This window comes from Taudactylus pleione, unplaced genomic scaffold (assembly GCF_031769625.1).
Source record: "Taudactylus pleione unplaced genomic scaffold, aTauple2 ptg000464l, whole genome shotgun sequence".
Classification (NCBI taxonomy): Eukaryota; Metazoa; Chordata; class Amphibia; order Anura; family Myobatrachidae; genus Taudactylus; species Taudactylus pleione.
The window spans coordinates 2,092,244-2,164,332 of record NW_028284866.1 but is presented as its reverse complement, the minus strand read 5'-3'; positions in this window follow the sequence as shown (position 1 = coordinate 2,164,332).

Below are 72,089 nucleotides of genomic sequence, written 5' to 3'. Positions count from 1 at the left end.
AAAGGGTGGTGACACCCTCAAAGTGTGCTCCACAAACAATAAAAATATTCTTCTTCTTTTTTCTGTCTTTGTGAATTGTGTGGGCTGTAGCCGCACCTGCATCCTTAAAGCAGCAGCGACAAGCGTGCGTCTGTCTGTTAAAGGGTGGTGTAACTCTCAAAGTGCTCCAAAAAATAAAAAACTATTTTTTTAATGTGTTTGTGACTTGTGTGCGATGTAGCCACACTTGCATCCTCAAAGCAGCAGCGACAAGCGTGCGTCTGTCTGTTAAAGGGTGGTGACACCCTCAAAGTGTGCTCCACAAACAATAAAAATATTCTTCTTCTTTTTTCTGTCTTTGTGAATTGTGTGGGCTGTAGCCGCACCTGCATCCTTAAAGCAGCAGCGACAAGCGTGCGTCTGTCTGTCTGTTAAAGGGTGGTGTAACTCACGAAGTGCTCCAAAAAATAAAAAACTATTTTTTTAATGTGTTTGTGACTTGTGTGCGATGTAGCCACACTTGCATCCTCAAAGCAGCAGCGACAAGCGTGCGTCTGTCTGTTAAAGGGTGGTGACACCCTCAAAGTGTGCTACACAAACAATTAAAATATTGTTCTTTTTTTTTCGGTCTTTGTGAAATGTGTGGGCTGTAGCCGCACCTGCATCCTTAAAGCAGCAGCGACAAGCGTGCGTCTGTCTGTTAAAGGGTGGTGACACCCTCAAAGTGTGCTACACAAACAATTAAAATATTGTTCTTTTTTTTCGGTCTTTGTGAAATGTGTGGGCTGTAGCCGCACCTGCATCCTTAAAGCAGCAGCGACAAGCGTGCGTCTGTCTGTTAAAGGGTGGTGACACCCTCAAAGTGTGCTACACAAAGAATAAAAATATTCTTCTTTTTTCTGTCTTTGTGAATTGTGTGGGCTGTAGCCGCACTTGCATCCTCAAAGCAGCAGCGACAAGCGTGCGTCTGTCTGTTAGAGGGTGGTGTAACCCTCAAAGTGTGCTCCACAAACAATAAAAATATTCTTTTTTTTTTTCTGTCTTTGTGAATTGTGTGGGCTGTAGCCGCACTTGAATCCTCAAAGCAGCAGCGACAAGCGTGCGTCTGTCTGTTAAAGGATTACATCGGTGACAGCATCCAAGTAGGCATGTCAGACAGTCCGTACCTGTACTGGCAGGAAAAAGAAGCAATTTGGAGGTCCCTGTACAAACTGGCTCTATTTTACCTGAGTTGCCCCCCCTCTAGTGTGTACTCCGAAAGAGTGTTTAGTGCAGCCGGGAACCTTGTTAGCGAAAGGCGTAGGAGGTTGCTTCCACAAAATGTGGAGAAGATGATGTTCATAAAATGAATGATCAACTCTTCCAGGGAGACCAGCCTCCAGAACGTACAGAGGGACCTGTGGTTCCAGCAGGGACGAATTAATACTCTGTGAGGATGAGGATGTACATAACACTGAAGAGGGTGAGGAATCTGTGGATGAGGAGGATGAGGACGACTTCTTGCCTCCGTAGAGCCAGTTTGTGCAGGGACAGATTAATTGCCAGCTTGTTTTGTGGGGGCCCAAACGAACCAATCATTTCAGCCACAGTTGTGTGGCAGACCCTGGCGCTGAAATGATTGGTTTGTTAAAGTGTGCATGTCCTGTTTATACAACATAAGGGTGGGTGGGAGGGCCCAAGGACAATTCCATCTTGCACCTCTTTTTTTTCTTTGCATTATGTACAGTTTGGGGCCTAGTTTTTCAATGCCATCCTGTCTGCCACTGCAGTTTCACGCCTAGATGGGTCACGTGTTTGTGCCGCCCACTCGTGTCGCTTAGCATAGTCATCCAGCTACCTCGGTGCAACCTTTTGGACATAAAAACACTATTGTGAGGTGTGAGGTATTCAGAATAGACTGGAAATGAGTGGAAATTAAGGTTATTGAGGTTAATAATAGCATAGGAGCAGAAAAACCTACAAATTCTGTGATTTTAGCTGTTTTTATGCTTTTTTTCAAAAAAATACAGATCCAAAACACAAAACCCAGAACCCAAAACACGGAAGGGTGGTTTTGGCAAAACCAATCCAGATCCAAAACACGAAGAAAGATCCAGATCCAAAACCAAAACACAAAACACGAAAAGTGGCCGGTGCACACCCCTAATTGAGACTAGATGTATGAGGATTCATCTGCGACTTTTTAAACAAATTATTTTCTGCGGAATCCTGCTTACCACGTCCTAAACAGACTACAGAGAACTCTGAATAGGGGAAGTTTAATTATGGCGACCCGGTACAACTGATAGATCGTCCCTATTGAAAATGTCTGTGCCAACCAGGAAATAAATTTATCATCTTGGAGGCTGCTTTTACACAGTGTTTAAATTGGGGAACACACTTGGGGAACACATTTTCTTCTTTTTCTTGCAAAAACTAAATCACATGCGGAACATAACTTACAAGAAAAAGACGCCCTCTTGCTAGCTTAACCTACAGCTGGACTGAAAAACGCAGTCTATTACTATCTGAAATATAAGAGATGATCCCCTACTTTTTAGGTGCTTGTATGGAGCAAGGAGTGTCCATAGACAGTTTGGGCTCAGGGGGGGGACTAGGGGCACAGACGTACCGGGCCACAAGATTCTAGGGGTCCACAGACTAACCTAATGGAACTGCTGCCTGCTATGCAGGGTGCACTGCAGGCATACTCGGGCCCCGTCACTGCATGGTCCATCACAGGCAGACTTGGTCCGAACCTGCCTGCATTGCACAATACATCAGTGGTGCTGGAATGTCCGGCGGCAGTACACTGCCGTGGGCCGTAACACAGGAGGCGGGCTGACTGCTCTCCTCTCCTCTTTTCCCCTCACGTCTGCTCCGTCCCCTCCTCTTACCTACTCTCTCACACTGCTGCTGCTGCCGGTGGCCTGACGTCACACTATAGTGACTGGCCCCAGCGTAAAACTCAGTGTGTTCCACTTCCTGCAGGAGAAGTTCCCTTAAGCATCTCTGCAGAAGACATCGATGAAAGGTAAGAGAGTCTCTCTCTCCCCATCCTCCTGCTTTTCATTTGCAATTATCATGTTTTTAGATATATTGTGAGAGGGGAGGAGGTGTGCTTTCAGCATCTATATGGAGAAGGAAGGGGCACTTGCAGCATCTATAAAGGGGAGGAAGGGGTGCTTGCAGCATCTTCAGAGGGCAGGAAGGGGCGCTTGAAGCTTCTATAGAGAGAAGGTAGAGGCAGTTGCAGCATCTATAGTGAGAAGGAAGGGGCACTTATACCCTTACCATATCACCAGGGCAGTTTCTAGCCAATCTGGCTCCCAGTGTGAGCATTCAAAATGTGCAGCCCCCCCCGTTATAATATTTACTTCTCTGAGCCATGTAATCAGTAACATCCTGGAAAGGGGGCGTGGCAAACTGGGAGGGGGCGTGTCTCCGTGACGTTCCCAATTTGTCGGAGGTGAATTACAAGGAGAGTGAAGACAGAGACACTGAGGTGAAGTTACAGGGACGGTGAGAGCAGAAACAATGAGTAGATGTTACAGGGAGGGAGATTGAAGGGAAACTGAGGGGTACTTACTGGGAGGTACCTGTCCCACATAATTTAACCAATTTATTAACATATTAGAGAAATTCACTTGAAAACTGTTATTTTCAGTATTGGCCATACTGTGCTCTTTAAATCCCTCCCAGTGCCTGATTATTCATTGTCAAAGGTGTAAGAGAGGTTCGGTACTTTGTCCAAGCATTGCTAACTTAAAAATATATATATATATTTTTCCCCCACCTCCCATAATCATAAGCATGCGAGGGAAAAAATGAATTTTGCTGTAAAGTGTGTGTGAGTTTGGAGTTGAATTACTACATTCCGTTCCCAATACACCTTACATGTATGGTGGTTTCTCTGCAACGTGGAACCTCTGAAGAAACTGATCCTCCCTGGGCAGATAGTGTCTCTTTGGGATGTAGCTTGGAAGCCGACGGTCTAAATGTCGACTGCCAGCTTACAGACTTTCTAATCCCGGTGTGGTACTAATGACAGGCGTCGAAAATTTGACGCCTGTCATTAACCAGAAGCCGGAAGACCGACGCCCGGCATACCGAAAGAAGGTAAGCCGGGCGCAGACAGCCACAGGGGGGAGGGGGGGTGGGTTAGGTTTAGGGCTCCCGGGGGGACTTAGGGTTAGGCATCCCCCCGGGAGGGCTAGGTTTAGGCTAGGGGAAGGGGGGGGGTTAAGGTTAGGCACCCCCGGGGGGAGGTTAGGGTTAGGCACCCCCCCCGGGGGACTTAGGTTTAGGCTGCGGGGAAGGGGGGGTTAGGTTTAGGCACTTAGAGGGGGGATTAGGGTTAGGCACAGGGGGGGATGTTAGGGTTAGCACCCTAAAGGAGGGTTAGGGGGTTAAATTAGGTTAGTTTATACTTACCTTTAGGACGATCGGGATCTTCACCCTTGTCGGGCTGCCGCATGCGGCCGGCGGTAATACCTACTACACCCGTCTCTTTAGTTGGTATTCACTATTCATGTAGATCACATGGTCCAGAAGATGCCTGTTTGTGTAGAAATATAACCAATGTCATCATAATATAACAGAGGTTCAACCAGACTCATGCCCCGTGTATCCCCAACAGCCCCTTGTCTCTCCAACCTCCTTTCTTTACAGCCTCATGCCCCATCTCTCCAGCTTCCTGCCTCCTGCCCCATCACTCCAGCCTCCTGCCTTTACAGCCTCATGCCCATGTCTTTCAGCCTCAGCCTCCCCGTGTGTCAATCAGCCAGACCCCCTCGTGTGTCAGACAGACCTCGTTCGACAATCAGCTAGACCTTTCCCTGTTTGTCAATCAGCCAGACCCCCACCATGTCATTCAGCCAGACCCTCCCCCCCGTTTGACAAATGGAGGGAGGGTCTGGCTGATTGACAATCAGCCAGACCCTTCCCCCTCAATTTGTCAATAAGCCAGACTCTCCCCCATTTGTCAATCAGACAGACCCTTCCCCTCAATTTGTCAATAAGCCAGACCCTTCCCCCATTTGTCAATCAGCCAGACCCCCTCCTGTTTCTCTTATCATGCACCCCCCAACATACATTACATGACATGCTGCACGCTGCAGCCTGCACAACTGACATTACACATGCTGCACGCAAATCCTCCCCTGGTGAAGCACATGCACATCTCTGCTACGCTTGTCCCATGACCAGTGCCCAGTCCGGAGTGTGGGCGCGGCAGATGGGAGCGGACAGCCGGGCCCCAACAACCGAGTCAGACCAGTGAGGGGACAGACAGTCTCAGGCGACTGTGTGTAGAGGGCAGCCAGCAGGAGTAGGACGGAGGTCTCAGCCGGCGTCTGGAGTGTCAGTGCGGCTGATGTGTGCACCCCTTCCTGTCATGTGACACCCAGGAGGCGAGGAGGGAAGGCGGCTATTGGGTGCACCGTGCCCGTATTTTACTATCACTGGTCAGGGCGGAGCATATCACCCTCTGTGTCTCCCAATTACCCTCTGTTTGTCACCCTTTCCCTGTCATCCAATGCTTCTCCCCATCACCCTATAGTTGCGTACACACGGAACGATGGAACTGGGGATGGGGGGGCCCATAAAAATAAGTGTGTACAGGGCCCCAAGATTTCTGTTGCCGGTCCTGGGCTCAGGTGGCCTAGATGTCATACAAGTTTGCAGTTCTGTAATCTGGAAAAATAGTAACTCTGTGGTGGTCCCTGAATAAGTACTCCTGCCTGTTCTGTACGCTAAGACTGACGCAGGGACAGGCATTACTGTCTTCTTGATGTGGGATATTCAAATCCTTCTAACTGCCAGAAGCTGCTCTAACATGTAGTATAAGATTGGTAGAGTCCATTCTAACCTTTGGTTACGCAGCATAAATGATGCTTCCCAGGACCTTAAGAGAGATATCCTTAGCTACAAACAGGAAAAGTCACTGGGGAAGGTGGGGAGCTCCTATATACACTGTCAGAGGGTATACAAAAAAACTATGTTTCTCTACCAATCTAGTATTAATATTATTATTGTTTATATGGGGCCACAAGTGTTCCGCAGAACCTTACAAACAAATAAGTGACCAGTGACTTACAATACAATACAGTGCAGGATAAGTACATGGATAATATACATTGCTACATTAGCGGCCATAACACCCAAATAGCAACAGCATAAGCAAACAAGTGTTAGGTACCCTAGTGGGGAGTAAGAAGAAGATGAAAGTAAAGTAAGGAGAAGCACAAACGGGTAGAGGGCCATTCTCGTAAGAGCTTACATTCTAAAGGAGAGGGGCAGACAAACAGGTGTGACACAGATGGATAGACAGTGAGAAAGGAGCATGTAGCAGCAAGTTAGGATGAGTGCTGGAAGGCATTGATGAAGTAGTGGGTCTTGAGAGCTCGTTTGTTGGATTGTAGAGGGGTGCAGAGTCTGATGGGGAGAGGGAGAGAGTTCTAAAGGTCGGGAGCAGCGCGGGCAAAATCTTGGGAGGCGGAAGTGAGAGGAAATAATCAGTTGGCAAGAGAGGCGACGTGCATTAGTTGAACGAAGAGGGCGGCCAGTAGAGTGAAGGGAGATGACTATAGAGCTTACCCCATTGTAATGGCTGCCATGGAAATAGAAGAAAAATACTTTCATGCTTTTTGAGAAATTACAATTATGTGTAATCATGGGTGCTGCTTACAAGTTTTATATCAGACAATAAAAATAAAATTAACTCTTTCCTTGTCTTGCACATCAGAGCCTCTGCAAGTATTTTATAAAGAGTCCCAAGATTGTGACAGTGCAAACCATAAGGCGTTAAGGGGCCCATACATCAGCGCTGCAATTCCTTGATCCCCCATCGCTGATCAAGATCGGCAATCCATCGCCAGATTATGGAAACTCTGCATGCTAAAATTGCCCAATTTACCTATCCCAATCATTTCGTAGTCGTGATTGGCAAATCAGGGAAATCCAATATGTTAGATTTCCCCGATGCTCAGACCCAGAGGTTAAGGGATCAGGAAATTACGGCAGTCACATTTGTATGGGCCACAATAAGGCCCCGATACATCTATGACAGACTGGGGCAATTCCCCATTCTGCTGATGACTGGCTCCCCGGCTTGCCGATCCCGGACAAAATTAACATGCATTTCTCTCCCTCATCCGACAAAGGATCGCTGATCATGAATGGCCGCCGATCAGACTTCGGATCAGCAGAACAGGGAATTGCGGAAGTGATGTTTTGGCCTCTTTATACACAGGGCTTTTTGTGACACAGAATGTGAAATCTCCATCTCTGCTCTACTGTCTTTCATAACCAAAGTATTCACTCTACACTAGTGATATACACATACTATGCTCTCCAGTGTCACTAATATCATATTATACCATGACAAGTCCACTGAGACAACCATCTATACATAGAATAAAATAATGTTCCTGGTAGCCTTCTGTCTGTCTGTTCAGGCCTATCTCGAGCACTACTGGATGGATTTTGATGCAGATTTCCCTGTTCTATAGAGAATTTGGCAAAACGGAGCCGGAGCAGTGACGATTTTAGTGAGCAAGCCAATGAAAAAAAAGACATCCCTTTTTTTAATATTCCTATTTCATTTATGTGAAAAACGATTCTTTAATCTTTATAATAAGTGAGATAGCATATCTGTCTGTCTGTCTTTTTGTCCATTATGCACGGACAGAGTTTTGGACCTAGCTCTACAACTTTGTGGGCCATATAGCAAATTCTTAAAAGGGCTCCCCCTGAGGTAAAAAAAAAACAAAAAACACATGCATTTTCCCACGCACAGAGCCTATTCATGATATGCCACACAGTAGTATCCCTTATGCACATTAAGCCGTGCAGTAGTAGTGCCCCTTATACATTATGCCACACAGTAATGCCCTTTACACATTATACCACACAGTAATTTCCTTTACAGATTATGCCATATAGTAGTAGTGCCCCATATAACACATTCCACAGAATTGTAGTGCCCCTTACACATTATGCACCTCCCCACATAGGCAGCTCGGGCACCATAGCAGCCACACACCTTGCACCCACGGTAGTTACACCACTGTTTATAAGCATGTTAGCAAACAATTGTGTCCTTTTCAGGATGAATGGAATGGGGTTATAGGCGAGGACAATGTAAACAAATAAAGGCTGCAGGTGTACATCAGGGTCCAGTCTTCAACCTGGTCAATGCCGGGTATCCCAGCTAGTTTCAAACGAGTCCAATCCCCAGTAAGAGTCTGCTTTGGCATGACAATAAATAAAGCAGAGGGACAGACACATAACGTGGCTGGAGCTGGCCTAAGTGGAGACTATTTTTCTTATAGACAACTTTACGTGGCCCTTTTGCGTGTTACGTCAAAACTAAATCCTTTCGTGTTGATGTCAGGAGGATAAACGACTAATATTGCCTACAAGACAACCTTATAAGACCATAGTTAAAAAATTACTATCGCCGCAAATTAAAAATTGCTCCCGTGCGGGTCGCTAGTATACAACTAATTTACTTAATAGAATTTTGTTTTGTTTGTTTTATTGCTTAAAAGACATGTAACACTTTTAAAGAATATATATATATATATTAGGGGTGTGCACCGGCCACTTTTCATGTTTTGTGTTTTGGATCTGGATCTTTCTTCGTGTTTTGGATCTGGATTGGTTTTGCCAAAACCACCCTTCCGTGTTTTGGGTTCTGGATCTGTATTTTTTTTTAAAAAAGCATAAAAACAGCTAAAATCACAGAATTTGTGTGTTTTTCTGCTCCTATGCTATTATTAACCTCAATAACCTTAATTTCCACTCATTTCCAGTCTATTCTGAACACCTCACACCTCACAATAGTGTTTTTATATCCAAAAGGTTGCACCGAGGTAGCTGGATGACTATGCTAAGAGATACGAGTGGGCGGCACAAACACGTGGTCCATCTAGGAGTGACACTGCAGTGGCAGACAGGATGGCAGTTTGAAAAACTAGGCCCCAAACAGTACAGAATGCAAAGAAAAAAAAGAGGTGCAAGATGGAATTGTCCTCCCACCCACCCTTATGTTGTATAAACAGGACATGCACACTTTAACAAACCAAACATTTCAGCGCCAGGGTCTGCCACACGACTGTGGCTGAAATGATTGGTTCATTTGGGCCCCCACAAAACAAGCTGGCAATTAATCTGTCCCTGCACAAACTGGCTCTAAGGAGGCAAGATGTCGTCCTCATCCTCCTCATTCACCGATTCCTCACCCTCTTCAGTGTTGTGTACATCCTCATCCTCACAGAGTATTAATTCGTCCCCGCTGGAATCCACAACCACAGGTCCCTCTGTACGTTCTGGAGGCTGGTCTCCCTGGAAGAGTTGATAATTAATTTTATGAACATCATCTTCTCCACATTTTGTGGAAGCAACCTCCTACGCCTTTTGCTGACAAGGTTCCCGGCTGCACTAAACACTCTTTCGGAGTACACACTGGAGGGGGGGCAACTCAGGTAAAATAGAGCCAGTTTGTACAGGGACCTCCAAATTGCTTCTTTTTCCTGCCAGTACAGGTACGGACTGTCTGACATGCCTACTTGGATGCTGTCACCGATGTAATCCTTTAACAGACAGACGCACGCTTGTCGCTGCTGCTTTGAGGACAGTATCATATGCAGTGACAGTAGACTTGTCAGAAATTGTTGGCACGTCCTTCAGTCCGGACCAGATGTCCAAACCGGCCCTTGACTTATGACACAGGCGCACGCTTGGCGCTGCTACTGTGTTGCTGCACGTGCGGCTACATCGCACACAAGTCACAAACACAAAAAAAATATTTTTTATTTTTTGGAGCACTTTGAGGGCTACACCACCCTTTAACAGACAGACGCACGCTTGTCGCTGCTGCTTTGAGGATGCAAGTGCGGCTACAGCCCACACAATTCACAAAGACAGAAAAAAAAAGAATATTTTTATTGTTTGTGGAGCGCACTTTGAGGGTTACACCACCCTTTAGCAGACAGACGCACGCTTGTCGCTGCTGCTTTGAGGATGCAGGTGCGGCTACAGCCCACACAATTCACAAAGACAGAAAAAAAAAGAATATTTTTTAATTGTTTGTGGAGCGCACTTTGAGGGTTACACCACCCTTTAACAGACAGACGCACGCTTGTCGCTGCTGCTTTAAGGATGCAGGTGCGGCTACAGCCCACACATTTCACAAAGACAGAAAAAAAAAAAGAATTTTTTTATTGTTTGTGGAGCGCACTTTGAGGGTTACACCACCCTTTAACAGACAGACGCACGCTTGTCGCTGCTGCTTTGAGGATGCAGGTGGAATCTAGACAGGATTTGGAACCGGGGACACACTACCTCCATCAATTGTCTAAATCCCACTGCACTAATGGCGGATACCGGACCCACGTCTAACACCAACATAGCAGTCAAGGCCTCAGTTATACGTTTTGCTTCAGGATGACTGCTGTCGTACTTCATCCTCATCGCTAGGGACTGTTGGAGGGTCAATTGTTTAGTAAAAGTGGTGGTGTTCCTACTTCCTCTCTGGGATGATGAACAACTCCCAGCAGCAGCAACAGCACTAGGAGGAAGTGGTTCTTGATCTTTCCCTATTTTATTTTTATCAGAGAAAGTTTGGTCCTCCATTTATGTTATATTGATATATACGTGCGGCTAAAGCGCACACAAACACAGAAAATATTTTTTTATTTTTGCTGGAGAGTAGTGCACTTTGTGGGTTACACCACCTTTTAAGAAATGAGCCAGCCGGCTCTTTACTTATGGGACACAGGCGCACGCTTGGCGCTGCTCCTTTGTTGATGCACGTGCAGCCACAGTGCACAGCCCTTTACTTATGACACAGGCGCACGCTTGGCACTACTTTGTTGATGCACGTGCGGCTACTGCGCACACAATTCACAAACACAGAAAATATTTATTTTTTTGGTTTGGACTGGAGTGTACTTTGGGGGTTAAAGCACCCTTTAACGGTCAAGCCAGCCGGCCCTTTACTTATGACACAGGCGCACGCTTGGCACTACTTTGTTGATGCACGTGCGGCTACTGCGCACACAATTCACAAACACAGAAAAAATATTTTGTTATTTGGTTTGGAGTGTACTTTGGGGGTTACAGCACCCTTTAACGGTCAAGCCAGCCGGCCCTTTACTTATGACACAGGCGCACGCATGGCACTACTTTGTTGATGCACGTGCGGCTACTGCGCACACAATTCACAAACACAGAAAAAATATTATTTTTTTAGCACTTAGGGGGAGCACCCCTGATGGACAGAGCACCCCCTGGACAACACTACAGCACCCCTTTAGGACTGGGACACTGCACAGGACTTTGGAGTGGACACAGTCCCTATGGAGAACTGACTGCACAACACAGTCCAGCCAGCCCCTATGGACTTTGAAGTAGTGGACACAGCCCCTATTAACAACAGCAGCACAGCACAACACAGCCAGCCCCTATGGACTTTGAAGTAGTGGACAACAGCAGCACAGCGCAGCACAGCACAGCACAACACTACTCTGCACTACCCTACACTACACTACACTACACAGCCCAGCCAGCCCTAACTCCCACCCTCCCTCTTCACTGTCCACAGCCGAGTGATAAAATGGCGCCGACGCGGGTACCTTATATAGGATCCAAAACCCGCGAGACCCGGAAGGCGGGATGATGACGTTTTGCCTCGATTTCAGATCCGAGTCAGGCGGGAAAAGTCGAGCCTGACTCGGATCGGGGGGGCTCGGATTTCAGAAATCTGAACCCGCTCACCCCTAATATATATATGTATGTGTATATATATATATATATATATATATATATATATACACACACGCACACACATCTAGAAATGGATTTACTGCTAAATTATAATTAATAAGCCATTGAGAATTGCCATTTACAGTACACATAAAAGTTCAAGTGATCATGTTTCTCTACAACTTCACACTTTTTCGCTGAGATCTACCTGGAGGTGGCCATACACTGTCAGATAACACTCAGACAGACCAATTATCTGACATGCTCAAGTCATCCACTATCGTTTTCATACATGATCAGGTAATTGGTCTGTCATTCTGATGGCGAGTTACCAGAGCACAAATTACTGCATCTGTTGGGCATGCTGGAAGATTTATTGTGCCCGACAATTTGATAATTGGTGATCGGTTGCAGCCATACACTGTGCAATTATTGTCTCAATCGGGCGATAATTGGCTGATCAGGCAGATAATTGCACAGTGTGTGGCCCCCTTTAGAAATCAGCAACACACAAGAGTTCTAAAGGAGATAGTTGTAGATTATTTTAATAATAAAATAATCAAATGTCCTACACACGGTAAAACTGTACCAAACTCAGCAATATAGCAATCTAAAGGGGAGTACCTTTGTATAGTAGCCTTCAATGAAGAACTTAAAAACAATTGGGTTAAGGACAGAAAAAGAAAAGTTGGATTAAAATCATTCAGCCCAATTAAAAAGAAAATGTATGTATTGCACATAATAGATTTGTGTTTGCCAATGCAAGTACCCAATATACCCATAACACATTTTCTGCATTTACTTCTTCGCCAATACAGTTTATTTTACATTTATGCCTATCCTAATAATAGTATTATTTGGTTTTAGCTGCAAAAAGAGTCTTTAAAAAGTTACTTAACTGAGTTAAGTGAATTATATTTCCTCATTCAGCACAACACAAAACTCAACCTTATGAATATGACACAAGATTGAAGTAGGAAACGGAATGAACGGCTTTAGTTTCTTTTCCTCTGCTCCAGATGCAAAGAGGGATATTCTGCCTGCACCAAACAGCTCTACCGGTAATCAACACTTTCACAGTTGCCAGCTTCAATTAATCGCCGTTGAGTCTCCAGCAGTGAGGAAATGAGGTTGCATAATTAGATATTCAATCACAGCTATTTCATTTCATCTTTTTATCTCGGGGAGACACATCTGCAGGGTAACTTTCAAACATTTAAAATTTATAACCAAAGTGATCAGGATCCAGATTTAAAGTAATCATATAAGTCTACAGAACTTATTTGTGGCATGTGAATAGTGCTCTTATGACTTTGTAATGAGAAAAAAAACAAAAAAAGCAGTACACATATGTAAGCTGAAGCTTATTTAGGCTCCCAAAAATAAATAAACCCCTCCCTTCCCCCACCCACCAACACTTCCTTTTAGGGCTCAAATAAGGTAAAACTGCTAGAGTAAAGAGTTTATTGCAAGTTTCATCATTCATTTGGGTTCACCAGGAGTTTTGTCTATGAGAAAACAATAAACTGAATTCGGGGAAGAAAGGACAAACTTGAGACAGGTGCAACAGCAAGCCCTACACAGTATATTGTACATCCAAGTGTTGTTCCAGACCACTTGATGTGCTTATAGTTCTGCCTGGTTTGGATACTATGGGGTCTATTTACTAAGCAGTGTTAGGAGAGAGAGTGAAAAGTGATAAGGTGCCAGCCAGTCAGCTCCTAACTGCCAACTCTCAGGCTGTGTTTGAAAAATGACAGTTGGGAGCTGATTGGCTGGCACCTTATCACTGTTCACTATGAGGGGTATTCAATATGAAACGTTAACTTCACTGTCGAAGTTAACGTTTCATATCAAAGTTTTTTTCTGCGTTAAGGTATGGTGCGCGCTCCCGCTTATCCCTGTATTCAATATAAAATTAACGAAAATGGGAAACTCCGAAGTTGGATTTGCGTAAAGTTACGAATTTTTCCTTAAAATAATTGTAAGACCCCCCTAAAGTTGTAAAAACATGGGGGAACACTATGGATACCCCCGTTTTAGCCTTTAATTGAAAGTCGGGATTTAAATAGCCGCAGCAGGTGCTTTTTTCCCCGACATTGAAGAAGTGATGCAGAAGAGCACTTAGGTTATTTTTTTTATTTTTTTAAGTGGTCCCATCAAATTTGGGGTACATGAAAATGGGTACTAGCATATTTTTAAGTCCCTAAAGTAAGTTTTTAAAAATTCTGCATTTGTGCACCTGCCGCTATAATTCTATTCTAGAAAACATCTGCCGCATACTTACAGAATAGCCCTGAACCTATTTCCCTATTGTTATACAATTTTTTCCCATTTTTTTTTCACCCCAATTTTTAAATTAATTTTTTGAGGTGTCCCTATTTTTTTTAAAACTTTTTTTGACACAGTTCTTTTTTAAATGTCATTCCCAGGGGTGCAGGCTATTTCTTTTAAGCCTGCACCCCTAAACCCCAATTCTGCACTTTTTTTCGACACCTATTCAATGGTGAAAACTTATCCCCGTTTTTTAGCAAAGACTTTTCAAAACTGCGATAAGTCTTTGAAATTGAATACGGTGTAAAACTAAAACCAGTGATATTAACGCAAAAAAGTAAAAAAGTGTGATATTAACGCAAAAAACGATGTTATCGTACCCATATTGAATACCCCTATATGTCTCCTAACACTGCTTAGTACTGTAAATAGACCCCTATAACAGATGTGCATAGCAGGTGACACAGAAATAGAATTGAGAAATGAGTGAAAACACACCTGTTTACCAATCCTTTAAGGTCTCTATCCCTGGAACCTCCTCCCCTCCACTTCCACTAGATGCTGGGGTACAACCAGGGGCGCCGAGAGGGGGGGGAGCGGGTACAGTTTGCCCGGGCTTCCAGAGGGGCCCGGGACTGGCGCCGCCCCCCCCTCACTTCCTCCCTCCCTCTGCAGCAGCCCAGCACACAGCGTGTGCTGGGCTGCAGCGGGAGATTGCTTGTGGCTGCTAAGTAGCAACCACAACAATCTCCTATGCCTGAAGGGGGGAGCGATCACACTGATTGCGCCCCCCACTGGCTTTGCGCCGGGCTGAGGGGCTCACAGCGCCCCCTCCCCGGCGCTGCAAAACACTTTTTTTTTCAAGGGGGCGTGGCCACGCCTTCTGAAATTAGGCCACGCCCCCCTCTTTACCAGGGCCCCGCGTGGCTCTCTACACCCCTGGGTACAACAAAGCTTTGTTCCTGGCCCTCTACCTTTCTCACTGTATACATTGTCTATTGGGGAACCAATGTCCTTATTTGGACTCCAGTAACAGCTCTATGTTGATGACTAACCCATCTCCTCTCCTCCCCTGACCTCTCCCTGCTGGACACTCTTGTGTAACCAACTGTATCACTGCTATCTTCACATGGGTGAACCAATGTAACCTAAAGCTCAACATCTACAAAACAGAGCTGGTCTTCTTACATCCTCCCAGAGTACTTAAGAGTGTGCATCAGCTTCCCCCCTTTTTTCTGCAATAGAACTACAGGTCTCAGCATGGTAGCACCTCTGATAATGTTGTAATTAGGTTGTGCAGCTCATCCACCCTCTTTTCCCATATATGTGTATTTAAGGTACACTTGAAGGTATGAGACCCCTTCTCCTGGGCTAGCACTCCTCCTACCTGCCCCAGGTGATTATAATTAGTATTGGTCCTTGCATTGCAGTACACACATGTAATGGGCACTATTACAGGTAAGTCCTAGATAAATGTATACATTGTGTCAGTATTAAGGATGTTAGGGACCCACCTGATGAGGTCACCGTGACATGGTAGGTGGGCAAACATCTTTGGCCAAACATGTACCAAGAACCTCTATATAACACCATGTTAATTGATAGTTTATTATATATATATTTTATATTTATTATTCTTAGTGCTTAGAGTGTGCATCAGCTTCCCCCCTTTTTTCTGCAATAGAACTACAGGTCTCAGCATGGTAGCACCTCTTATAATGTTGTAATTAGGTTGTGCAGCCCATCTCCCCCTCCTATCCTCGCAGAGTCACCACCTCACGATGCTTTGATATCACACTTACTCCGCCTTCTGTTTTATTCCCCATGTCATTTGAATACTGAAACCTACTGCTATCCCGCATTCCCCTCACCCATCTATCCTCACTTCAATCCTGGTCTTGCTCTCTCTCGCCACTCCACATCTGCTGTATTCCTTTACTCTTGCTGGCTTCTACTCCTCTTACCTACCCTTATCCTACAATGGCCTTAATGACACCACCCATTCATGATCACACATCTCTTATCAAATATCATATTATAATCAAAATACTCTATCTCATGCCCTCTTCCATCTCTAATCTGCTCCATGCCTCATCTCTGGTAATCACCTATCACTATCGCCTACTACCGTGCCCAATCAGACTCTCCCACAGCCTTCACATTTTAAAATGCTCTCTGAAACTACAACTCCTTAATAGAGTTTACCCTACTCCCACCCATACTACGCAGACAGATACCAGCTCCAGCTCCACTCTGAGCCACATTTGTCCTCTTGTCCCAGCAGTGTCCTCTTCCAATTAGAGTGTAAGCTCTCTCATCAGCAGGGCTCTCTGTAACCTTTTGTTTTTATGTCTGCATGTATTTAGCCTACATTATATGTGCCTATTTTATTATGTATGTATGTCCCGTTTTCACCACTGTATGAAATTGTGGAGCGAATAATAATAAAAATAATAAATAATGGTAATATGTATCTAATGTACACAATATGTGCAAAATAAAGAGAATGTCAGAATACATGTAATTCAGGCATTGATAACACAAGGGCATTGGAATTGGCTCTCCCCCAGAGCTTACAGTACATAGCCTATCTGCCATGAAATATGCAGATCCCCTGAGACTCCTATACATCCATACGAGAAGGCACTCTTATTGCAGCACTATAAAGAAGACGTCCCCACGGCCAAAGCTAACCATCTGCCAATGGTATGAAGAGCAACTGGTGGGTTAATGCAGACCAGGCAGCAGTACAGTGCACGTTTATAATGAACTGAGAACTGTTCCAGTAATTCTTCTTTGATTATTAGTTTTATATTATAAAAAAGGAAACATTTATCAAATTAACTAAGAAATGGAAAATTAGAGAGATACAATGTATGTTGTCTGCTTTCCTTGGAACCTGGCCTATAGGACATGGTGGAGGAGGCTGGGGTGTAATATAATGGGTGCACCCATTTAATACTGACCTCTTCAGAGTCACGCGTCGGCTGTAGCAGCACTGAACAAATCACCGGAAAAATTGTGTGGCGGCTACTTTCTAATCGTTTTTGCGCATGCGCAGTAGGAAAATGGCTGTCGTGCTATTTCCCCGGTGACCTGCGCATGCGCAGTAGACTCTGGCACAGTGCCCAAAGTCAGTGCGCTGCCGGCCGCCAGGTAGAGAGTAGGGGGCTCCGGACGGAGACTGCACACGGGCTCCCTCCTCCTCTTAATACGCCCTTGGGAGGAGGGGTGGAGGGCGCATTCAGCATCTCAAACGGAGGATTAAAATAGTGTATGAAGGAGGCCATATTGTGAAGAGTTATAGAACACTTAATGAGGATGAAAAGAGCAGCGTAACGGGTGAAAATAAATAAAATAGTGCTTAAGACAATCTGTCATGTCATGTTCACTAATTATGTTTTCACATATACAAAACATCCACCTGGTACCTTGTTTACTATTTACAGGTAGTGCACAGAAAGCCAGAGCTACCATTTGGCAAACCTAGGCAGTTGCCTAGGACGCCAATGGTTAGGGGTCCTGAAACGCTAAACATTGGGCTAAATTTACTAAACGGCTGTTTCACTTAGAAACGGGCGGAAACAGCAGTCAATTGACGGTGGTTTAAATTTCAAATTGACATTTACTAAAGGTCGTTTTTTTTGTTGTCTAAACCGAAACCCCCGTCGATCCCTGGTGGGTTTTAAATGACAATCCACCATGGCATGTTCTATTTGACAGCTGTTTCTATTGAAAGCACTGTATAAAAGGCATTCAATTGTGATTCATTTTCTGTTTTTTGTCTATTGGTATGTGAAAATACCTGTCACTTGCCATTAGCACAAAATGCATAAATAGACTATCCACTTCCTCTTTCTCTTTGAGGTTTGTGAGGAGGGACAGATAGTTACTGTGTTGCAGAGATTTTATAGTTTATAGCAGTGGTTCTCAAACTCGGTCCTCAGGACCCCACACAGTGCACATTTTCCAGGTCATCCAGCAGCTGCACAGATGTTTTCATTACTCACTAAAGGCCCCCATAAATTAGAGATGAATTGCAGCAATCGTGCAATTTGCAATCGATTGTGTATAAAAATCTTTCCCTTTTTCAATCGATTGTGGCAATTCTGCAATCTGCAATCGACTGAAAAAGGGAAAGATTTTTATACACAATCGATTGCAAATTGCACGATTGCTGCAATCCATCTCTGATGTATGGTGGCCTTGACTCATTTTAAAAGATCCACAGGTGGAGCTAATTATTTCACTTGTGATTCTATGAAGAGATCTGGAAAACATGCACTGTTTGGGGTCCTGAGGACAGAGTTTGAGAACCTGTGGTTTAGAGTCACTGCTGAGTGGGTTTTTTGTTTTTTTGTTTTTTACTATAAAAATATTTTTTTCTAAATTTTCAACAAGATTGTAAATTTATTTTTCATTATGACATTATGTAAATGATAGCTATTTAAACTTGATTTTGCATTTTTGAAAAAAATAAATAAATAAATAATGAAAACAGGTTTAAATAGCTATTATTTACATAATTTGATGAAAAAAAAACAAAAAACTAATTTTGGGGACATGTTTGCAATAAATATTAGCAAGTTAAGTGATTAAATAGAACAAAGCCTGCACAGATCATAGTGATCTGTACATTGCTTCTCCCAAACTAGCCTGGCACAGGTGTATTGTTTGGGTGGGTTTGGCGGTGGTTTTACAGTGTTTTTCAAAACCATTGCTTGATAAATCCGGGGTTTTTATTCTATTCTTTCTATGGTCTAAAACATTGATGGTATTCAATTCTATTCTATTCTATTCAGTTTTCTCCTTAGTAAATAGGCAGATAGCAAAACCATCGCCAATTTTGCCCATATCATCACTCATCCAGTTTTTTTTAATGCCTCCGCAGCCCTACAAAGAATACCTGCCACTGACAAAGAGAAGACAGTGCCATAACTAAGGGTGTGTGAGCGGTGCCGCCACTCGGTGCAGGGCCAAGGTGGCAGCACCGTTGCTGCCCCCGACACTTGCATTTGGCTTACATGGAGCCTGAAACAGCACCCTGCACAGCTGTCCTGAGAGACCTAAGCAATGCTTCTCTTCCTGGTCGTGTCGGCCCTACTCCCTCATTGCGACATCATGTGTCATAGGGTGCAAAAATTGCTATGGGACTGGGAGAAACAGCCGGCAACTTCATGCATGTGAAGCTGCCGGCTACTGCTCCTCCATGTCAGTGTTACAGTGTGGTACCAGGATATGCATACTTGCCTACTTTTGAAAATGCATTTCAGGGAGATTGTGAAAGCAGCACCTATGAGCATGGCGGTAAAGTGGGCGTGTACTGCTACATCTGAGAGGCGTGTCACAAAATTGACTTGCATCCAAATGCAAATGAGCCCCAAAGCAGTCAGTAAGATCTATTTGTTGATGAAAACACTATCACTTTTCAGAAAATACATGTATCCATAGGGATCATTCTGCCTTATAACCAATGCAGGAAAATGATACTAATGATCCAATTTGAATGTAAATATCTGTTTATTTTTATATATAACATATTCATAATGGCAGTAAGTTAGAATCAGGGAGATTGCTAGGCTCTTCAGGGAGACAGGGAGATTGCTACTGTTTCAGGGAGTCTCCCTGACAATGACGGAGAGTTGGCAAGTATGAGGATATGATGCCACAGCCAAGTCCACACTTAAGGTGCCCACACACATACCGATGTCCTCACGATACGATTTTATGGCCAATTTCCTCATGAACTTTCACGGGAGCTCCCTTGCCGTCGTGATCACGATTTGGAGTTAAAAAATGTCCAATCTGACTAAAGATCTATCTTGCAGCCAATGCATTGTATGCCAGATTGGCTAATCTGCCCTACAGCATGGCAGATCAGAAGATGCGATGTACGACGAGCGGGGACACGCATCGGCATCGTAAGTATAAACTCACGATTTGTACTTTTTTTTACCCGATTCGTCGTCACAATTCGTCGAAATCGGCCAAATCATGTAAAATGTCGCTATGTGTGTGGGCACCTTTACAGTCTGTGAAGCTGAAAATCCTGCCTGTGATGGTTGAGGCAAGCTTTTATGTGATGTGCGCGTGTGTGCGTGTGTGTGTTGGGCAGCCTAGGTCCCTCCCTCAGCTTGCATCCATCATGAGTGGCCTGCAAACAGAGAGATCAAGACAAATATAGGACAATAAGCAGATTAAGGGCCAAATTTAATTAGCCTTGGAAGCCATTGAATCCAGCCCTAAATGTCAAGGTTAAGCAAATGGCATCCCAGCATGGTCATGTATAAAATGCTGGACTGCTGTTGCAGTGCATAAACAGTTCATCACACCTGGTCATATGAGCTAGCGCACTCACCAGGAAGTAAATCACCCAGCAGTAGTTGTAGGTGATATGTCCAGACGAATCATCTTTCACCCTGTTCGTAAGACAGACCAAAATACGCCAACCTAAAGAAGTCGCAGCCCAGTCTTCGAACAGGGTGGTTCCATAACATTGTTTGAGCCTTTTTATGGATGTGGTCTGTTTGCGGTCATTTCCTTAGAAAGGGTAATACATGCTAATCACTAATTAACGGTACCAACTCCAGGAAAGTAATGCTGTAACATGATGGGTCAGGATGATAAAACACCCAACCAACAAAAACATGTGGCTGCCCAATAGCATGATGACCAGGAGACGGCTGTCATCCACATATAATCCATATGTCTGGCCTTCCCAGTCCCCAGCTCTAAAACCAAACAATGGTGACTTTTTTTTTTTTTTTTCTTTTAACAGGCTCTCTGTATTATCCTTATATAATGTTGCAGTTCAAAATCTGGTATGCACACTCACCCTTGATGAAACACGCATGTTAATTATTTTTAAATTCACCTTTAGTTTTTAGCTTTTATATTTGTGGATGAAGTGTGATTTGTAAAAAAAATCGCAGCTGTCTCTTGCTACAAATAAGAGCACAAATCTGGGGATCCCTGCAACAGAACATGTGGGAGAGTATTACGGTTTGGTGCTCTTTAAGAAAAAAAAAAATATCTAAATGAAATAATGCACACAATCAATAAACTATTTTTCTATCATATGCAAATATCCATCATGCGGTTATCCCAAAGCTAACATGACATAACTATTATGTAATCCAAACCAGCACCAATTAATTTTTGATGCATTTTTAGAGTCGAATACTGAAGCATGCTGATCTAATCCGCACCACTGATCTGTGGGTCTTTTCTGTTATGTTTCTCTTAAGTAGAATTCTTAATATCTATTTTAAAACATGAAACCTGTTTAAGAGCATGTTAAATTAAAAATGGCCTAGTTTTACATACAGTGGGTTAGCCCCATGGTCTCTTGGTCACCAGCTACTGTTATCCCAGGAATAGTAAGGGCCAAAGGCACCCCCAGCTACGCTGCAGTACCTCCGCACCAGCAGAGTGAACTAAGAATGTTTACAAAAAAAACATTTATTGAGAATACAGATCTATATTCATTGACCTGGAGGTTTCACACCCAAATTTCCCAAACCATTACTGTGATGCAGTATTTAAATGTATTTAGATTAGAGACGAGCGGTTCGGGTTCTGTGGAATCCGAACCGCTCCGAACATAGGGGATCCGAACGGCGGCCGCCTGATGTCGGATTCTCACTAGAGAATCCGACATCAGGGCTCCTCGAGTGTAGGGCAGACCGCTGTGATAGCGTCCTGCCCTACACAGACACAAACACACAGCCGACTCTCATTGGTTGCTGCACGGAGGGAGCCAGCTGGAGATCACTCAGGAGCTCAGTCTTCCGGCTCCCTCCTCGTCGCGTGGACGCAGAGCGGACGGCGCGGGAGCGGGGATTCAAGTAAGTTTTTTCTTTTTTTTATGTGTGTAAGGGCCGGGGGCGCTATTGGGGGGCACAACTACTGGGGGGCATACTACTGGGGGGTCATACTACTGGGGGGCCATTCTACTGGGGGGGCATAATACTGGGGGGGCATAATACTGGGGGGGCATACTACTGTGGGCATTGTGTAAAAGGGGCACTACTGTGGGCATTGTGTAAAAGGGGCACTACTGTGTGTCGTAACATAAATAAGAGACACTACTTTATGGTGTAATGTGAATCAGGGGCACTATGGGCTCTATTTACTACAATCCGCATATTGAATGCGGATTGTAGTGTGATATTACCGAGTGAATTCGCATTGCGAATTCAGGCAATATCACAGGGATTTACTATATGTGATAAAGCTCTGTCCCTGCGGATCCCATCCGCACTCTAGTCGCGGTATTTTCGGAAAAAATACCGCGACTAAGAGCCCGCGCATGCGCCGACCCACCGTCGCTGCTACCCCCCACCGACGCTAAGCCCCGCCCCCCTCGATCGCGGACCCCCGCGACCCCCCCTCCCTTCATTACACTTACCTGCATCCTCCTGACCTCCGGTGATCTTCTCCGGGATTCCCGATCAGGTGATCTCCCATACTGCACTGGGACCCGATCACCTGATGACCGGGCCGCAGTGCACTATGGGAGACCAGCTGACCGGAGAGGAGGCATCACCGGAGGCCCGATCACCGGTCCCTGGATTCAGGTAAGTAAAAAAAAAATGTTTCAATTTTTTTTTTCTTTTTTTTAGAGCAATCTGGTACCGGCTCCCACCTCTGCTCTCCCCGTTAGAGCAGAGTGGGAGCCCGGTAACCGGGGGAGACCCTGGATAACGCCACCTCCAGGTGGCGTTTCTCACAGGGCTTCCCCCGGTATTTTTTTACAATTTATTTTTAGTAACTCTGGTCGGATCACATTTCCCATTACAATTATGGGAAATGCGATCTGCTTTACTAAAAATAAGTGATACTAGGGGTTGGAGTAGAATTTTACTAATTCTACTCCAATTGCCCTGTAATAACTACAGGTGAAACTAAAATAATGTGAAAAGGGTGTGAAAACACCCTTTTTCACTTTATTTTAGTAAAAATAATGTTAATAAATAGAGCTCTATGTGTGATGTAATGTGAATAAGATTGTGCACTGTGACTCCTTGGGCCGTAGCCTACTTTGTAAACAAGTACTCTGATTCTGCTGCCCGTACCCTACTGGGTGGGTGCACTACTTTTCATTTCTGCCACTGCTGTGTGGCAATGTTTCATAGATGTGCTTTATACTGTGGTGTCTGTGCCGCTGCTCTGTCGCTTAGTAACCAGTCAGCTCACTGCAACCTTTAGCAAATAATGTTGAAAACAATATTATAAGCTGTGAGGTGTTCTAAATTGACTTGAAATTAATGTTATTGAGGTTAATACTCTAGGAAGAAAAAAAAAGACCAATTTATGTGATTTTAGCTTTTTTTTGTCAATTTTTGTAAAAAAATCCAAATCCAGTCACCGCAGTTTGGCAAATCCAAATCCAAAGACGGACGACGAATTAGAACCAAATCCAAATCCGTCAAAAATGGTCCGGTGCACATCCCTAATTTAGATAATGAGCTTGTTTTGTATACTTGTGATTGTTTCTCTATCAGTGCATAAGTAGCTGATTGGGAGTGGTTGAAACAGCTGTTAGACATCTTTTGGAATTACCTCAGCTATTTAAACCCTTAACTGAGCCAGTGGACATTACCTTCTGAGGAAACTGGGATGCACAAACCCAGAGAAACGCATCAAGGAGTTCTTTGTTTGCTGGTACATTTGGTTCGCTGATGGGTGAAAAAGAACTGCTGCCTTGTTTCCATTTTCGTACCACCAGCCCATTGCACAGCAGTGCATGCACCTGAGTGTGATCTCATCACCTATAGCCCAGCCGGCTTACCGTGCCTTGTAGCCGGCGAGTGGAATCCACCATTCATACAGACACATACTCCCGCTGATGAGCGGTGAGCACGCATCGCCACGGAGGGGCGGTGGAACACCGGAATAAACACTCTGTACCAGTAAGTGTCTACACTGTGCGGGCACAGTATATATCAAAACATGGTGTGGAAACATTTTACACATTGCTTGGCTTGATAATCTTAGCGGAGTACCCATTTGCAATTGCTCTTTGGACATATTCTCAGGACATATATCAATAATATTGAACGCATGTTAATATTGTTTCCTGAGAGTAAGTTCCATTGCACAGGACATTCAGCGAACTAATCGATTGCCTTTTAATTTATATTTTTTATTGGTTTTTCCTTTTTCTTAGTATAATATATTCTATGTGGAAATGCTATTGTACATTAATGCAATTGATATCTAGAGCTTTAACGCAGACCATTAGCACTGATTTGCATTTATCTGCCCTAAATGAACGGTGTATTTGAAATTAAATGTTGTTTTTATCTTTTTATAATTTATATGCCTAATTTCAAACAAGCGCTTCAATTCTTTTTGGTATTGTGATGCATAGTTGTGGACAATCTGGCAATACGGGAGGAGGCAGCCAGGTTGGCAAATCAGGGGGTGTGGTGAGGGTAGGGTTGCCAACGTTTTGTCTGCCCCTTCCGGGAGGAAGCAGCCAGATCGGCATTGCAAAGGGTGTGGACGGCGTAAGGGGGTGTGGCTATGTGATCTCATAATTTTGACCCCCCACAATGCCGAGATTACCGGCATTGTGAAGCAGGGGATGGGGCCAATATTACGCAATTCAGTGTGAATCACGTCACCCGCCCCACCGGTGCGGGGGCTTGTATTGTTAGCGCTAGGGGGGGTAAAGATTACCAGCATGGTGCAGCAGGGGGCGGGGCCATGACTACAAGATTCAGAGCGAAACACATCATTGGTTCCCCCCTGACCACCCACTTGTATAAGTGGGCAGCTGCGGGGGAGGGGGAAAGTGGACGCCAGCAATGGGGGGGTTTAGGCGGATGGTGGGGATTGGTTGCCTACTCTCCACCACTTTTCTCAACCGAAGGAGTACTATCCATATGGTACCCAGCGTGCTTTACAGTTGTACCAGCATACTGCCATACCTTTGCCCAGGGGACCGGATCTATGCAAAATCCTGCCAGCATTGCTAATTAGGACCCCAGTTTACAATTGGGCACTGGACTTGGTAACTATTTGGTCTGGACTATCAATAACAGCACTTTACCACAATTGGATTACAAATATGCCTCCAAGCATTTACGGATGAGACTCATAATTGGTGGATGATTGTTTTTAATTATGTTTTTTGTTTCTTATGGCAAGGTGCTCCATCATGCTGGAAAAGGCATTGTTCGTCATCAAACTGTTCTTGGATGGTTGGGAGAAGTTGCTCTTGGAGGATGTTTTGGTACCATTCTTTATTCATGGCTGTGTTCTTAGGCAAAATTGTGCGTGAGCCCACTCCCTTGGCTGAGATGCAACCCCACACATGAATGGTCTCAGGATGCTTTCCTGTTGGCATGACACAGGACTGATGGTAGCGCTCACCTTTCCTTCTCCAGACAAGTGCTTTTCCATCTTAAAGCGGATTCATCAGAGAAAATAACTTTACCCCAGTCCTCAGCAGTCCAATCCCTGTACCTTTTGCAGAATATCAGTCTGTCCCTGTTGTTTTTCCTGGAGAGAAGTGGATTCTTTGCTGCCCTTCTTGACACCAGCCCATCCTCCAAAAGTCTTCGCCTCACTTTGTGTGAAGATGCACTCACACCTGCTTGCTACCATTCCTGAGCAAGCTCTGCACTGGTGGTGCTCCGATCTCGCAGCTTAATCAACTTTAGGAGACGGTCCTGGCGCTTGCTTGAAGTTCTTGGGTGCCTTGAAGCCTTCTTCACAATTATTGAACCTCTCTCCTTGAAGTTCTTGATGATCCGATAAATGGTTGATTTAGGTGCAATCTTACTAGCAGCAATATCCTTGCCTGTGAAGACCTTTTTGTGCAAAGCAATGATGACTGCACATGTTTCCTTGCAGGTAACCATGGTTAACAGAGGAAGAACAATGATGTCAAGCTCCACCCTCCTTTTAAAGCTTCCAGTCTGTTATTGTAACTCAATCAGCATGACCGAGTGATCTACAGCCTTGTCCTCATCAACACGCTCACCTGTGTTAACGAGAGAATCACTGACATTATGTCAGCTGTGTGAGGTTCTGGTTTTGTTGTGGGCCCGGGGTGGTGATAGGAAGCAGGTTTAAATGAAAAGGTGGAACTTTTAATGAGTGGTTTGATAGACATGAATATGACAAAAACTAAAGTCCAGAGATAGCACTAAGTGCACTTGGGAGCTGTGGTGAAGTAATGGGAGAAAGTCCAGTTAGTGACAGGCAATTAACAATGTCCAGGTAGTGACTGGTTAATAGAGAATGTTCAGGTAGTGGCAGACAATGGGAACTGTCCAGGTAGTGACTGGTTAATAGGGAAATGTCCAGTTGATAACAGGCTGGAGAAATCAGGTGTAGTGGCTGAAATGAAGAATGCATGCTGAGTAAGGATTATCCAGCAGAGTGTCAGTGTAAGCAAGGTGCAGGGTGAACAGCAGACATCAGTTAGTCAGGCAAGGAGAAGGTAATGGAGGATGCAGGGTAGTCCAGCAAGGTTGGAGCAGACAAGCAGGCAGGCAGGTAGCATATCACAGGAAACAGGTGGTGAGCATAGGGAACTCTCTCTGTTTTTGGCATTAAGCTCATTGTCATGGCAAAGAGGGACTTGGCAATTAATTGCAATTCACCTGATCACTTAATGACATTCTGGAGTATATGCAAATTGCCATAATAAAAACTGAAGCAGCAAACTTTGTGAAAACCAATACTTGTGTCATTCTCAAAACTTTGGCCATGGCTGTAGGCCTCTTTAGAACACGAGTGATATGTTTTTCCCAAACATACAAACAAATTTACTAAGAATTGTATTTGACTGAATTGTGTTTTCCAGTGGCGTATGCAAGAGTGAAAGTTCCCTCATATTGTGGACTGAAATGTCTGTGAGCTGCATGTTTAGCAGAAGCACCACACAGATCAGTGTGATCTGTGCAATGCTAGTGTGCTGTAGGGTAAATAGATGGTAAAAAAAATGGTGTGGACCCCCCCCCCCCCCCCCCCCCAAAAAAAATAAAAAAAAAATCATAAAAAGCACTGGACCATTCTTGTACAATTGGGGGCAAAACTGATGTGGGGTTTGGCTGCCCTTAGCCAATCAGCAGCCGTGGTCATAGTAAGGGGCTGCTGATTGTCTAAGAGCAGCTCAGGTGCAAGAAACCTTTTGGGTTTCCTGTCATTCGGGCAGCGCCAGTACCATTTTTCAGCAGGAACTCCTGAACCCTCTCATTAACTATGACGTATTGCACTCGGCCAAAATGTATTTTCCATAAGATAAGTTTTATTTTAAAGCTCCTATTGAGTGCCTTCTTTTATAAATACGATATATATATATATATATATATATATATATATATACACACACACAGCTCCACCCAGGGCTGGTTCTAGACATTGTGGAGCTCAGGGCGAAAGTTCACAGTTTTGCCCCCCCCCCAAAAAAAAAACCAAAACAAAACAAAAACTTTTTGTAGATTACGTTCCTCTGCACACGCGCTTCCAGAAAGGGGGCGGGTCCTTGCGGAATACCCCCAATTCATCAAACTGTGGGGCGTGCCCAGCACTTATGAAGGTGCTGGGCTTCCCTCAAGTTCTCCCCTCGTGGCGAATAATTGCCATGTGCAGTAATGCGCCTTACACAGTAATGGCCTTTATAAATACATTATGCCACATGCAGTAATGCCCTGTATAACACATTATGCCACATGCAGTAATGCCCTGTATAGCACCATTGGGGTAGATGTATTATAGCGGCACTTAACGTGCCGCTATAATGCTTCCCGCTTCGCCTCTTTACCAAGGCGAAGCAGGAAGCACTACCGATGAGATGTATAAACATCTCATCGGCCGGAGAGGGGGAGCGTTAACTCCCCCCTCCGGCGCTACCCGCTAGAGACAGCAGCGCATCAGCCTAGTGCTGATGCGCTGTGTCTCTCTCCCGGCCGGCTCCACAGAGCATGCGCGGGATCTCGCAAGTATCGCGAGATCCCCTTGCGGAGCCCTGGAGCCGGCAGCCGCCGCAGCAGGGACAGCGCTGTCCCTGCTGTGGGGATAGGCTAACACCAGGCTGTAGCTGTCGATAACGACAGCTACATGCAGTAATTCCCTTTATAATGCAGTATCCCCAATTCAAATTACGCCACACATCAGTCCCTTATTCATGTTATGACACACAGTGGTGCCCCTTTTACACAATTCCCAAATTAGTGCCCCTTATACACAAGGCCCACAGTACTGAGTAGTAGTGCCCCTAATACAATGCCCACAGTAGTAGTGCCCCCTATAGTGCCCACATTAGTAGTGCCCCAGGAATAATGCCCCCTATAGTAGTGCCCCCAGTAGGAATGCCCCCTTATAGACATGTCCCCAGTAGTAATGCCCCCTTATAGACATGCCCCCTTGTAGAAATGCCCCCTTATAGACATGCCCCCTTGTAGAAATGCCCCCTTGTAGACATGCTCCCAGTAGAAATGCCCCCCTTTAGACATGCCCCCAGTTGTAATGCCCCCTTATAGACATGGCCCCAGTAGTAATGCCCCTGTATAGACATGCTCCCAGTAGTAATGCCCCCTTATAGACATGGCCCCAGTAGTAAAGCCCCCTTATAGACATGGCCCCAGTAGTAATGCCCCCTTGTAAACATGCTCCCAGCAGTAATGCCCCTGTATAGACATGCTCCCAGTAGTAATGCCCCCTTATAGACATGCCCCTAGTAGTAATGCCCCCATGCCTCCCTTCTGAAAAATAAAAAATACAAACACAATACTTACCTTAGGCCCCGCTCCTGCGTCCGCTGCCGCCCGGTCCGACCACGGCTCCACCATGGATCTATGGGAGAGACGTCATGACATCCCTCCCATAGTGCTCTATGCGGGAGCCGGAACTCTGGAGTAAGCTCTGGCTCCACGGATCTATGGGAGAGACATCATGATTTCATGACATCCCTCCCACAGTGCTCTATGCGGGAGCCGGAGCTCTGGAGTGAGCTTCGGCTGCCTTTGCAGGGAGGGAGCCGGCTGCCTGGTGGGGACCGGCGCTGGTTTTTTTTTACCTTCTGGGGACTCAGTGGCGCCCTCTACGAGCCGGCGCCCCTGGCGACTGCCCTGTTAGCCTGCCACTGGCTCCACCCACAGTTCCAGAACCTATTTTTACAGAAAAATTGCACTGGGTAGCTCTATACTGAAAGAACAGTATAGTGGTCCGTGGGCTGCGGGAAAGTTATTTTTTGTGGTTCTACAAGTGCCACAGGACTGGCTGACTGGTACTTGTAGCCCCATTGTGAAAACAATATTAGTACTTGATTTAACCCATTACCCCTGCACCCACCACCACCAGAGGTGCAGGGAAGAGCACTAGGCTGTCAAGCCCAGGCCTGGTTGATCCTTGAGAAGGGGGACCCTTTTTGGGGTGGGGAGGGGGTCATTCACAGACAGGTAAGGCCTGCAGCATAGCCGAAGCTGATATATCTGAAAGATTACACTTGCACAATATAATTAACAGCATGTCTTTTTGCTATCAAAAAAGGTTCTGCTTAGTTATTTGCGCCTATGGAAAATCAGCATTAAAATATATATATAAAATTTGTGCCTGCCAGTAAGGAGAAGAGATTAAGGAGGGGGGATAAATAAAACTTGGGGGCAATCTGAAAATACTTAAGGAGATCCTCTAGCCTAGCCCCTTTATTAGTCTAGGTTTTTACAATGACAAATATGTCTGTAAATAATGGTGGCTATATGAATGGGTGTAAATACCATAGGTGCAAAGGGTGCAGCTGCTATGGGGCCCAGAGTTGATGGGGGCCCATCTTTCTTATCCAAATTACATGTGTTATATATATTTTTCACCATTGGGTGTTACATAGGAGCACTTACAAAGGGTTAGCAGCTGTGTGATATTAGAACCATGACACTTATATATCTGTGCTGAATGCAGATACCCTTTGTTCTGGCTACTCGGACCTTTTGTTCCATGAATAACAGGCAGTGTTACTCGTACAGCATTTTGTTCAAGGTATGTGATCCCTTGTGCCTCCCAGCCACAGCACATTGTGTACGAGCAGCCTCCACTTGTTCAAGGTACAAAGTGATATCTGTTCTTCTGTGAAATTCAGATGTGACCTTCAAATGAACTCAATACAAAAAAAAAAATTCTAACAAAAAAAAAAAATTGTTTCCCACGATCAAAACATTTAGTGAATCCTTGAAACCAAAAAAAAAACTTCTCTATAGGCATGGCTACTTTAGTTGTATTTCTTTCCATTGGCGATTTCACGTAATCTGGACTATTTTAAAACTTATGCTCATGTCCACTCCTGAATTCTGCGATAGTGAAGTACATATATTAAGAAGGATAGATTAAAATATATATATATATATATATATATATATATATTAAAGTAATTCAAGTAATTTGTCTTGTTAAATTGATTCTCACTTTCCGAACAGAATCAAGTATTAATAGACTGTACAAGTGACTTCACTATGCATAGTCATGTTCTTGATTGAAGAAATTAGTCCAACAGAGGTTTTCTTGGGAAAACCTCTATGGCCTCATATAAAGATGTGATAGTCTATGATCCCGCCCCTGTATTTTCTTCATAATAATACCCCTTTTACATCGACCTAATAATCCCAGGTTGATGTGCATCAACCCAGGATTTTTGTCTATGTAAATTGATCGACTCTAGTGCAGGGACCCGTGGATCCAACTTGATTACTTTGCAGGGTTGGCCATGGGTTGTTCCCGTGGCACCCTGCAGTGTAAATGGCGCGACCTGGGTCACAATGACCCAGATCGGACCGCATGCTGTCCGATTGGCTGGCACCAGTGGCGCTTGGAGATTACATCATCTCGAAACGTCCACTGCAACCCTGAAGAGCTGAGTCACTGCAGACCCGGCTCCGGTGTGAACAACGCCGACTCAGGAATATCCTGGGTCGGCGCCGCAGTATGAAAGGGGTAAGTTCCGGGTCTGTTCTGGATTGGAACCCTGGGCCTGATTCAGACCCGGTCGCAAGCGCTGAGCGCTTGCAAGCGGGTCGATGGTGGCCCAGAGCGCATGCGCACAACGGAGCCGGCTCAGTCATGCGCATGCGCGAGACCCGGATAGCGACGGGCAATCCGTCGCTCCGGGTCTCGCACCAAAGGGGGCGTGCTGTCGATGTTGAGTGACAGCATGCCCCCTTTGGTGGGCGGGTTGGGGAGGTGGCTGCCCAGATGGGAGGCGTTCCCATGGGAACGCCTACCATTTGGGGGCGGCCACACTGACATCACAAGTGATGTCAGTGGGAGAGCTTTCGGCTCTGTTTGAGCCGAAAGCTCTCTGGGGCTTGCGGCCACGAGACCCTACCACAAGGGTCTCGTCGCAAACCCTATGGTCTTGACCATCGCGACCATCATCCTGGCCGCTCGCATTAGATGTGGGTGGTAACCCACAGCAATGCGAGCAGCCAGGAGGCCGCTCCATAAAAGAACAAAAAAAAACGCCCTGATTCAGAGCGAGCGCTCTGTCAGAACATCCTACTCTGAATCAGGGCCACTGTTCCAACCCCCGGGTCAGACCCGGAACTCTGTTTTCTTAGCATATCAGTTATGCCAATTTTAGACCAGATAATGGGAACATACCACTATTTAGAGCATAATAGTACAGTTTATTTAACTCTCTACCCCTTATTAATCTTTTTTTCTTGTAGTATTAATTTACCTAAACTGAGAACTCAGTCACAATGTACAAGCAACTCCATACTCACACTGTAACAAAACAAATTAGCACTTGGCATAGCCGGAACTAGACTTTTTGGTGCCCTGTGCCAGAGGGATCATTTGTGCCCCCCCTATTTTTAAAACAGGGACATAATGCACCGAAAAAGGGGCAGGCCTCATGGGGAACGGCAGGGGCTGGCTGGCAACTTTCAGCCTGGGGGGCAAACCAGAGCAAGTGGCCCTGCTTTCCTACCGGCGAGTGCAATTTTAAAAACAGGCATGACAGTAAAGTTGGGGGTGTGTACCACAGTAAACTACTACTTGCCTGATTTTTTTGAACCTATATGGTACACATCATAATTACCTTTATTTACTTCAATGACATTGAATACATTACACTATAAGGTGCTTGTTTTTCACCTTCTGACAAGATAAATTTCTTATATATATATATATATATATATATATATATATATATATATACACACACACATATACATATACATTGCTTGAAGTGTGCAGGTATGAAATGGTATGTCATGCCGTTACTTCACTTCGGCACCCGTCCGGCACTGGGACTGTCCCAGTGCCGGTTAACAAGTGGCTGCTCTCTGCTTGTTTAAATTTATCTCCAACAACGAATCAATCATGGCTCGCGGAGCAGCAGCCAATCAGGGGAGGCCGGGGCTGGGACTAACACTGTCTCAGCGCCGGTCACCAAGCAGCTGTATGTTTAAATTTGGCTCCGGCCATGAGCCAATCACAGTTAACGGACCAGCAGCCAATCAGGAGCGGCCACGTGGCCACCCAATTGGCTGACAGTCCGCGAGCTGTCATTTGCTCACAGCCGGCGCTGAATTCAAAATGCCAGTACCACCAAGGAGAAAGATTGGGGAAGGGCCCAGGGAAGGGAGCGCAGCGACCACGTTTACCAGAGCAGAGCAGGGTGAGGTGGGCAGTGTGCTGTGGTGTGAAGTATGCTATGAGCTATGGTGTGTGTTGTGCTGTGACTGTGAGGGAATGTGTGCGGTGTTTAAGAGGACGTGGGGGTATGGAAATATCAGGGGGCTCAGGATTTGGGACTGCCTAAGTAAAGACCTCTGATATTTCCATACACCCACTTCAAAATGTCCACGCACAGATTATATATATATACACACACACACAGTCACACTTAGCACACACACAGTCACACTTAGTCAGCACACACACATACAGTCACACTTAGTCAGCACACATACAGTCACACTTAGTCAACACACGCATACAAACAGTCACACTTAGGACCTCACTCAGAGCCGCTCACAAAATGCGAGCGCTCGCTCTGAATGAGGGCGACCGCATTTTTTTTTCTGACGGCCTCCTGGCCGCTCGCTAAGCTATGGGTTGCTACCCACAGCTTTAGCGAGTGACCAGGAGATGGTCACGATGGTCGAGACCATCGCGACCATTGGGGCTTGCGACGAGACCCTTGAGGTAGGGTCTCGTCTGCCGCAAGCGCTACAGAGCTTTCGGCGCTAACAGAGTGATGTCAGTGGGGCCGCCCCCAAACAGCAGGCGTTCGCATGGGAACACGTCCATTTGGCCAGCCACCCCCCTGGCCCGCCTAACAAACGGGGCGAGCTGTCAATCACCATCGACAGCCGCACCGTTTGTAGCGAGCCCCGGAGCGAGAGAATCTCTCTCTCACTCCGGGGCTTGCGCACGTGCAGTGCGGCCGCTGCACGTGCACAGGGCACAACATTGACCCACTTGCGAGCGCTCAAGCGCTTGCGAGCCGGTCTGAATGAGACCCTTAGTCAGCACACGCACACCCAGTCACACTTAGTCAGCAGACACATACAGTCACACTTAGCATGCACACCGTCACACTTAGTCAGCATGCACACAGTCACACTTAGTCAGCACACACACATGCACACATACATACTGTCACACTTAGTCAGCACACACATTTTAAATAACAAAACACAAAGTTTATGCCACTGTGACACCCTTCACTTACCTGGTATGGGTGTAGAAGATAGGAAGCAGGCACTCCTCATCTCTGCAGCTCCTCTTTAGGCTCTTCCCACTCCCCGATAGGCCACGCCCCCTTTTTCCATTCTCCAGCCTCTTGGAATTGTGGGTAGGGAAACCTGGCTCCCCATTGGTCAACAGCGGCCATCTTTTTGTAGCCTGATATGGGGGCAGCCATTTTGTGTTAGCCCAAGTTACTTGAATCGGCACTCTCTCTCTGGGCAGCAGCACAGGAGCCGTAGCGTCGCATCCTCTGCATGCCGGCCCTGACACACCAGAATTGTACCGGCCCGGGGGGCAGATGGCACCCTGCCCCCCGGCCCAGCCCTCCACTGGGGAATGGCCAGGGAAATGATAGGGGAGGCCAGGAGATGCTGGGGATAAAATAAGAGGAAGCTACAAGAGAGAATGATAATAAACAAAAAATTGACAGGCCCAAACAGCGCCCCCTGCCCTGCACCATGGCACAGGTCGCACTACCCTAGTTACGGCCCTGGCACTTGGTAACAATATTATGGCATACTTGCCTACATTGTAGTACTCTCTTGCGGGAGACTTGGAGAGAGGAGAAAGATCGGGTCGTGATGGGGGCGGGGCCTGACATCGTGCATCATTAGGCCCCGCCCCCTTCACGGCAAATTGCCGCTATTGGCGTAGATTTGCATAAGGGGCGGGGCTAAATGACACGATTCCCACAGAATCGCGTAATTAAGCCCCGCCCCCTACACAGAGACCCACGAGTGCTGCGGAAGTTTTCCACATTCTGCCCACTTCACTAGGAAGTGGGCAAAAAGCAGGAGAAATGCCTACCCTTCCGGGGGTGCGGGGGGTTACCCGAAAAATCGGGAGCCTCCCGTGAAAACCGGGAGGGTAGGCATGTATGTATTATGGTATTATGGAACCTTTGTTTTGCTATTGCAATGTCAGGAGCATATGGCCAGAACCGTGGTGATGCACATGCATACATAAAGAACATAGGGAGGAATTCAATTAGCCCTGATAACTTAATGGGGGTGGAAACGGGAGGAAGCCTCGGGCTTTTCAATTAGGCTCCCTTTTTCACCCGACACCTACGTTAGCACTCATTATATTGACGCGTTAACACACAGAGGGGTCTATTTACTAAGCTGTGTTAGGAGATAAAGTGAACAGTGATAAGGTACCAGCCAATCAGCTCCTAACTGCCATTTTTCAAACACAGCCTGTAACATGGCAGTTAGGAGCTGATTGATTGGTACATTATCACCGTTCACTTTAACTCCTAACAAAGCTTAGTAAATAGACCCCAGAATCTGTAAAATGTTCACGGATTTGTGAGTTAACTAGGTGGTTAATTGGTGCCGCGACCCTGTTATCAGGGATTTTTTTTCACTGCTTGTGCAGTGGTAAAAAAAAAAAAAAACAACTCACCTAAGTGCTGCACTTTGGGGCTAATTGAATAGCCCTGGGGGATCAATTAGCCTGTAGTAAATTACCATGGTTAATTGAATTCTCCCCCTTACTGGCTCCAGAGTATTTCTGGACTGAGGTTCAGTACTTTTAATGCACCTGCCTTGATGTTGGTAATGCAGTCCTGTACATTAGGGTGGTAGCAGTTGCGGTATATTTTATAATAACTGGCATGCAAGTTACTATAATGAACCTCTGAAAAAAGAAAGTGATTGTCCCTTTCTTTCTATTGAAAGTACAACTTAGAGGATGACATAACTCCAATAGTCAGTTATATAGTCCAGACAGAAGAATAGAATTGCTGTCTATTTATCAGGCTTGGTTTTAGAGCCTCTGTCTCAATTATGAGGTAGGGAGTTGTAGGTGTTCCTGCCAAATTGTATAGATGGAAGTAAAACGAAGATAACTTCCAATCAGAATGGTAGAGGGTAAATGATGGTGGCTTATGCTGGGTACACACTATACAGATATATCTGCAGCCCGAGTGATCTGCAGATGATGGTCGTTCATACACAGTGAACGGCCATCATCTGTGTCTGGCAGGGGGGCGTGTCATGCCCCCCCTCCCCACGGCTGCCGCTGTGTGTGGTACACACTAGGACACTGTCCTATCTGACAATTGGTAAGTGTATGCACTTACCAATCATCGGCTCGTTCACAGACATATAGTTTGTACACAGTGGCCGACACACACCCGATATATCAGCCATTCATTTGATCGGCCGATAGGTCGGTCAGTGTGTACCCAGCATTACTGTCATGTTACAGGCTGTATTTGAAAAATGACAGTTAGAAGCTAATTGTTTGGTACCTCATCTCTCTCCACCACCTGGTACATTTTCCATTTAGTTACCTCAGACACTGCTGTGTGCTTTATAAAAGGTACGTACCTGAGAGACAATGGCCCTCATTCAGAGCCGTACGCTCTGAGCAGAGCGCACGCTCTGAATGAGGACCGCCCTCCATGAAAATGGAGCGTCCTCCTGGACGCTCGTATAGCTGTGGGTCACCACCCACAGCCTATGCGAGCGTGCATTTTGATGGCCGCGATGGTCGTGACCATCGCGACCATCGAAACTGCGAGCCGGAGCCTGCGGTTGAGGTTTTCAACCGCAAGCTCTGGAGTGATTTTGGCTCTATCAGAGCCAAAATCACTCCCACTGACATCACTAGTGATGTCAGTGGGCCGGCTTCTGACGGGAGGCGTTCCCGTGGGACCGCCCCCGTCAGGGAGGCACGCCCCCGGCACGCCCACCAAAGGGGGCGTGCTGTCAATCAACATCGACAGCACGCCCCCTTTGATCAGACACAATGAGCGAAGGACATTCCATCGCTCGTCGCATCTGGCGCATGCGCACGACGGAGCTCCCTCCGTCGTGCGCATGCTCAGTGCATAACATCGACCCACTTGTGAGCGGACAGCCGCTCGCGAGTGGGTCTGAATCAGGCCCAATGTTCATTAGCCAGACTGCTTCTCCCTGCAGCATCCCAGTACAACTTACGCTGGGTACACACTAGACGATGTCTCAGACAATTTGGCAAATTGGACTGACATATCGTCTGGATTGTATAGTGTGCGGGGCAACATCGGGGTCGTGCCATCGGCCGTGCATGCACAGCAGATGGAGCAACCCAGCCGCCGGAGCCAGGAGTATGAAAGGTGCAGGTTAACGATGTATTGGGCGGTCGGACACCAGATCGTGCAGTGTGTACCACCCACCCAATATATTGTTCTATCGGGCATTGCATTGACTGGTCAGGTAATGTGTACTTGAGTTGAGGGCAACCAGACCCCCTCACACAGGGGCGTATTATAATGGGTGCAAGGTGTGTGGTGCACACGGGCCCCTGGATCCTGGAGGGCCCACACACCCTGCACCTAATAAACTATACTTACCTCTCCATTGGCTGGCTCGGTGCTGGCTGCAGAATCACCGGGAAAATGGCCACCGCGACCATTTCCCCGGAGATTCACTCATGCGCAGTAGAGATGTCCCAGGAACGTGCCGTGGGCGCCATGTTCCCAGAGACCTGCGCAGTAGACTACACCACCGGAGAGCAGGGGCCCCATCCTCTCAAAGCGGCTCTGCAAGTTTGCACACATACCGGCAGGTATTCCCGCCTATGGGCTGTATTCAATTAGATAGAAGCGAAAAGCCGTTTTCCGTGGAAAAGTATCGCCGATCGGGGCTTTTAGCGTGGTTGGGACATATCTCCAAATTCAATTCCAGCCAGTTCTCGCCTACACAGAAAGTCAATGCAATGTAATAGGCGAAAAAAAATTGCCTAAGACTAGCAGGAGAAAAGAAGTGCAGCATTTTTGTTTTGGGGTGCAAACATGGGGAAACCACTCAGAACTAGAGATGAGCGGTTCGGATTCTGTGGAATCCGAACCGCTCCGAACATTGGGGATCAGAGTCCCTGCCTGACTCGGATCCCCGTTCGAGGCTGAGCTGCAGCCCCCTGTAGGGCAGATGATAGCGGTCTGCCCTACAAAGACACAAACACACAGCCGCCAACGGCATCACTGTGTTTGCTATAGCAGCCAATGAGAGTCACGCAGACTCTCATTGGCTGCTGCACGGAGGGAGTAGGTTGGAGCTCACTCATGAGCTCTGTCTTCCGGCTCCCTCCACGCGTTATACAGCAGAGCGGACGGCGGCGTGAGCGGGGCTTCAGGCAAGTTGTTTTTTTTTTTGTGTGTGTGTAAGTGGGTATTACTGGGAGCCATACTACTACTGGGGGCCTGCTAAGTGGGGGCCTGCTAATGGGGGGCATACTACTACTGGGGGCTTGCTAGTAGGTGGCACTACTACTACTGGGGGCCTGCTAAGGGGGGGGCTGCTAATGGGGGGCATACTACTAGTGGGGTGCACTACTACTACTGGTGGCCTGCTAAGGGGGGGCACACTACTACTGGGGGCTTGCTAAGGGGGGCACACTACTACTGGGGGCCTGCTAAGGGGGGCACTACTACTACTGGGGGCCTGCTAAGGGGGTGTCGAAGCTAGATTATTGGCAGAGACAAGATCAGTTTATAATTGAATCGCAGCAACACCATCTTGCGACCTGCCGCAAGACGCCATCTTGGAAATGAGATCGCAAGACGCCATTTAGTTTAAGTGAGATTTAAGTGCACAATTTCTCATTGATACGCACAATTGCGCTGGTAACTAATCACATATTAGCAAATGCATAAGATCCTGTATGAAAACGCTGTTTATTAGCTTCATGTGCACGCATCTGCCCCAAGTTAACTAGCGTCTTTACATCACACCCCGCAGACTTACACATTACATATTCACATAAAAGGTTTAATAAGCTTTAAGGTATAAGATTCAAGTATGCACATTTACTATAATTGCTATGAAATAAAGGTTATTTCATAACTAAGGTTTTATACGTGATAAGTAAGCCATGTCTGGAATTGTACTGATGCGTACTCTCTCAACAGTATTCTGGTACCATCTGTGTGGAGATCGCATTATGCATTCTCAACTTATGGACCGCAGAGACTTCAAGCAACAAAATGTACATAATATGAACAACTGTTAGGATGATTGCATGGGGCAGGAAACCAGAGACCCCCAGTTGTTAGAGGCTGGGTTGTGTCTATTTGAATCAACCTGTTAAATGCCTTGTAACATATGCCCTCTCCGTTACGACCAATGGTATTAGCAACAAACTTCTCTATTGTGTTGTTTATTTCTGGGGAGTATAAATATGCTCTGACCCTGGGTTCCTAGTCTTTTGTGCTGATTGATGAGGGGTTTCTTGCTGATGCCTAACATCTGGACCAGAGAGCGCTGCATATGTATAATTGTACTTGGGTCTGTATAATCTCTTTGCGCTAAGATTATATGAGGATCATAGCGTGTAACTGCTGTACTTTTACTTGAATAATACTTTGTGCTTTGGAACCACAGATTCTAGGTCTGAAGTCTTTATTTACTGTATGACTGCGTACGTAAATTGGCGTCATCCTTAGAGGTTTATAGGTTGGATATTAGAAGGTATAGGCAGGGGTATATAGAGGTTCTAATTCAGTATCGTTAGGGGGGCACTACTACTACTGGGGGCCTGCTAAGGGGGGGCACTACTACTTCTAGGGGCCTGCTAAGGGGGGGCACTACTACTTCTGGGAGCCTGCTAAGGGGGGGCACTACTATACTGGGGGCATGCTAAGGGAGGCACACTACTACTGGGGGCCTGCTAAGGGGGGGCACATTACTACTGGGGGCCTGCTAAGGGGGGGGGCATACTGCTACGGGGGGCATACTGCTACTGGGGGTCTGCTAAGGGGGGGCATACTGCTACTGGGGGCCTGCTAAGGGAGGGCATACCACTACTGGGGGCATGTTAATGGGGGTACTACTACTGGGGGCATGTTAATGGGGGCACTACTGGGTGCCTGCTAATGGGGGCACTGCATAGGGGGCCCTACTACTAAGGGGTCCGCATAGGGGGCACCACTACTGGGGCCATTGTGTAAGGGACACCACTGCTGGGGGAATTGTATAAGTGGTACTACTACTGTGGGCATTGTATAAGGGGCATTACTACTGTGGGCATTGTGTAAAGGACACTACTGTGGGCATTGTGTAAAAGGGGCACTACTGTGGGCATTGTGTAAAAGGGGCACTACTGTGTGTCGTAACAAATAAACAACACTACTTTATGGTGTAATGTGAATCAGGGGCACTATGTGCGGTGTAATGTGAATAAGATTGTGCACTGTGACTCCTTGGGCCGTAGCCCACTATGTAAACAAGTACTGTGATTCTGCTGGCCGTACCTCACTGGGTGGGTGCACTACTTTTCATTTCTGCCACTGCTGTGTGGCAATGTTTCGTAGATGTGCTTTAAACTGTGGTGTCTGTGCCGCTGCTTTGTTGCTTAGTAACCAGTCAGCTCACTGCAACCTTTGGCCAATAATGTTGAAAACAATATTATAAGCTGTGAGGTGGTTTAAATTGACTATAAATGACTGGAAATTAATGTTATTTAGGTTTATGACACTCTAAGAAGAAAAAAAAAGGACCAATTTATGTGATTTGAGCTTTTTTTTGTCAATTTTTGTAAAAAAAATCCAAATCCAAAGCCAGTCACCCCAGTTTGGCAAATCCAAAGCCGGACAACGAATTAGAACCAAATCCGGCAAAAATGGTCCAGCGTACATCCCTACTTAGGACCCTTGGGACAGCCCCCAAAGGACAACTGTGTCAAAAAATCCAGGGGAAAAACTTAACACCCCAAAAAAGTACTTTCATTTTGGGGGCAAAAAAGCTCAAAGTGGGGGGATAAGCATAAAAACTAGCGTAATAGACTTCATGGGGGTCTGCAAGGATGGGCCAGGTGTTTTTAGGATTGCAGGTACATGCAACAGGTGCATTTTTCAAGTTTTTTAAAACTTGACTTTAGAAACTTTAAAATATGCTAGCATCCATTTTCAGGTACCCTAAATTTGACAGGACTACTTATTTTCGCCCCCAAAAATATGAGATATGGTAAGAACTTACCTTTGTTATCTCTATTTCTACTTCAGGGTCCATAGGGTTCCACAGGATACCTTGGGGGTATAGGTGATGACGTCAGGCATCGGGCACCATAGAGTTAAGTTTTCAGCCTCCCAGGATGCACTAGGGTCCCCCCTCCTATACCCCGCCCCCGAGCCAAGGCATCTCAGTTACGTACCAAGCCATAGGCCGGAGGAGGAGAAGGAAGAGAGAGAAAAAAGATCTGGACACACACAAGAATCACATTCTCACCAGAGGGAGACGGAAAAAACGGTGACCAGAGTAAAACCCATCTGCAGCACAGGTGCGACAGGGCGGGAGTCCTGTGGAACCCTATGGACTTCGTAGAAATAGAGATAACAAAGGTATGGACAGAGGACCACGTGGCAGCCTTGCAGATCTGGACTGCAGAGGCACCACGTCGAGCTGCCCACGAAGGACCCACAGACCTAGTGGAATGAGCCCTCACAGAGGATGGAACCGGCAGGGCTTCATGAAGATAAGCTTCTGAAATTGCCATACGGATCCAACCTGCCAAAGTTTGCTTTGAAGCAGGCCAACCCTTTTTACGGAAGCCATAGAGGACAAACAAGACATCCGACTTCCTAAACAAAGAAGTGCGGTCAACATAAATCCTTAAGACCCGCACAACGTCCAAAGTGGCTTCACCACTGACAGGTCAGGTGAGTTAAAAGCCGGCACAGCAATTTCCTCGTTGATATGAAAACGGGAAACAACTTTGGGAAGGAAACCAGGACGAGTGCGCAGCACTGCCCTATTCCTATGAAAAATCAGAAAAGGGGGTCTACAGGAGAGAGCCCCTAAGTCAGAAACACGTCTGGCCGAAGCAATGGCCAGAAGGAAAACTGTTTTAGCTGTCAGCCATTTGAGGTCCACCGAGCCCAGTGGTTCAAACGGCGGTCCCTGGAGAGCCCTCAGGACCACAGCTAAATCCCAAGGCGCCACCGATGGAACAAAAGGTGGCTGAATTCTGAGAACACATTGCATAAAGGTGCGCACATCAGGGATTGCAGCAATCCTACGATGGAACCAGACGGACAAGGCAGACACCTGCACCTTCAGAGACGCAAGGCGAAGCCCATGGTCCAGTCCCGCCTGCAGGAAGGCTAACACTCTAGACAGACGGAACTCCCGAGGGGCATAACTTCTCGGTCGATACCACTGGAAGAACGTATGCCACACTCGATGGTATATCCTTGCAGAGGATGGTTTCCGAGCCCGTAGCATTGTTTGCACTACAGAGCTGGAAAACCCCCTGGACCTTAACATGGCCGTCTCAACAGCCACGCCGTCAAAGACAGCCGAGTCAGGTCCGGGTGAAGACAAGGACCCTGTGACAGGAGGTCCGGTCGTAACGGCAACCGCAGAGGAATGTCCACGGACAGTCCCTGGAGGTCTGAGAACCAGTGCCTCCGGGGCCACGCGGGAGCTATCAACAGGAGCGTCCCTCCTTCCTGTTTGAATTTCGGGATTACCCGTGGAAGGGAAACCGGAGGAAACAGATAAGCAATCCGGAACGTCCACTGGACGGACAGAGCATCCACCAGAGACGCCTTTTCATCTCTTGTGCGAGACCCATACACCGGCAACTTGTTTTTGTGCCGTGATGCCATGAGGTCGATCTCTGGAAGACCCCACCTGTCCACCAGAAGTTGAAAGACATCCTGGTGCAGAGACCATTCCCCCGGATGAACGTCCTGGCGAATGAGAAAGTCCGCCTCCCAGTTTAGGACCCCCGGGATGAAGACTGCTGATATGGCCGGAAGATTGCGCTCCGCCCAAACCAGGATCCGGGACACCTCCACGAGAGCCGCCCGACTTCGGGTTCCCCCTTGCTGATTTATGTAGGCCACGGTGGTAGCGTTGTCCGACTGGACCTGCACGGGATGACCCTGGAGAACCTGATGGGCCTGCTGGAGAGCATTGAAAACTGCGCAGAGTTCCAAGATGTTTATTGGAAGCTCCTTTTCCGCCTGAGTCCATCTGCCCTGGAACAAGTGTGGACCCGTGACCGCTCCCCAGCCCCGAAGACTGGCGTCCATTGTCAATAGGACCCAGTTCGCCACCCAAAACGGACAACCCTTGTTGAGATGGGTCATCTGCAACCACCAGGCAAGGGACAGGCGAACCTCCGGAGTGAGCACCATCGTCTGGGATTTGAGACTCTGAGGCAGTCCATTCCATTTGGACAGGATCAATTGCTGCAGAGGTCTGGAGTGAAACTGGGCATATTCCACCATGTCGAATACAGACATCATGGAGCCCAGTAACCTCATTGCTGAGGGAAGAGACACACGGTGACTCTGCAGACAACTGCGCACCCTCAACTACAAGGCAGAGATCTTTTCCCCCGTCACAAAGATCCTCTGCTGACTGGAGTCCAACAAGGCTCCGAGGTGCAGAATCCTCTGAGACGGGATCAGGGTGGACTTTTGCCAGTTTATCAACCAGCCGTGCCGTTGCAGTACTGCAATCGTCAGATCCAAATGGTGTAGAAGGAGCTCCGGAGATCCTGCTACCAACAGAAGGTCGTCTAGGTACGGCAACATGCGGACTCCCTGCAGCCGCAGGGAAGCCGCCATGACCGCCATAACCTTGGTGAGCACACGTGGTGCTGTCGCCAGGCCAAAAGGTAACGCCCGGAACTGGAAGTGATCGTTGTGGATTGCAAACCTGAGGAACTGTTGATGGCGCGAAAGAATAGGGACATGCAGGTAAGCGTCCTGTATGTCCAACGACACCATGTAATCCCCAGCTTCCAGCGCCAGAATGATGAACCGTAGGGTCTCCATCCGAAACCTCGGCACCCGCAAGGACCTGTTGAGTGGTTTGAGGTTGAGGATCGGATGGTACGACCCATTGGGTTTCTGCACCAAAAACAGATTGGAATAGAAACCCAGGCCCCTCTGGGAGAAAGGAACAGGCACTATAACTCCAGCCTGGAGCATAGTGTGCAAAACCTTCCGCAGTTCCGTGGCTTTGTTCCGGTCTGATGGAAGACCCGTGGTGAAGAATCGGGATGGGGGTTTGTGCCGAAAGGAGAGGGCATATCCGTGAGAAACCACCTCGTGAACCCAACTGTCGTGGTTACCGACCAACACTGGGTGAACCGTAGCCCACTGCAGGTTTGTCATCGGACTTAGGGGCCGGACATCTGGTACTCCAGGCCTGCTTCCGGGGCTTGGCCAATTTCTTGGGGCCAGCCTGTCGGGGAAAAGACTGTGCTTTAGGCCTACTCTGGGCCCTGTAAGGCCGAAAGGACGACGTACCTGAACTGGAAGGAACTGCAGCAGACGGGAGACATGCCGATTTGGCTGCTGCCAGCGTGGCTACAATTTTGTCCAGATCCGGACCAAATAGGACCTTCATTAATGTAAGTGGCCGAATCCCGGAGATTGCCTATCAACTCGGTCTGTTCAGCCGAACAGTCAGAATCGAAAGACGCCTGTAAACTATCTGCCCAACGCTCCATAGCTCTGGCTACCCAACAAATGGCCATAGCCGGCCTGGCTGCCCCCCCCCCCCGCGAGGGAATAAACAGACTTTAGGCAGATCTCCACCTTACGGTCCGTGGCATCCTTTAAGGAGGACATGGAGGGCATGGGCAACGTGGCACTTCAGACCAGGCGCGTCACATGGGAATCCACCTGTGGCGGGGATTCCCACTTAATTGTCCGCAAACGGATAAGCCACTGCTAAACGTCTTTGAGGCTGATACCGTTTGCCAGGATGTTTCCACGCCTCCTCTAAGTGGTCCACCAATTGACCCAAAAGAGGAAACACTGTGGCGTCACCCTTAACATCCTTGAAAAAGGCATATTTGAATTTTGATACCGGAGGTTCTTAATCATCCTCAATAACTAAAGCTGTGCGGACTGCACGAATAAGGCCAGGTATATAAACCTTAGACTTAGCATCCGACTCTTTAGTACGGAGAGGTTCTTGGTCCGAAAGATCCAGAATCTCCCCATCATCAGTCGTCCCCTCGTCATCCTCATAAGGAGTGGACAGAGACGCCACCGGCCGCTTGTGAGACCGCGACACTGACTCCCCTTGTAACACGTCTGACAAATGCTGCACAGAACTTGTCAGGGAATTAACCCACGCAGGCTCCTGAGAGACCGGAGGAGGGGAAATAGGGAGACTGTGGGGTACCATCAGTTGTCTCGGGAACCCCTGCATGGGTGACGACACCACTGACTGCTGGGACAATCCCATCTGAAGGAACGCAGGTTGCGGAGCTAACTGGCCCACTAGGGTTGTAAGCACTTTAGTGAAACAAGCCCAGGGCGTTTCCTGTACCGGAGCAGTGACTAATTGGCCGCGTCAATAAAAGACACTGCCGACATAGCCCCTCTGCGCTACCCTCCCCCTCCGCTATAGGTACCTTTCACGTAGTACACAGAAGCTGGAGAGGAAAATCACTCTCAGACATGATGGCAAGTATGTGACCCCTCTCACTGATACGCGTTAGTATAGTGGGAGAACCGCCCTGCAATCACCGCACCGCAAGGGCTTTAGCAGAAGAAGAGCAGGGACAGTGAAAAGGCTGACAGTAGAAAGTGAAAGTACAGGCAGCAGACGCTAGCAGCAGTCACATACAATGCAAAGAAATCAATCCCTACACTATCAGCGCTGATCCTCAACTACACAGACACAGGGCCTGGTAGGACACAGCGCTGCATACACAGACCTGTTCCAATGGAGGAGAGGTATGCCGGGGGACCCAGACCACGATGCCACCGATCAGCAGCTTCCAGCAGCGTTCACCATGCTTCCATAAAGATGGCCACCAAGGAGCAGAGAGGAGGCCGGCCTGGGGGAGGAGCGCTGCCACAGGGCCACTCGGCAGGTGCAGAGAGAGCTGTGTGCAGCGGGGGAGGTGCCGGCTGTGTACAGGGAAGGCGCGCTCCCCTGGCATGCAATTAACCGTGACCCCAGATGCCTACCAGCATCCCCGGATCAGTACCGGCGGGGGTGTAGGGAAGACAGCATGGACGTCAAAAAAGACTGTCCATGCTGTACCTCCAGATGTGCAGCCACAGTTGCCTTGTAGAAAACTTCAGGGGCTATCCTTAACCCCCTCTAAACAGGTGCATCTGACTCCGAGCCGGGCACAAAACGAAACCGAGATGCCTTGGCTCGGGGGCGGGGTATAGGAGGGGGACCCTAGTGCATCCTGGGAGGCTGAAAACTTAACTCTATGGTGCCCGATGCCATCACCTATACCCCAAGGTATCCTGTGGATACCCTATGGACCCTGAAGTAGAAATACAGCTTAATGCTATTCTTCACCTCTTGTGCAAAGACGCTAATAAGAAGCTATTGAAACAACTTAAGTACCCCACCAGTTTTATTAGGGCTATTAGTACACATCTACATTGATCCCTAATGTTACTGCATCTTTTGGGAGGGGGGGTTCAGGCTGAATTCCCCAATTCTGACTGCACTTTCTGCCTGTTCTGAATTATAGTAGCGGAGACGCTCATGATAACTTTCCACGTCCAAAACACGCAATATCGGCAAAATGTCCGGCAGGCGAAACTTTTCCGCATGTGCGAAACTAAATGAATACGGCCCTATATGTGAAAAAGAGATAAGCCACAAAAGTAATTTTCCATCACCCTACAATAGTACGGTGATGGCAACATCATTAGATGTTTGCAGATAACGTAGATAAAAGTGGTTTTCTCTATGCTATCCGCTTTCATACATACGGACAGGGGCAGAACCATGGGAGACAATGGAGGCGCCTGCCGCCTGGCACCAACACTGAGGGGCACCTCCCCATTGCCCACAATATATTCACCCCACTTAGGGCTGTAAATATTGTGGCAGGGTCAGCATAATTCCACATGAAGTGACTGTGGAATTTCCATATATCTCAGGTTTGGCAGAACAAAAGCAGTAGGACTGAAGGGTCCAGTTCTGGTGTTGCCTCAATCAGTTGTCATCTAATTAATTACACTGCACCTGTAATCAGTCTTTAATCAGTGTTCAGAGCACAAAATGGGGCTTCTGACGGTGACTAGCATCCATGATGGGTGTGTGGGATGTCAGGGCCACTGTTCCTGCAATATGATCCTGTACTGCTATGCTGATATACTGACATGTTCCTGTGCAACTATGAGCTGATGTGAACCTGTACTGCTGTAATATATGCTGTTTGGAGAACTGCCTAATAACCTGAATTGCAAGTCTGGTGTATGAAGCTGTAACCTGCCTGTGCTGGTAATAAAGAGTGTAGGACTTTTATCCGGTACATGGTGACGTCTTGTCACATTTGGCGCCCGAACAGGGGGCTTGATTCAGCAAGGATCGCTATTCTGCTAATACGCAGTTGCTAATATCAGCGGTGAAACGCAATATTTGCAATCGCATTGCGATCACAGCCTGACAGAAGGACGCCCACTTCCCCTTAATCACATCCGTATACTTGGGCAACACAGCAGAATAAAATCGGTAACATCGAGTAACATCGGACCGATACGCACAGTTAAGGCAGGTCATACCTCACTCAGGAATTGCTAACTTCAGCGCACGCTATGAGGCCTCAGGCTGCGTATGGGCACAAAGTGGATATTTTATGCACGCCCCTGCAACGGCTTTGCAACGCACTGGCATGCCTGTGTTAGTCAGACCACCCCCCCCCCCGTCACCACCCACAAATGGCGCTTCCTGTCAGTCACTCTGCTCTGGGTCTGCATAGCATCTGCAAACGCACTTCCCATCGCAATTGCTAGTTCGTGCACTGTGATGCATACGCGTTCCTCGCTGAATCAGTCCCAGGGACTGGATTTGCTGGACATTTCTATGCAGCAAAGGACCCAAGAGAGAGCAGAGTCTGTCAGTTTGGCGAGTGTGCACTCTGTACAGCAGTTACTACTTCCTGTGTGGAGGGCTCTGAGCCCAGGGAATGATTTGCAGTGTTAAGGATAATAAGCAGGGGTAGTGTGCTGGGAATCTGGCTTGTCAGACCTGCTGCATTAGTGTACAAGTAGCAGGGAGATATGGAAGAAGTTAAGTTGTTTGCTGAATTGGCTGTTGGCCAACAAAAACTGGCTACTGAGCAGCAAACACAAATCCAGCTACTTCATGAAGAGCTGAGGGAAATAAGAAAAGGTGGGCAGGATTGTGACGTTTTTTAAAAGCTCACAGTTTCAGATGAAGTTGAAGCATTCTTGTGCACTTTTGAACGTACTGCCGCCTGATTAAAATGGCCAGAGGAGGAATGGGCTGCCCGGTTAGCTCCCTGTCTCACAGGGGAATCACAGCGAGCCTATACTGACCTGACAGTAGCGGAGGCTAGGTCATACCCTCATCTAAAGCAGGCCTTTCTTAGCAGGGTTGGGGTGACCGGCCCCAGTAAACCCAGGAGTTCCATGATTGGCGGCTGAACCCCCCTGAGCCTCCCAGAGTTCAACTGGCTAAGTTAACCAGACTGAGCAAAGCGTGGTTACAGCCAGAGAAACATGCAGCACTACGCATAGTAGAAATTGCCTTATGCTGGCCATACACGGTAAGAATTTCTGTCCAACTAGTTGGTTGGTTAGAAAGAAAATCTGGTAACATATGGGAGTAAATGATGATCAGCAATTTGCTCCTAAATGCCATAAAATAGATTAAAGTGGTCATTCAGACAAGTTTGTTAAATGTTTGCTCTAAACAATTTGTTCAAACAACAGTTTTTGTCCATTTTCCTGCGTTTGGGAGCAAATTGCTGATTGTCATTTGCTTTCATACCTTACCAGATTTTCATTCCAACCAACCAACTAGTTGGATGGTTGGACAGAAAATCTTGCCGTGTATGGCCAGCTTTAGACCATGCTATACGGGTATTAGACCGTGGGGTACAAAACTGGGCCCTGCAAGCTGACCCCCAGACATTTGAGGAGTTGGTGGTGGTAGTTGAGCGACACTCTACCTTCGGAAAATTAATCAAAACTAAGCAAGGCTGGCAACCAGTGCCGAAGCCCAGAAGCCAGGTACCCGTTGCTTAGGACAAAACCCCGCTTTCTGTGGCGTTTCAACTGCAGTGAATCCAGTCATATGCAGCGGGACTGTCCGTAACAGGGTGAACCGATGGATTGCAGCGCAGGGAAAGCAACCTAATCTATGGTCAGCATGGCTGCTGAGACCATCTCTCCGGCAGAAACCACCCTGTTCCGTATGATGGTACAAGTGGATGGCCGGGAGATTTGGGCACTAGTTGATACTGCCCTTACCATTGTCGCCACTAAACTGGTACCTCCGGGGACTGACCAGGTGTTACCCAGTCAAGGTGTTGTGTTTCATGGGGATGCCCATGTGTGCATCTATCACTATTAATAAAAGGCCAGACATTGAAAGTGGTAGCTGCGGTGACAACCAGACCACCATATCCGCGGATCCTGGGCCGGGATTTGCTACCGGAGGTGCTAAAGTGGCATGACTACGGTAAACGGTCAGCAGCTGAGGCGAGCCAGGAGCCGAGGACCATGGGTGACCAGAGCTTAACGACCGTGAATGCTTTCTTAGTCGTGAGCTACAGGAGGAAACAGAGACTGAGGCCCAGTGGTCCCCTGTTGGTGAGCAAGTGTCTTTAAAAGGACTTTGGCAAAGACCAACAGAATGATAGAAATCTGGTTAATGCCTTTGAAAATGTGGTAGAAATGAATGGCAAAGTGGTTGCTGCTGTGCCACCCCAATGGTGTACCATACTTTATTTTGAAAAATGATTTTGTATACAGTGTAATCTCTTTGTAGAGTAAAAGGGTAGATCAGTCATTAGTTCCCAGGAAACACGAGCAGTTGGTATTAGGGGTGGCACTCATGCATCTGTAGGGTGGCCACTTAGGGGAGGAGAAAACGCTCCAGCGCATACAGCTAAGATTCTCTTGGCCTGGTATTCATGCTGCAGTAAAGAAATGTTGTCAGCCATGCCCAGTATGTCAGAGGACAGCACCTCGGCCAGGGTTCAGGGCGCCCCTGGTTCCCCTCCCTATCATTTCAGCGCCTTTTGAGACAATTGGCATGGATCTGATAGGGCCAGTGGAAAAATCTGCTCGAGGGCATCAATACATACTAGTAGTAGTGGATTATGCCACCCGATACCCTGAGGCCATACCACTATGAAATACGAAATCTAGTACCATTGCCCGGGAATTGTTAACACTGTACACCAGCTTGGTAATACCAAAGGAGGTCTAACAGACCAAGGTACCCCTTTTGTCTCTAAACTAATGAAAGACTTGTGCCGGCTGTTAAAGGTGGATAGGAAAACTACTTCAGTCTACCACCCGCAAACAGACGGACTGGTCGAACTGGACTTAAGTTTGTTTGTTTTCAGAAGACCTTGGATTCTACCTGTAATAAAGGATTAAATAATATGGTGTGTGCACTGCTTTTTAAAAAAATATATTTTCTTTACAGTGAGGGTACAGGTGCCAGCGGACTGCTGGCACTTGAGAGTCTACAAGTGCCGCAGGGCCAGCTTGCTAGGACCTGTAATCCCACTGTGAAGAATATTATTTCTTATTTTATACAATTACCACCACACCTACCGCCACCAGGGCTGGTTGATCCTTCGGAGGGGGGACCCAATTTTACTTTTGGGGTCCTCACTTTCCGAGGATTGCCAGCCCTAGGCTGAAAAGTTTGGGATTGGTTAATGCTTTGGTAGGGGGACCCCACGCTGTGTGCCTCCCTGCTATGGCATTACCACACCTGTTTGTTCAATTTGGTGCTGGTTATAGGAAAATAGGGGGAACCTCATGCTGGTTTTCCCCCCTATTTTCCTGTACCAGATGGGGGGTTAAGAGGTCTGGGGCTGGTTATGTTTTTGGGGTGACCCCATGCCAATTTTACTTTGACTTTTAACCCTTTCTTTAAAATACACAGATGCACTGCACAGATCACATTGATCTGTGCAGTGCTGTGGCAGAACATTTCCACCTTCATTTCTTTTATTCTGCTCTGCCTTCTATCGTGTTTTTAAGCACGATTCTTAGTAAATCTGTGAGCTGTATTCCTGTCTATGGAAAGTACTTGCGTGTTTTGCCATCTATTTCTGTGAAGAAACGTGTTTTTCCACGCAGGTTCTCAAACTTGGTTCTCAGGACCCCAAACAGTGCATGTTTTCCAAGTCTCCTCACAGAATCATAAGTTAAATAATTAGCTCCACCTGTGGATCTTTTAAAATGAGTTAGTGAGTAATGAATACACCTCTGCACCTGCTGGGTGACCTGGAAAATGTGAACTGTTTGTGGTCCTAAGGACAGAGTTTGGGAACCACTGACTTAGTAAATCAAAGGTTTAAAAAAAAAAAACACAGGGAAAACACACAGGAATGCAATTTCTGCCAGGCACAATACTTCGTAAATATACCCTATATATCTTCAATTGATTTATTTATATATATATATATATATATATATATATATATATTACACGCACACACAGTATGTACCAGTTCAATTGATTAAAATAAAAGTATTTTAAAAACTATAATAGACTTTGGATGCACTAAATTCTTAAGACATGATGACGGCACCTCAAGACTGGAACAGAAACACCCTGTCCTAAATTTGTCTTTGTCTCAAGTCATTGAGGAGTAAAAATGTGACAGCACAATGTAGTGTTCAGGATTATTTAACCAGGTGCTAGATTCAATTAGTTTTCATGAATGATTAATATAAATCACAGAAGAAATAGGAACATGAAAAGTGCAATATATTATTTTTTGGGGGTACGAAACATTGAATTACTTTGAGGTATTCCTAATTTACTTTATGTTGGTCAAGTAACAAAAAAAAACAACAAGAGGTAATTAATTGCTCTAGCTCAGTGGTTCTCAAACTCGGTCCTCAGGACCCCACACAGGTCACGTTTCCAGGTCACCCAGGAGGTGCACAGGTGTATTCATCATTTACTGACACATTTTAAAAGATCCACAGGTGGAGCTAATTATTTTACTTGCAATTCTGTGAGGAGACCTGCAAAACATGCACTGTGTGGGGTCCTGAGGACCGAGTTTGAGAACCTGTGCTCTAGCTATATGGCCTAAACAGCTGTAACAGGTCAGTCATAAATAGCTTGTGTTTAATTATTCTAAGAATATGTTTATGGTGGGAGTGTTTAAATGATTTATTAACCAAGCATATGAGATTTTTCACTTTTGGATCATCTAAAAGGTCAAATAGTAGTATAGAAAAAACATTCTGCAATGGTCATATATTACTGTAAGAAGCAGCAGATCCAGCAGTTGTGCACTGACTGAACTCTGATCAGAGAAAGCCTGCAGATACTTATATCTTAAGAGGGATAAAGATCTGTATCATATGGACATACTGTATACTCAGATAACTGCATTCAGTGCGGATTTTCTACAAATTAGTAATTTTAATTGAAGTGATTCCTTATGAGAGTTATTACTATCCGCTCCACACTGCATGATTACTTGGATGTGATGTGTGAGATATACTTCCTTTGGCTAAGGTACCACACCCTCTCACACAGCCATTTTGTGTAAGTCATGTCAGCTTTGCACTGAGTGTGGCACTTGGCTATAATGGCACTGCTAAGCACCACACTCCCAGCCTGACGAGCTGAGGAACTTGCCCCCCTCCTCCCACTTGCCAGGGTAATAAGCAGTGGGGTGAGGGCAGGGCCGGCAACAGAAATCTTGGGGCCCGTGACACTGGTATCTCTGGGGCCCTCCCTCCTCCACACAACCCTCCCAATATATGTATGGCCAAATAGAAGATCCTGTAATTGTGTACGATTGGGGTGCTCGCCACCGTGACCTCCAATGAGATATAGTCAATAGTATAATGAGGAAAAAGGGGCACCCCCAGTGCTCTGAGACCAATATTTTAATGCTTACATATCCATTTCAATGTCGATATTGTGGACCTTTGTCACAAATCCATGCTTTTCTGGTGAGAGCCCCTTTTCCTATATTATATAATAAAAAATACATAAAGCCACCCTCTACTTATAATGATTTTTTGCTAGAAAGCGGTTACCAAGTTAAAAAGGTCTTCCCACTTTTCTCTTAGCTTGGGGTACATTTTCAGCTGGCTCTTCACAGAACATCACAGTGCAGCACTATTATATAAGTTTTACTTACAAACAATTCATACACACCATGCATAGTTATACATTTAGAGGGGTATTCAATATGAAACGTTAACTTCACTGTCGAAGTTAACGTTTCATATCGGAGTTTTTACCTGCGTTAAAGTATCGGGAGCGCTCCCGCTTATACCTGTATTCAATATAAAATTAACGAAAACGGGAAACTCCGAAGTTGGATTTGCGTAAAGTTACGAATTTTTCCTTAAAAAAAATTGTAAGACCCCCCTAAAGTAACAAAAACATGGGGGAACACTATGGGTACCCCCGTTTTAGCCTTTAATTTAAAGTCGGGTGTTTTTTTCCCCGACATTGAAGAAGTGATGCAGAAGAGCACTTAGGTTATTTTTTTCGTTTTTTAAGTGGTCCCATCAAATTTGGGGTACATGAAAATGAGTACTAGCATATTTTTATGTCCCTAAAGTAAGTTTTTAAAAATTCTGCATTTGTGCACGTGCCACTATAAATCTATTCTAGAAAACACCTGCCGCATACTTGCAGAATAGCCCTGAACCTATTTCCCTATTGTTAAACAATTTTTTCCCATTTTTTAAATTAATTTTTTGGGGTGTCCCTATTTTTTTTTAAAACTTTTTTTGACAGTTCATTTTTAAATGTCATTCCCAGGGGGTGCAGGCTATTTTTTTTAAGCCTGCACCCCTAAACCCCAATTCTGCACTTTTTTTCGACACCTATTCAATGGTGAAAAGTTATCCCCGTTTTTTATCAAAGACTTTTCAAAACTGCGATAAGTCTTTGAAATTGAATACAGTGTAAAACTAAAACCTGCGATAATGAAGTCAAAAGTGCGATATTAACGCAAAAACTATGTTATCGCTCCCATATTGAATACCCCTATTAGTATAACTTGCCAGCAGCAGCATATGGACTTAAGTGTAGTCCCATATATCCAGACACTGCATTGGTGAAGGTTGTTGCTGCCGGTCACTGTCTGTGCCCGGCGGCGGTCAGCTTCCATTCGCGCTGCGGTGCCAGTTCCTCCCGGACCCTTCCTGCTCCTCAGACGCGGCGGCATGAATCAGGACACAGGTAATGGCCGGTGCAGCAGCGCCGTCCTGTGCAATGAAGTCATGACGCAATAACACCATTCCGGATTAGCGCCGGAGAGGGGGACTGGACGAGGGGTTAGCAGATGGGGACCAGACCCTATTAACCCATTCATCTTTTGCATAATAGGCAGGCAGCTGTTTATAATTAACCACCTCAAGGCCCCTCAGAACCTCGGGGCCCGGCACGGGTGTAACCCTATGTACCCCCCTGTCGCCGGGTCTGGGTGAGGGCCCTCTTAATAGTGGAGAGATGCAAACCATGGCTTTCACCAGACCTGAATTCAGTAGTGTAACAATGGTTGATGGCACCCAGGGCAAATAGAGAAAGAATGAGAGCAGCGCTGGAAGAAGTAGAACAAAGGGGAAAGTGCGCATGAGACAAAAACTTGGAAGGTAGGGGGAACTAGTAGAAAAATTGGGAAAAACGTAAGACACATACACTCACCCAAGTTAGTGTGAATGGGATCTGCGGTGTATGATCTTTTGGAGCGGGGTTCAACTCCTATCAGTGCTGCACAGGTAAGGGACCATGCACAGCACTGATAGGAGCCCTGCAGCTGGTCTTCCTCTGGCAACCTCATGACATCACTAGGTCAGTTACTGGAGGGGACGATTTGGTCATGCGGGGGGTGGTGGTAAGAAGAATGCAGCCACATTCTGGAAGCAGAGTAATATCGCCATGGCCACAATAGATCTGCCCCTGCTATTGCTTGGCATGCACGCAGTTGGCTGCTCCAGGCAGATTCATGTAGTGTGTGAAGCTGAGGCAATTAGCCGACCTCAAAATATCAAAATTGCTAACCAGTAAGTTCTTTAAGTACATTTTCAAACTTATTAATATTAGTCTGCAAATATTTACTTGCGTTTATGGGTCGTATTCAATTGCCGGCGAAAACTTCTCGCCAGTGACATCATTTCACCAAGCAAGAACTTTTCCCCGTATTCAATTCTAGACTTTTCGCCGATGCAAAAAGTCTGCGCCTTGTAACCAGCGGGAGAGGTTCACCTCTGAGTGCAGGTGGAAAAAAGTGCAGAATTGGGAGCTTGGGGGTGCAATGTTGCAGGAACACACCTGCAGTCTTGGGACATTTCCCCAAAAGGTAAACTGCGTCAAAAAAAGTTTAATACTTTAAAACACCCCAAAAAAGTAATTTCATTTCATTTTGGGGGCAAAAAAACAAAAAACAGTTGGGGTACAAACTTAAAAACTAGCGAAATAGACTCCAGGGGTTTTTCTAAAAATGCACTTTAGCGATTTTTAACCATGCTTGCACCCATTTTCATGTACCCCAAATTTGCTGGGACTACTTATTTTTGCCATTAAAAACTTCTAAAATGCTATTCTTCACCACTTGTGAAAAGATGCTAAATAGCACCAATTGAGAGCATTTAAGCACCCCAAATACTTCCAGTAGGGCTATTCAGGGGTATCCATAGTGATCCATGTCAGTGCATTTTTTGGGGGTTGTCGGGGTGATTTCCCCAAATCTGACAGGACTTTTCGCCGTTTTGAGTTTCGCCGGGACGCCTTTTCGCTTCCTTTGCAATTTATTAGGGCGAACAGCGGTGATGACTGCGATACTTTTACGAAGGCAAATCTAGCGATGACGGCGAAAACTCCAGCATGTGAAAACTCTGGGACTTTTTGCTGGCAATTGAATACGGCCATAAGTATTAAACCCCCGCAGATTGAAACTTGGTAGGACCATTTTTTGCTGCAATAGCAGCTTTAGGTCTGTTAGGGGAAGCTTCTACCAGGTTTGCGCACTGTTTGAGTGCTTTTTCCCCATTCGTCCTTGCAGATCTGCATTAGGTTGGCTGGATGACCTTTGAGGACTGCAATTTTCAAATAGTTCCACAGATTAATTATCCTTTATTGTTTTATTGTGCCACAACGGTTCCGCAGTACCTTACAAATGAGCAAAACAAGAAAACAGTGACTTACAGTACACAACATTCAGGACATGGGCATGGTTTATATACATTGCTGCATCCGCGATCATAACACTCAAATAAGCAGCAGGGTGGTAACAACTAAGGGTTAGGAGCTGTTGTAGGGAGTATATGATAGTAGAAGTAAGGGAAGTGAGGAGCACATGAGGAAAGAAGGCCCTGCTCGAGAGAACTTACCTTCTAAAGGGATGGCTGAGACACTCTGGTGACACAGATGGGTAGACAGTGATGAAGGAGTAGTGGGTTAGGCAGGGCTGAAACTAGGATATTTGTCACCTGGGGCAAGGCAGTAATTTTGCGCCCCCTCCCTTCCCGTACCTAGATTTTGCCCTTGCTCCTCCATAAGGCAGGGCACTAGTCAGACGTCCCTGATGTAGTGACTTACATTATTCCACACACCATAATGCCTATTACACATTATGCCACACACTAATGCCTATTACCAAAGTGCCACTTACATATTTGCCAGACGCCATTTTATGCCTCACAGTAAGGCTTCTAATTACTTTAAAATTACCTGCTCGTTGCCAGGGGTCTCGTACTCATTGCCAGTGGTTTCACGGTAGAAGCAGTTTGCAGCAAATTGCATGCAGACGGCTAGTCCGCATGGAATCTGCAGCCCCCAAGCCACAGCGCCCCACAAGCCTCCGCGGGGTGTGTGGGGGCCGAGTCAGCCCTTCATCACCCCCTGAAATCCAGCACCTCTAAACCCCCCAGAAAAATGGGACTTTCCCGCTAAATGCGAGACAGTTGGGAGGTATGAGTAAGTGGAAGAGGGTCTTACTTGCCTCCAGGGTGAGAAAGGGTCTTATCCTAGAAATATTTGGAAACAGCAGGACTACGAAGTACTAAATTTGTGGTTTGAAGGTGAGGAAGTTATCCTTGACTCCTCCAAGACAGTGCACTTGGGGGCTAGAAGAGGTGGTTGTGCTGCCAATAGATTATTAAATTGTGGGAGAGGAGGTTATGCGGGAGAGTGGGCAGATTATCAGCTCAGTCTTAAACATGTAAAGTTAAACAAAAAAAAAAAAAAAGCACTGGTACATCCAGGAATAGCAGAGACACAGTTGGAGATAGTGTGAAGAGAGGTAGATCTGAGTGTCATCAGCATAGAAATGATACAGAAGGCCAAATAGAGACCACCCCCCCATCTCCTATTTATCTACTCCCCCCCCCCCCTCTCCTTTTGTCTTTTTTCTTCTTCCTTTATCTTTCTTCTCTTTTTTTTGTCCCCTACTACCACAAATTATGCAGTCGATTTTCCCGCATTTGGGGCTTCTCGCAGGGGTCAGCATCCGGAGTGCAATCGATGAGCCTCGTCCTGGGACCTTCATGACCATGGTATCTCCCGTGCCAGGTAAGTATTTCTCTTCTTTAACTCTCTGGTTCTTTGACGGTTTGCCACGCCATCGCAGGGAGATTTGTATGTTATGTGTTTTATGTATTTTTGAGTTATGTCAATTGACCCAACTGTGAGTCGCTCAATACAACCTGTATAAAAATAAATAATAAAAAAAAAATTATATTGGAGGCCAAAAGAACTGATCAGCTCACATAGAGAGGGCCTATAAAAAGGGAGAATAGGAGAGGTCCCAAAACTGAATCTTGGGGGACATCTACTGTTAGTGAAGGTAGGGGGAAGTGGAGTCATGAGAGGAAACAGAGAAAGAGCAGTCAGAGAGTTAAGAAGACAGCCAAGAGAGGGCAGTATCACACAGACCAAAGGAATTAAGGATTTACAGGAGGAGAGGGAGGTCCACAGTGTCAAAAGCAGCAAAGAGGTCACGATGAATGAGCAGAATGTAGTGGTACTTGGATTTGGCAGCAAGGAGGTCAGTGCTGACTTTCATTAGGGCAGTATCAGTGGAGAGTTTGGAAGCCAGATTGAAATGGGTCTAGCAGGGACCAAATGGCTGACATCTTTCTCCCCTGTATCTATAAAGTCATGGTTGAGTAGGTAAGATAGATTGGGAGGGGTAGTCTGGTAGGATGAAATGTCCTGACATATGGAGTCAATTTTAGATGTTAAGTGGGAGGCAAAGTCAAAGCCAGAGAGTGTGTGGGGGAGGGTGAGGAGGAAGCTGAAAGTGGCGAAGATACGATAGGGGTTTGAGGACTGGGAGATTAACATTTTTGAAATATGACTGTTTAGAGAGGGAGAGGGTGGTATTATATGTTGTGAGCATACATTTCAAATGTATGAAGTTTGCATAGGAACGGGATTTCCTCCACTGACACTCGGCAGTTCATGAGCACTCTTGAAGGTATCTGGAGAGCTTTCTCTCAAGCTTTAGTTTTCTAGCAGACAAGCAGTTTGTCTTGCAGTATTTCCCTGTATTTAGCTTTTAACATGTTGTCTAGTTTGAGGTTTTTTTTTTTAATGGCTTCTTTCTAACCACCCTGCTACTCAAGACAGTTATATGCATAGCTCCTGATATGGACAGGTACACCTTCACTGCAGTCTCAGACACTGAACTCTGTAGCTTCAACATGATAGTTGGCCTCTCTGTGGCTTCCCTCACAAGTCTTCTTCTTACTCTGATGCAGAGTTTGGGGGGACAGCCTTGTCTGGCTTCCATTTCCTCCCAACTGGTCCAACAGTGTTCACTGGGACATTCAAGCACTTGGATATTATTTTGTAGTCTTTTTCTACCTTGTGCATAACTATTACTTCATCTGAAATTTTCTTAGAACACTCATTGATCTTCATTTTCACAGCTTTACTCCAGATCCACAGTATGACCAATGTTATTTGAATTGGGATGTCTTCTCCATAAAAGTCAACTTATTTTAATGATTCACAGGTAGAGGTCAATTGAAAGCCAATTGCTAGGACATTTTTCAGTTTGTAGAATAAATTATGGGTTTGAAAAATAACTTTAAGAGCCTACTGTTAGCAATAAAAATACTGTCTGGAATAATCTGTGCAAGTAGCATTCCTAATACAGATACATATTAACTTTTTGAATACTTTTTAAAGCCACAGTCAGAAACTAGGGACCGTTCCCACTCCCTGCACATGCTTTGCACTTCACTTTTTTTTTTTTTTCTATTGAGTGCAAGGTGGATGTCATCTGTCATTAAAGCGCTGCCACTTACACGGCAACCAAACCGTATTAGCTACCCGTTAAACACACCATCCCCATTGGTGATTACCAGAGGTGCTGCAGTGCTGAGAACAAGTGAAACATCTTCAGCGTTTTTTGATGCTTCAAAATCTACATAAACTATTCATTCCTTTTGCATTCTCGCTCCACAAGTCACAATTTCTCACAGCGTCACCTTCAAATTACTTTTGGAGTCTTACCAATGATCACTATAAATAACTAAATAAAATAGACAATAACTGTATAAGCACTCCAAAATGTTGTCAACATTACACTAAAGAACCAGTTGTTTTAGATATCACAATTGACTTGGGTCTATCTGCATGTAATTAAAGTGCTCCAATTGATATAAAAAAATACATCTGAGATGTTTTACAGTTGGCTAGGGTACATCCAAACAATAGCTTCATCAGGATGATCAAAGAGCATTCTGTCACAATTTACACTACTAAAACAGCATTCTTACCTCTCCGATGCCTTTCCAGGATGATATGCCCTGCTGATGTTTGGGCATGCCGATGGCTCTCTGCAGCCTCCTACTTCTAACAGGCTTCCCCAGCATGTTGACACAGGCCGCAGGCTGGAGATACCTCCTGAACGGGAATATGGGCGCAGCCATCTTGGACTGTCACCTGATGCCATGCCTCCATTCAGAACACTAGCTTCTTACCTGCTGACATCAGTATCCAATCATCAGGGATCCTGCCTTATAAATTCCATTTCCTGACTGGCCTCTGTTGACAGTACATCGTCACTTATCGCTGAAGTTACAGCTCAAGTACTGAGCTCCCGGATATGCCTTATCTGAATGGTGCAGTCCACCCTATTCTATTTCCTTCATCTGGAACCAGACTCCTACACCATCTGCTGCAGTCTGGACTTGCCATTGAGAATTCTCTCTCATATCACCATCAGTCCTTACCGATCAACTACATTTAAGTATCACCATTGGTTCTTACCAATAAACATTAATATTCTTAAACATCGGATACTCAGCAAATCAATTAATATTCTTCAAACATTGGATCCTCAGCAAATCAAATACTATTCTTCAAACATCGGATCCTCAACTAATCAACTTATTATCCTTCATCATCAAATCATAATTAAATCAAGTTATTCTTCATCATCAGACACTTATCAAAGCAAGTTATATTATTCAATATCGGGCTTCTATCAAATCAAATTATTATTATTAATCTCTCAACTCAACTTATTCATAAAATAGACTTTCTTTATTCGGTCATCGCCTTAGGGCACCTCATGCACTACCATATCCTCATATCCCTATATGAGGAGATCCTGGTTAAAGCCACCCAAGTTCATCGATGCTCCTCCAATCTCTCCTTCAGCCTCCCACGCCTGTTCCTGTCCAAAGCAATCCTCAGGCATGACATATTCAAAGCAAATGCAAGAAAAAAAGGTTATTGAAAAGCAGCAGTAAGGCTATAAGAAGCTTTCAAAATAAGATTCATATAATCTAGAGCACCTTCAAGGCAGCTAAATAAAATAGAAAAATAAAAATATGGCATACTGTAAAGGTGTCTACATCTATATGAGAAGGGCACCTCTTAGGGGGCCATTAGAATGCCCATGGCAACTCAGTGTTACAGCCTTCCATAGAAGATACGTCAGAAACCGTCCATGGAACATTATTCCAGGTACTGTACTTACAAATGATCTAAAGGGAATTGTTACTCTAGGTTTGAGTTAGCCAGTCATCTTGTGGGAGACTCACCTTCCAGGTACAAGAAGACTCTCTGGTCTCATAACCAAGACTGATTGGTGGTCTCAACAAAAGACAGTTTCCACATCGCGCATAAACCCAACACCACCACGCCAGATTAGGAGGCATGACGACGGAAACACAACATTATGAGGAACACACTGTGCATCAGGAACTTGAAGAATTAGCAAAAAAGAGAGCTAGATGGATGGAGCAAAATTTGCTGCAAGACACCAAGGACTATAGACATAATTTATATTCCAGCACAAAAATGGCACAAAGCATACAGCATGGGTTCGAGGAGATGTGTGTATGCACAGCAAACTTAACCTATAGAGGGCCAGAATGCACTCATTACATGAACCAATGTGCTTTGCCTGTGCAGAGAACACACACAAACTCCTTAGCTTGCAGTGTTCTTATTAATTCCATATTTCAAGCGTGATGAATGATGGATCAGCTGTGGTATTCTGAGTAAGAACACAGACAGTTTGTTTTTTTAAAAAGGCTAATTTTACAGCATACCTCTCCAAACTGCATAAAGGCTAAGCGCTGGTTCTGCTGTGGTTTCCTCTGGTGGTCAGGGTAAGCTGCACAGCATGAACCACATGTAGCGGGTCCTTTTCTGTGCACTAACAATCACTTAGGGTTTAACATAATTCTAATAAAAGTCCCCAATTTCCCATATATTATATTTAAGATACTCAATTTATAGACACAATGCTAGGTTACATGGATAACTATCAGAAACAATTGGTGGAGAGCTCCTGCCGTTATTTGGTAAAAAGTGATAACGTGATAATGAAATGAAGGGTGCAGGTTTTAAAGGCTTGAAGAGGGATTTTAGTGTCTGTTAAACAGTTCATCAGAGGATGAATCCTTCAGAGCAAGATGTTGGCTAACCAATTCTGTGCATGAGGTTACAATGTACAATTTTTCCATTTTAACGTTAAGTTCACACTCTTGCTCTGCAAAAATGAGGTTTCCTCTCAAAAACAAACCACCTCTCATTTCTTCCACCTTTTGTAAAGTCAGTTATGATTATTGCTTACATTTTACTCCAAATTCAAACTGATCAAATATGTGGCTATCCGTATATAAAATCCTCACATTTTTACATTAAAATTAGATAAATGAAGAGATGAATGGATGAAGGTGTTATGTAACAATTTTCTGAAAAATTACTATTTTTAATGGAGGAAGGTGTTATTACTTAGGGATCTTAGTAACAATGTTATTTTACCACTATATTTTGTGGATAAAAGTGCTAAGACCAATTCTTTAGTCAGTATTTTTAAGTCTAATAATTTATATCTTTAACTCAATGGGGGTATTTAATAATTGATCCCCCGGGGGCTATTCAATTAGCCCCGAAGCCGTCAGTTATCGGGATCTAATTGAATTGCCCAAAGGCAAAAGAAAAAAATGCTTGAAGTCCCGTTTTATTTGCCCAAAAAAATGATCGGAGCTAACTGAATTCCCCCCTTAATATACTAGTTTCCAAAGGTAACATAACAGCTTGATTCACTCACCTCTTCAAATCCTCTTATATTACAGACACATCGTCAAATCTCACATTGCGTCAAAAACAGTCAAAGCATCAGTGTTTGAGAAGCATTAAGAGGCACATTCCCCTGTTTTGGGTACTGGAATGGTTTTTGTACTGTGGATTACAGCTTTTTAAATAAATCCTGACAAACCAGTAAAGGACTCCACGTAGAAGATGGAAACAGAACGACAGATGTCAGGGACACTACTCTTGGATGCCATTTCCATTAGACTAGTGGTTTCAACTCTGATCCTCAAGTACCCTCAACAGGTCATGTTTTGTGGATATCTGTAGTCATGCACAGGTGTATTAATCAATTTTTTTACTGGGTCAGCAATTATCCCACCTGTGTACACACAATAATCTTGAAATCATGACCTGTTGGGTGTACTTGAGCACTGGCATGGAGAACTTCTGCAGTAGAGAAACCACTGATCCAACATTCGGTTTTGGTAGGTTTTGTTGACAGTCATTATACAGACACCATCCTGTCGACAGGGACAACACACAAAATGTCAACATGTTGGCAACCATGTCATTACTGTCAAAATGTCAACAGGTACATAATGTTAACACCCAAGTTTGAGATAGATATCAACTAGATAGGAATCACAATTAGTAAACAAATATGTAATAAATTAATCTTAGTAAAAAGAAGCTGGCGTCCCAGCTTCAATGTATAAAATATAGGAAATAGCTCTGTCTCTAAATAACCAATACTCTAAGCGTGGCCACGCTATGGATATACATACGGTCCCATGGAGATGTATAAAATCACAGCAAGTGATATCCAAATGGGTATGACGTGAATCTCACGGGATGCGCTGGTAGCCGCTGGTTATGCAAACCGGGAGCACTGAATGAAACGCTCTCCTATTCCTCCAGCAAAATAAAACGGCAAGTCACCACTGTGTGTGAGACATGGAGGGCTTGCTGGGCAATAAGTCCTCCAATGACTCCTGGCCCAAACTCGTCTGTATTGTAGCGGCTCCGGCCGCTGAATGAATTGCAAGCAAGGCAAATGCTGTGGAACCAGCTGATTGGCAATTCCGCTATGTGTTAGACGGGTAGGGCTTGCTGAGCAATAAGTCCCTCCAGCAGCTCCTATCCCAGACACGTCTGTGTTGAAGCGGCTCCGGCCGCTGGCTGGATAATAAGCAAGACTTGCTGAGCAAGTGGTGCTTCAGCTGCTGTAGCGGTATGCTGATTTCCAATGGCCGTTGCTGCGTCCTTGATGACAGGCCAGTCAGATGAACTTGGGTTTTAAAATAGTCCTGGATCTCCTGGAAGGCACTATGTAGCTCTGGTCAACGCGTTTCATCCTATACTTGATTAGGACTTTTTCAAGACTGGAGATATACCTCTATTAGGTCTCCTTTTATACCTCCAGGATTAGTTTAATTGATTATTTGATTCCATACATATGAATTCACTCTTCCCTTCAATTAAGACATCAACAATAGTAAAAAAAGGGGAGAGAGATTGTGTGAACATGTGTATATAAATATATACACATAAATTCTTCCATAATTCAACACATTAAATGTATACACTTATTCTATTAGCCTACATTCTTGTCTGTATATAGACACTTAGTTCAGTATTTTAATACTCTTATAAGAATATTAGTGATATCCTACCTCCAAGTCTCCCATTATAAACTAAATCATTCTTCATCTGATAGATATTCGTAACCATTTAGTAAGTGACTGGTCAATACATATTATAACATATACTAACATATACACACCCAACATATATCCTCAATGGAGAATAAAACATATCTACATGTTTTAAGAATATTTATCTCCAGGGCACATTTAAAAAGAGTATTATGAAAAAGGATAAGAAAGAGGAAAGGGGTTAACTCTAAAAATAAAAAAAATATCTATATTGATACATAAATGTTGCATCTAATCTAGCTGATAATGTACTTAATAGCATTTCCTTGGTTATAATTGTAATATACCTACAATATAGTAATTGACCAATATAATTGTTAATGTTGGTCTATAATGAATAGATTCAAACCTAAATCATAGGTATCTTCTACATGTACTAGAAGATTTTTCCAATTGGAGTGCTGCGACCGACGTCCCTCGCACTACAATGGAATCTCCTCACTCACATCTAAAGAGGAAATGATAGATCAAGATAGGGACTAAGCATAAGAGTAATGCAAACATACTGGCATCAGCTCCTACTGACTAACCTATTATGTTTGAGCGAATGAACCGTTCAACTGAACGATGGTGGATATAATAAATATTCCAATTAAAATCACCTAAAATGAGAATAACAGAATGGCAACCTCTAATAGAATTGGAACTCCTGCCAGAAATAAGAGATTAATCTAATGACATGTAATCTAATGCCTCATTGAGCCCTTTATTCAAATAGTTAAAATCTTGTGCACGTGTTTGTCCCCCTTTCCAAATAATAAATAAATCATCACTAAAATGGCCATAGAGGACCAGGTCATCTCTATATGGGCCGTTCCAAATGAATTCATCTTCGAAACGGCCCATATAGAGATTCGCAAAACTCGGCGCAAACCTGGTCCCCATGGCCGTTCCAAGTGCTTGTAAATAAGTGTTTTCAAATAAAAAATAATTGTGAGTGAGTATAAATAATATGGAGTTCAATACAAAGTCACGTCGTTTTACTGATAAACTTTCATCAGTTTCTAGATAGTATCTAACAATTTCTAATCCATTTTGGTGAGGGATGTTCTACAATGCTTGGACGTCTAGGGTGAGTAATCCCCACCCTTCTGTCCAGCTTACTTCTGAAATGTTTTGTAAAAATTGTTTTGTATCTTTCAGATGTGATTTTAAATTAACGACGTGACTCTGTAAATGAACATCAACAAAAAGTGACAAATTAAAAGTGATTGAACCAATACCTGAAATAATAGGGTGCCCAGGGGGTGATAAGTGATTTGTAAATTTTTGGCAAATGTTAAAATATCGGAGTGATAGGGTGTGCACATTGTAAAAATTTGAACTCTTTCTCGGATATCGCGCTCTCAATTTTAGCTTCAACCAGCATATTCTCAAATTCTCAACAATAATTTGCAGTGGGGTCTTTAGGCAAAATAATATAATATTTATTATCGCATAACTGTCTTTTAGCTTCACAAATATAGTCAGCTCTATCATGAACAATAATTCCTCCTCCTTTGTCTGCTGATCTCAATATAAGGGAGCTGTTATATTTTAATTGTTTTAAAGCTAATCTTTCTTCTTTAGACAAATTCTGTTTAAATGACAAAGGACTAAATTTACTTTTTTCTTTTTTCTCTACTTTTGAGCAAAGAGTTTTAAATTCGCTCAAAGTTTTTTTTTTAATCGTTTATTAGAATTAGTAGAGAGAAATAACAAAACAGATCGATGTTATAATTGATACATTATCCAATAACAATGTATAAAGTCATACATAGAAAATACACCGATGACATCATAATAGAAAAAATTTCTTCCAGTAATTTGTAATTGAAAAAATGTAGTCTTTAGTATTCGTAGGAACATTGGTAAGATGTGGTAAGAAGTATAAGTTCAGTCAAAGAGTATTTGGAGTGAAGGAAAAGTATAGAAATTAATAAGGAAGAAGGGGGGATTTGTAAGCGAGCCGGGACTGCACGATGTTAAATGATAAATGAAAACATCGGGAGCAGAAACTGGGGATGCGATTCATGAAAGACCTGGGAGAGGAATGGCCTGAGAAGAGTACCAGGGAGACCAAATTGAGTGAAATTTACGCACTGAGTTGTTCAATAGACTGGTAGTATATTCCATTTTAGATACAAACCCAATTCTATTTAAAAGTTCTGATTCAGTTGGAGTACTTTTTTTCCAGTTACATGCCAATTGGCATTTGGCTGCACAGGAGATGTGGAGAATTAATTTGTTAGTGTCTTTGGAAATCTGATCAACTGGGATACAGAGTAGAATGTTAGCGGGGGAAAGAGAGAAAGGTAGGGTAACAGCCGATTCGCTCAAAGTTTTATTGTAAAAAAAGTTAATGGCAGAACTTATGTTCAAGAGGAAAAAAATCGTAATTTATTTTTCAGTTTTGTGAATTTTGCAACTCTAGCATTATCTTTTTGTACTTTGGTATCAAACAATAGCACCTCCGTGTTATTCTCCTTCAATAGTTCTTCTAAACAAGTAAAGCCTTCTTCATCTGAATCATTCAATATAATAGGCATATCTATATTCGTTTTACTGTTTTTTAGAGATTTTGAAGCAAAATATCGTTTTATGCATAAATCCCTAATAAATTTGTTTAGATCCAAAAATAATTCAAAAATGTTCGGTTCTTTTGTAGGTGCAAAACTAAAGCCCTTCTTTAATAATTTAATTTGGTTCTCAGTGAGTTCTTGTGAGGAAAGATTATATATTCCTGTAGTTTCTATCAGTATCTTACTTTTCTTGTTCCCTTTTCCTCTACCTCTTCTTCCTCTCTTTCTCTGCATTTTCCTATTGGAGTTAAACTGGTAAGAGTGTTGTTTAAATTTGAATGACGGTGCTTGTTCAGCTGAAAAAAATCCCCAGTGGAGGTGAACCTTTCCCTCTCTTTCTTGGATACTACATTGTATGTTCTCTCCTGAGGGAAATCTCTCTTATGAGGAAAATATTCCATGTATCCCTTACCTCTAGATTCTATGGGAGAATTTGGTCTCTGGTACATAGGTTTTAGATAGGCTGATCCCTTTTCTTAATCAGATACTTCACACCCAGAAAAGATAGAGGTTGTTCCCTCATATTGACATCTCTCTTTTTCTTATTATAAGAGCTTATTTTATCATTCCTATAGTCTTCTTGGTCTCTTATTAATTTACGTTTTTTAGTAAGTACTATTTCTCTTTCAAATCTCTCCACTCTATTATTGATTTGTTCATCCTTTTCTTTAAATGAAATATGTTCCTTGTATTTAAGTAAATCATCCTTTTCTTACCTCTATTTCATCAATTATTTTATTAAAATTTATTAGGGATTTATGCAGAAAACTATATTTTGCTTCAAAATCTCTAAAAACCAGTGAAACGAATATAGATATGCCTATTATATTGAATGATTCAGATGAAGAAGGCTTAACTTGTTTAGAAGAACTATTGAAGGAGAATAACACGGAGGTGCTATTGTTTGATACCAAAGTACAAAAAGATAATGCTAGAGTTGCAAAATTCACAAAACTGAAAAATAAATTACGATTTTTTCCTCTTGAACATAAAAGTTCTGCCATTAACTTTTTTTACAATAAAACTTTGAGCAAATTTAAAACTCTTTGCTCAAAAGTAGAGAAAAAAAGAAAAAAGTAAATTTAGTCCTTTGTCATTTAAACAGAATTTGTCTAAAGAAGAAAGATTAGCTTTAAAACAATTAAAAGATAACAGCTCCCTTATATTGAGATCAGCAGACAAAGGAGGAGGAATTATTATTCATGATAGAGCTGACTATATTTGTGAAGCTAAAAGACAGTTATGCAATAATAAATATTATTATTTTGCCTAAAGACCCCACTGCAAATTATTGTCGAGAATTTGAGAATATGCTGGTTGAAGCTAAAATTGAGAGCGCGATATCAGAGGAAGAGTTCAAATTTTTAGAATGTGCACACCCTATCACTCCAATATTTTATCACTTACCAAAAATTCACAAAGCACTTACATCACCCCCTGGACGCCCTATTATTTCAGGTTTTGGTTCAATCACTTCTAATTTGTCACTTTTTGTTGATGTTCATTTACAGTCACGCCATTAATTTAAAATCACATCTGAAAGATACAAAACAATTTTTACAAAAGATTTCAGAAGTAAGCTGGACAGAAGGGTGGGGATTACTCACCCTAGACGTCCAAGCATTGTATACAAACATCCCTCACCAAAATGGATTAGAAATTGTTAGATACTATCTAGAAACTGATGAAAGTTTATCAGTAAAACGACGTGACTTTGTATTGAACTCCATATTATTTATACTCACTCACAATTATTTTTTATTTGAAAACACTTATTTACAAGCACTTGGAACGGCCATGGGGAACAGGTTTGCGCCGAGTTTTGCAAAACTCTATATGGGTCGTTTCGAAGATGAATTCATTTGGAACGGCCCATAAAGAGATGACCTTTTCCTCTATGGCCATTTTATTGAGGATTTATTTATTATTTGGAAAGGGGGACAAACACGTGCACAAGATTTTGTTAACTATTTGAATAATAATAAGTATAATCTCACTTTTACTCACAATTTTAGTTTTGACTATCAATTACTTGGATATCGCGCTCTCAATAAGAGACTGTGTTATGGTCCCTTCTAATTATGTCAAACCCGTAGGTGCAAACAATTTATGCACTTTCCTAAAGTGGACATTATAAACCTTGGATAGAAAATATTCCAAAAAATCAGGTACTAAGATTAAGACGTAACTGTGCTGATAATGACTATTTTTGTACTCAAATGGAGGACATGATACACTTTAGAAGAAGGGGTTACCCTGAATATTTACTTAAAAATGCGATAGACTATGGTAAATCAATTAATAGAAGAGATCTTCTTGTGAATCAATATGAAAGAGAATCTAAATCTGATTATAAAGAAAAATCTCAAAATAATAGTGTAACATTTATCTCCAGATATAATGTTAAATCAAATAATATTAAGAAGATTATATACAATAATTTTCCAATTTTATTACAGGATCCTATACTAAAAAACTGTATTAAAGATAAACCTAGAATCACGTTCAAAAAGAATATGAATCTTAAAAATTTGTTGGCACCAAGTGAACTTGCTTCAAAAAGATGTGACCATGATACAACATGGTTCCCTTTTAAACCAGTGGGGAACTACAATTGTAATAGATCCATTTGTTTGACGTGTAACACATGATAAATAAAGCTAAAGATATCGTTTCTACTGTTAACGGAACAGTGTTCCCAAACAAACAATTTATGAATTGTGAAACCACATATTGTGTGTATGTACTCCAATGTCCGTGTTCCTTACAGTACGTAGGTCGCACTACCAGATCAGTAAAAAACAGGTTTAGAGAACACAGACGGAATATTATAAATAGAGTACATACACATAGTGTAGCAGGACATTTTTCTCAATGTCATGATGGCAATCCACAGGGTTTGACAGTTTTAGCAGTAGAACACTTTGGATCTACAAAAAGAGGTGGAAACAGATTTCGAAAACTTTGTTTAGGAGAGGCAGCTTGGATCTTCAAATTGGACACATTGACCCCGAAAGGGCTCAATGAGGCATTAGATTACATGTCATTAGATTAATCTCTTATTTCTGGCAGGAGTTCCAATTCTATTAGAGGTTGCCATTCTGTTATTCTCATTTTAGGTGATTTTAATTGGAATATTTATTATATCCACCATCGTTCAGTTGAATGGTTCATTCGCTCAAACATAATAGGTTAGTCAGTAGGAGCTGATGCCAGTATGTTTGCATTACTCTTATGCTTAGTCCCTATCTTGATCTATCATTTCCTCTTTAGATGTGTGTGAGGAGATTCCATTGTAGTGCGAGGGACGTCGGTCGCAGCACTCCAATTGGAAAAATCTTCTAGTACATGTAGAAGATACCTATGATTTAGGTTTGAATCTATTCATTATAGACCAACATTAACAATTATATTGGTCAATTACTATATTGTAGGTATATTACAATTATAACCAAGGAAATGCTATTAAGTACATTATCAGCTAGATTAGATGCAACATTTATGTATCAATATAGATATTTTTTTTATATTTAGAGTTAACCCCTTTCCTCTTTCTTATCCTTTTTCATAATACTCTTTTTAAATGTGCCCTGGAGATAAATATTCTTAAAACATGTAGATATGTTTTATTCTCCATTGAGGATATATGTTGGGTGTGTATATGTTAGTATATGTTATAATATGTATTGACCAGTCACTTACTAAATGGTTACGAATATCTATCAGATGAAGAATGATTTAGTTTATAATGGGAGACTTGGAGGTAGGATATCACTAATATTCTTATAAGAGTATTAAAATACTGAACTAAGTGTCTATATACAGACAAGAATGTAGGCTAATAGAATAAGTGTATACATTTAATGTGTTGAATTATGGAAGAATTTATGTGTATATATTTATATACACATGTTCACACAATCTCTCTCCCCTTTTTTTTACTATTGTTGATGTCTTAATTGAAGGGAAGAGTGAATTCAAATGTATGGATCAAATAATCAATTAAGCTAATCCTGGAGGTATAAAAGGAGACCTAATAGAGGTATATCTCCAGTCTTGAAAAAGTCCTAATCAAGTATAGCACGAAACGCGTTGACCAGAGCTACATAGTCCTGGATCTCCTGGAAGGCACTATTTTAAAACCCAAGTTCATCCGACCGTCCTGTCATCAAGGACGCAGCAACGGCCATTGGAAATCAGCATACCGCTACAGCAGCTGAAGCACCACTTGCTCAGCAAGTCTTGCTTATTATCCAGCCAGCGGCCGGAGCCGCTTCAACACAGACGTGTCTGGGATAGGAGTTGCTGGAGGACTTATTGCCCAGCAAGCCCTACCCATCTAACACATAGCGGAATTGCCAATCAGCTGGTTCCACAGCATTTGCTTTGCTTGCAATTCATTCAGCGGCCGGAGCCGCTACAATACAGATGTGTTTGGGCCAGGAGTTATTGGAGAACTTATTGCCCAGCAAGCCCTCCATGTCTCACACACAGCGGTGACTTGCCGTTTTATTTTGCTGGAGGAATAGGAGAGCGTTTCATTCAGTGCTCCCGGTTTGCATAACCAGTGGCTACCACCGCATCCCATGAGATTCACGTCATACCCATTTGGATATCACTTGCTGTGATTTTACACATCTCCATGGGACCGTATGTATATACATAGCGTGGCCACGCTTAGAGTATTGGTTATTTAGAGACAGAGCTATTTCCTATATTTTATACATTGAAGCTGGGACGCCAGCATCTTTTTACTAAGATTAATTTATTACATATTTGTTTACTAATTGTGATTCCTATCTAGTTGATATCTATCTCCATCAGATTTGCAACTCAAATAGTCACTGGCATATCAATATATATTGTTGTTATCTAGAGAAACAGTCACTTATATTGGATTGAGATCAGTTTTGATAATATATGTGTATTTATTGGTTATTAAATAGAATTTTTTATTGACCCAGTCTCCTATTCATTTCAATAGAGAACAGAAAACATGATTTATTTATTTATTTGTATAGATATTTAGTATCATTCTCCACCTTGCGCAGTAGCTACATGGTTTGTTGCTTTTTGGTTGATACAATTTTTTGGTCTTAGCTAGATCAAGTTTGCTACTAGCTAGCAGGTGGATTATTCGTGGTATATATTATTCAGAGCGCCGAGTATTGTAGTTTGTTAACTACATATACTTAGATCGTTGTCTACCCAAGTTTGAGGCCAACACCAACCCTAAAATTTATATTTTTCAACATTTTGACAGTGTCGACATTTTTCAGGTGTCGACATGATGACATTCCACTTTAGGACGTTGATCTTTTCACTGTCAAGATGCTGACTACATCCAACATTCGCTGCTAGGTGATAAGCGGAGGTCTCTGTATTCTGAAATGGTTACTTTTACAAAAGAATACAATTGGAGTTCTAAACTGTGAACTACGAAGCCATTTGGGATTAATGAGAACTATAACAAGACCTGTTCCCCTAATCTTCATTTTTTTTTCTTCCTCAAGAGCTTTATATTGGAATATAAAAACTGCTGCAAAGACTATACAGTAGATTTTGCTATTTAATGTTATTGTATGAAATGAACATTACTGGGTGTTTATGGTCACAGTGGCTAGATCTATAGA